Source organism: Ranitomeya imitator, chromosome 2 (genome assembly GCF_032444005.1).
Source record: "Ranitomeya imitator isolate aRanImi1 chromosome 2, aRanImi1.pri, whole genome shotgun sequence".
NCBI lineage: Eukaryota > Metazoa > Chordata > Amphibia > Anura > Dendrobatidae > Ranitomeya > Ranitomeya imitator.
The window spans coordinates 169,861,360-169,933,448 of NC_091283.1; the positions used below are offsets into that span (position 1 = coordinate 169,861,360).

The following is a 72,089-nucleotide window of genomic DNA, read 5'->3' on the forward strand; positions in this document are numbered from 1 at the left end:
GGATGGGAGAACTACAATACCCAGATAGATTAGCGAAATTAGGATTATTTAGTCTAGAAAAAAGACGACTGAGGGGCGATCTAATAACCATGTATAAGTATATAAGGGGACAATACAAATATCTCGCTGAGGATCTGTTTATACCAAGGAAGGTGACGGGCACAAGAGGGCATTCTTTGCGTCTGGAGGAGAGAAGGTTTTTCCACCAACATAGAAGAGGATTCTTTACTGTTAGGGCAGTGAGAATCTGGAATTGCTTGCCTGAGGAGGTGGTGATGGCGAACTCAGTCGAGGGGTTCAAGAGAGGCCTGGATGTCTTCCTGGAGCAGAACAATATTGTATCATACAATTATTAGGTTCTGTAGAAGGACGTAGATCTGGGTATTTATTATAATGGAATATAGGCTGAACTGGATGGACAAATGTCTTTTTTCGGCCTTACTAACTATGTTACTTGATAGCATCAAAACGAATTTAGGGGTGGGAGAAGATGCCATCAGTCAGGGACTTGTAATGAATTGGGGGAGTGGGGGGTGCTCAGTACAGAGCATCCTCCGCCACCTTTCAATTCATTATAAGTCCCTGACAGCGTCTTCTCCCATCTTTCAGTTCATTATAAAGTATCCTGTGCACCATATCGCCTCCTCTCCCAATCCCGAATAAATTTTAAGACCCCGATAGCATCATAATAAATTGTGAGATGTGGGATGATGCTATCCGGGGCTTAGCACCCTCCTCCACCACCCAATTCATTTTATATCCATATCTAACATCCTCCTCCCCCTGTTATAATTCCCCCTTCCTCCCATCCCAAACCCCCACATCCTATCATTGCCCTCCCCATCACCTCTATCATTGCCCTCTCCACCACCCCAATCATTGCCCTTCCATCACCTCCATCATTGCCCTCTCCACCACCTCCATCATTGTTCTCCCCCTCCACTCCATCATTGTCCTCTCCACCACCTCCATCATTGCCTTCATCCCCATCACCCCCATCATTACCCTTTCCACCACCTTTATCATTATTTTCTCCCCACCACCCTCATCATTGCCCTCCATCACCCGCATCATTGCCTTCTCCCCCATCATTATCCTCTCCACCACCTACACACACAGCACCACTCACCTTTCCGCACGTTCCCTGTCGCCGGCAGCTTTCTCTCTAACAGACGTACACTGAATGCTGACGTCATCCAGCAGCGCTGCTGCGTTAGACAGGATGCGCAGCCAGGAGTAGATGACGGATCCCTGCCGCCCCGCTGCCCGCTGCACTTGAGGGCAATCTGGCCAGGGGCCAGCTGCACATGCGGTATGTCCGCCCCTGCCCGCCATATGCTATGAACACCCACACAAGACCCGCCATATAGTGGGTACACCCCACAAGACCCATCCTATAACAGGAACACCCCACAAGACCCACCATATACCAGAAACACCCAAGACCCGCCATATACCAGAAACACCCGACAAGACCCGCCATATACCAGAGACACCCGACAAGACCCGCCATATACCAGAAACACCCAAGACCCGCCATATACCAGAAACACCCGACAAGACCCGCCATATACCAGAAACACCCGACAAGACCCGCCATATACCAGAAACACCCAAGACCCACCATATACCAGAAACACCCGACAAGACCCGCCATATACCAGAAACACCCGACAAGACCAGCCATATACCAGAAACACCCAAGACCCGCCATATACCAGAAACACCCCACAAGACCCACCATATACCAGAAACAACCCACAAGACCCACCATATACCAGAAACACCCAAGACCCGCCATATACCAGAAACACCCGACAAGACCCGCCATATACCAGAAACACCCGACAAGACCCACCATATACCAGAAACACCCGACAAGACCCGCCATATACCAGAAACACCCGACAAGACCCGCCATATACCAGAAACACCCGACAAGACCCGCCATATACCAGAAACACCCAAGACCCGCCATATACCAGAAACACCAAAGACCCGCCATATACCAGAAACACCCCACAAGACCCACCATATACCAGAAACACCCGACAAGACCCGCCATATACCAGAAACACCCAAGACCCGCCATATACCAGAAACACCCCACAAGACCCACCATATACCAGAAACAACCCACAAGACCCGCCATATACCGGGAACACCCCACAAGACCCGCCGTATACCGGGAACACCCCACAAGACCCGCCATATACCGGAAACTCCCTACAAGACCAGCCATATACCGGGAACACCCCACAAGACACACCGTATACCGGGAACACCCCACAAGACCCGACATATACCTGAAACACCCTACAAGATGCACCGTATGACAGAAACCCCACAAGACACACCGTATGCCGGGAACACCCCACAAGACCCGCCATATACCGGGAGCACCCCACAAGACCCACCGTATACCGGGAACACCCGACAAGACCCGCCATATACCAGAAACACCCAAGACCCGCCATATACCAGAAACACCCCACAAGACCCACCATATACCAGAAACAACCCACAAGACCCGCCATATACCGGGAACACCCCACAAGACCCGCCGTATACCGGGAACACCCCACAAGACCCACCATATACCAGAAACACCCGACAAGACCCGCCATATACCAGAAACACCCGACAAGACCCGCCATATACCAGAAACACCCGACAAGACCCGCCATATACCAGAAACACCCAAGACCCGCCATATACCAGAAACACCAAAGACCCGCCATATACCAGAAACACCCCACAAGACCCACCATATACCAGAAACACCCGACAAGACCCGCCATATACCAGAAACACCCAAGACCCGCCATATACCAGAAACACCCCACAAGACCCACCATATACCAGAAACAACCCACAAGACCCGCCATATACCGGGAACACCCCACAAGACCCGCCGTATACCGGGAACACCCCACAAGACCCGCCATATACCGGAAACTCCCTACAAGACCAGCCATATACCGGGAACACCCCACAAGACACACCGTATACCGGGAACACCCCACAAGACCCGACATATACCTGAAACACCCTACAAGATGCACCGTATGACAGAAACCCCACAAGACACACCGTATGCCGGGAACACCCCACAAGACCCGCCATATACCGGGAGCACCCCACAAGACCCACCGTATACCGGGAACACCCGACAAGACCCGCCATATACCAGAAACACCCAAGACCCGCCATATACCAGAAACACCCCACAAGACCCACCATATACCAGAAACAACCCACAAGACCCGCCATATACCGGGAACACCCCACAAGACCCGCCGTATACCGGGAACACCCCACAAGACCCGCCATATACCGGAAACACCCTACAAGACCAGCCATATACCGGGAACACCCCACAAGACACACCGTATACCGGGAACACCCCACAAGACCCGACATATACCTGAAACACCCTACAAGATGCACCGTATGACAGAAACCCCACAAGACACACCGTATGCCGGGAACACCCCACAAGACCCGCCATATACCGGGAGCACCCCACAAGACCCACCGTATACCGGGAACACCCCACAAGACCCGCCATATACCGGAAACACCCTACAAGACCAGCCATATACCGGGAACACCCCACAAGACACACCGTATGCCGGGAACACCCCACAAGACACACCGTATGCCGGGAACACCCCACAAGACCCCGGAATACGGTGGAACACCCCACAAGACCCGCCATATACCGGAAACACCCTACAAGACCCGCCATATACCGGGAATACCCCACAAGACCCGCCGTATACCGGGAACACCCCACAAGATGCACTGTATGACAGAAACCCCCACAAGACACACCGTATGCCTGGAACACCCCACAAGATCCGCTGTATACCGGGAGCAGTCAGTGGTTTTAATGTTACGGCTGATCGGTGTAGATAGAACATTTAGGTGGTGGCATGTCCCGCCGTCACGTACCGTTCAGCTCTACGTACAGTATATAGGCATGCACACAGAAATATAAGAAGCGCTGTACGTTGCCAGTTACTGATAATAAAACATTTCCTGTATTCTTATGAAGACTAAAAATATTTCCTGATAAGAATCTGCCATTTTCTGTGCGGATTGAAGAGCTGAGAGAACAGTATTAGTTTGTTCTTAGAATTTCTCAGAGTAAGAAACAGCAGAAATCAGTAAGACGAGTCTTTCTGGAGGTTTCATGTCAGCGCAGCCGCTCGTGGACTGACGCCATGTGAAACTCGTCATTTGAGTCAGTGAGATGTGGCAGGTGTCACATCAGATCTGACAACCATCCTCATCATGGTTCCCCCCAGGGGCTCATCTGTATGGCTGGCAGCAAGGGGGGCCAGTTAGAAAAATATCTGGGCCCTCTCAGGCTTTTCCCATCCCCCTTCCCTCTGTGTCGATAATTTAAAGGGGTTAATACTATCGTTTCGCAGCACAGAGTTAACTCCTTTAACTATCAATGCAAATTGTGTAAGATGTGGGGAAGGAAACTCCGCACGTCACAGCTCCCTACACATGCAAGCATGACCACCCGTCTCCCCACAACATAGCCAGCCATGCCGGACCCCCACTTTTCCATCTGGCAGAAGTCGAACCTTAATGAATAACATATTTGATATATACTGTTGATTTGCCATAAATGCCTAAGATGTTAATATCCATGTGTCACTTGCCATAAAATGTCATTTATATCACCTGGTGTAAATGTCGCTGTTCTCCTGAACCCGGAGATGTTTTTCTTTTGTTCCTGCGCCTCTCTGTTCCTGAGTTATGGCCTCCTCTGCCCAGAGTATTAATCTAGCTTTGTTGCCAAGTGAGCATGGTCCATAAGTAATACCCATCAAAAATAGCTTAGGACCACACCCACTTGCCTAAAAAAAAAAAAGGGACAAGATTTATTCACAGAAAAGAGGAGGTCACATCCCAGGAACAGAGAGGCGCAGGAACAAAAGAAAAAACAATGGCGGATGGAGTCCAGTGTGCAGTCTTACTTTTATCACTGAGTGGGACCACCCACTGGACACCTAAGCCTAGAACGAGCACAAATCTAAAATTAATGCAAGTTATCCTAAATCTCTTCCCACAAACCTATATATAACTGTGAGCGACTCGTGCTCCAAACCACGGTGCGCACTAATCAGACTGAACGCTCAATGTGACCGCTTCCCCTAAAATAAAAATTCTTGCTGCCACTAGGGGGAGCTTAGTGCATACTTTTTTTTATCATTGAGGGCAATGTATTCTCACTATGTAGTCAGCTCCCCCTAGTGGTGGCAGCTAGATTGTATCATTTATATAGGGCCAGTTGGAGCTGTGCATCAGAAAAATGGAGGTTTGGCCTCTAGAAAAGAAAGAAAACTCTGAATAATCATCATTCTGTAGCCAAGGAAAAAAATTACTTATTAAAGTGAAGTAAGGTTAAGAACAGACTGAGCGGGATAAGTCGTATCCAAAATTATAATATTATATATATATATATATATATATATATATATATATATATATATATATATATATATATATATATATATATATATTGCTTTACCAGCAGTGGGGAAAAAACACCACTCTTACATAGTCCGATTCTAAGTTCCCCGATGCCGGACCCTTGGGCCCCCAGTGACCCTCCAATTGATACAAGTTCCGCATATGGAGGGTTTTTCCAATAAGCGGCATGTTCTATATCTGTGCGTACTGGAAACGAAGTGGAAGGAAGCAGAACCACTTCCACATTGCCAAACATTACATGAGAGTACACGCCATATTTGCCTCAGCTGCAAAGCCAGTTCTCCAACTTTGGGGCCTGTATTTGCATTAAATGCATGTATTTTTACTAACAATATGCATTACTAGTGTTTCACTGTTTGCTTTTATAGCCTCTGTGTTGCACTGTCTATTGCTGGCTGCAGAAGGAGTTAACGGAGATACTGTCAGGGAGCTCATAGTGATGAGTGTGGAACTTACCTGTCTTTCCTCTTTAGCTCTTCTCGGCTGATTTATGACAACCGATCACATCAAAAGGTAACTGTGCAGGGAAACAAAGACCGTAAAAGAAAAAAATCTGTGAAGTTTTTTTTTTTTAATAAAAATTAATGGCAGAAATGATTTAAACAAAAAATTCCAAACCTGATGGGAGTCTCAGGTGCCGTTCACATGCGACTTAGCTGCCATTAACTTCAATGTAAGTTCGTGCGTCAGTCCCTCCCCGTGTACATAGAGCTGAACAGGCGGGTAAATGTGCCTATGGCATGGAGGGGAGGGCGGCTGCTCACAGCAGCGGGCCATGGGAGTACGAGCGAGCCTTACCCCGGCCTCCATCTCCCAGGGGGAAATCAGGAAGCCGCCTTCCCTACTCCAGGATGGCAGAGTACACACAGTGCCTTGTGAAAGTATTCGGGCCCCTGGAACTTTTCAACCTTTTCCCACATATCATGCTTCCAACAAAGATACCAAATGTAATTTTCTGGTGAAGAACCAACAAGTGGAACACAATTGTGAAGTTGAACGAAATTTATTGGTTATTTTAAATTTTTGTAGAAATTCAAAAACTGAAAACTGGGGGGTGCAATATTATTCGGCCCCTTTAACGTAATACTTTGTTGCGCCACCTTTTGCTGTGATTACAGCTGCTAGTCGCTTGGGGTATGTCTCTATCAGTTTTGTACATCGAGAGACTGAAATTCTCGCCCATTCTTCCTTGGCAAACAGCTCGAGCTCAGTGAGGTTTGATGGAGATCGTTTGTGAACAGCAGTTTTCAGCTCTTTCCACAGATTCTCGATTGGATTGAGGTCTGGACTTTGACTTGGCCATTCTATCACCTGGATACGTTTATTTGTGAACCATCCCATTGTAGATTTTGCTTTTTGTTTGGGATCATTGTCTTGTTGGAAGACAAATCTCCTTCCCTGTCTCAGGTCTTCTTCAAGAATGGTCCTGTATTTGGCTCCATCCATCTTCCCATCAATTTTAACCATCTTCCTTGCTCCTGCTGAAGAAAAGCAGGCCCAAACCATGATGCTGCCACCACCATGTTTGACAGTGGGGATGGTGTGTTCAGGGTGATGAGCTGTGTTGCCTTTACACCAAACATATCGTTTCACATTGTTGCCAAAAAGTTCGATTTTGGTTTCATCTGACCAGAGCACCTTCTTCCACATGTTTGGTGTCTCCCAGGTGGCTTGTTACAAACTTTAAACAACACTTTTTATGGATATCTTTGAGAAATGGCTTTCTTCTTGACACTCTTCCATAAAGGCCAGATTTGTGCAGTGTACGACTGATTGTTGTCCTATGGACAGACCGTCCCACCTCAGCTGTAGATCTCTGCCGTTCATCCAGAGTGATCATGGGCCTCTTGGCTGCATCTCTGATCAGTCTTCTCCTTGTCTGAGATGAAAGTTTAGAGGGACGGCCGAGTCTTGGTAGATTTGCAGTGGTATGATACTCCTTCCATTTCAATATGATCGCTTGCACAGTGCTCCTTGGGATGTTTAAAGTTTTGGAAATTATTTTGTATCCAAATCCGGCTTTATACTTCTCCACAACAGTATCACGGACCTGCCTGTTGTGTTCCTTGGTCTTCATGATGCTCTCTGTGCTTCAAACAGAACCCTGAGACTATCACAGAGCAGGTGCATTTATACAGAGACTTGATCACACACAGGTGGATTATATTTATCAACATTAGGCATTTAGGACAATATTGGATCGTTCAGAGATCCACAATGAACTTCTGGAGTGAGTTTGCTGCACTGAAAGTAAAGGGGCCAAATAATATTGCACGCCCCATTTTTCAGTTTTTGAATTTCCACAAAAATGTAAAATAACCAATAAATTACGTTCAACTTCACAATTGTGTTCCACTTGTTGTTGATTCTTCACCAAAAAATTACATTTGATATCTTTATGTATTAAACATGATATGTGGGAAAAGGTCGAAAAGTTCCAGGGGGCCGAATACTTTCGCAAGGCACTGTACATATCAGCCATAACCATGTACAGCTGGAGCATCATGTGTACAGAGGTGTCCCTTCATGTAGATGTCAGGGGAAATCAAGATGCTGGAGATAAACCACCAGTAGTGTCACAACACATGCACACTCACTGTACGAGAAGGATGGCTCTTGTACTAATGAATGTATGGCTACCACTAGTCACTGGCAAAGGTGTGGATGTCAGGGCTGAATAAAGCAAGTTTGCAGTGAAGTGATTATCTGCTGTATATAGAGGTGTTATCAGTCATTGTAAAGGAGGTGGAGGAGGTGAGCTGTGACATCACCTATTGTAAATGGTGGATCCTGTGTTATCTTCTGTATATAGAGGAGTTATCAGTAATTGTACAGGAGGAGGTGAGCTATGACATTGCCTGTTGTGAATGATGGATCCTGTGTTACCTACTGTATATAGAGGTGTTATTAGTCATTGTACAGGAGGAGGTGAGATGTGACCACCTATTGTGAATGCTGGATCCTGTGTTATCTACTGTATATAGAGGTGTTATCAGTCATTGTACAGGAGAAGGAGGTGAGCTGTGACATCACCTATTGTGAATGGTGGTTCCTGTGTTGACTGTATATAGAGGTGTTATCAGTCATTGTACAGGTGAGCTGTGACATCACCTATTGTGAATGGTGGATCCTGTGTTATCTACTGTATATAGAGGTGTTATCAGTCATTGTAAAGGAGCAGGTGAGCTGTGACATCACCTATTGTGAATGGTGGATCCTGTGTTGTCTGCTGTATATAGAGTTGTTATCAGCTATTGTACAGGAGGAGGAGGTGAGCTGTGACATTACATATTGTGAATGGTGGATCCTGTGTTGACTGTATATAGAGGTGTTATCAGTCATTGTACAGGTGAGCTGTGACATCACCTATTGTGAATGGTGGATCGTGTGTTATCTACTGTATATAGAGGTGTTATCAGTCATTGTAAAGGAGGAGGTGAGCTGTGACATCACCTATTGTGAATGGTGGATCCTGTGTTATCTACTGTATATAGAGGTGTTATCAGTCATTGTACAGGAGGAGGAGGTGAGCTGTGACATCACCTATTGTGAATGGTGGATCCTGTGTTATCTACTGTATATAGAGGTGTTATCAGTCATTGTACAGGAGGGGGTGAGCTGTGACATCACCTATTGTGAATTGTGTATCCTGTGTTATCTACTGCAGTGTTTTTCAACCAGTGTGCCGCGACACATGGTCGGGTGTGCCGCGGGGAACGGGAGTCAGCTGTTCTCTGTGCCGACTGTCAAGCTGACAGCTGGCACAGAGAAGCTGCAGCGCGCCGGCTCCCGGAGATCAATTGTACTCGCAGACATCTACCAGCTGCGAGTACAATTGAGGCTCTGACCGCTGGGTCAGAGCGACGCCAGCAGCGTGATCAAGTCATGTGATCACGCTGCTGACGTCACTATCCGGCGCGCAGGAGACAGAAGACACTTGGTGGTAAGTGCTCCTGTGCTGTGGAGCTGAAGACACCGAAGATTCAGCGTGGGGTGGGTTTATGGGGAGTATGTGGGGGGATTTATTAAGTGTGTGGGGTGGGATTTATTCAGTGTGTGGGGGGGATTTATTCAGTGTGTGGGGGGGATTTATTCAGTGTGTGGGGGGGATTTATTCAGTGTGTGGGGGGATTTATTCAGTGTGTGGGGGGGGATTTATTCAGTGTGTGGGGGGATTTATTCAGTGTGTGGGGGGATTTATTCAGTGTGTGGGGGGATTTATTCAGTGTGTGGGGGGGATTTATTCAGTGTGTGGGGGGATTTATTCAGTGCGTGGGGGGGATTTATTCAGTGAGTGGGGGGATTTATTCAGTGAGTGGGGGGATTTATTCAGTGTGTGGGGGGGATTTATTCAGTGTGTGGGGGGGATTTATTCAGTGTGTGGGGGGGATTTATTCAGTGTGTGGGGGGGATTTATTCAGTGTGTGGGGGGGCTGAAATTTATTTAGCATGTGTGGGGCAGGGTGCATTTATTCTGTGGAAGGGGATGGATTTATTCTATCGGAAGGGCAGTGGATATATTCTGTGGGGGTGAGTGGGGAGATGGCGGTGGACACAGTAGCGAGGGGAAAAATGTGTGCTGACAGTACTGGGAGCAACGGTGATGGGATGTGTGAGGACAGTATGGGGAGTCGGGGGAATGTGTGAGGGGGGAATGTGTGAGGAGGAAATATGGAGAGAGCAAAGGGGTATGTTAGCAGGGGGGATGTACAGGAGGAGGCTATTAGAAATGTGTGTAGACAGTATGGGGGGATGAAAGTGTGAGTGGACACAGAATAGATACTGAGTAGTGTGAGGGTAACAGCCAGGAGGAGACAGTATGCCAAGTAGGAGGAGTGTAATGAAGGGGCACAGTAGAGAGACTGGGCTCTCTATGAGGGACACCGTATGAGAAGGCAGCGTGAAGTATGGAAAAGAGAGAAAGGGCAGTGTGGATGGCATGTACCATAAGAGGGACAGTGAGGGTCATATTATGTGCTGGGAATAAAGTGAGGGGCAATTATTTACTCAGGGGCTCAGCCTAGGGCAGATATTGTTATTCCGGAGCATTATAATAACACTGCTATCTTTAAGGGTGTTGTCGGGATGTGCTGCAGAAGACAGGAGAAGATGGAAGTCTGCAGAAACGAGCTCTGCCGGTGGAAGAGAAGAGTCATCATGGCATCTGGACAAGGTGAAGATGAAAAGAAAGAGGCGACTCCACAAACAACGTCATCTATCAGGTACCTGGATGTAAATGTGTTTTTTTGTGATACTAATTCTCATTTTTGTTAGGAACATTAAAGGGGATGTCCAAGGTTGTGATGAGTCTGCAGTCATACTATGTGACTGCAGACTTCTGAATTCTCACAGTGCACACTGCTATCATAATTCTCTGATGTTGGTGATTTACATACATGCGGTCACGTGCTGACTAGACATGTGTGGCCTCATTCAATGAAAATGAATTGACTGAGGCCGGACACGTCTAGTTAGAATGTGACCAGAAGTATCCAAATCACATACTTGTGCTGTCATGACCGTCCACTCTGGCCACCGGCAAGGGAGAATCCTGAAAGTGTGCAGTGCTTGCGCTGTGAGAATTCAGAAGCCTGCAGTCACATAGAATGACTGCAGACTTTCATCTCAAACCTGGACGCACCATTTTGTGCCATTTTGGTTGTTGGTGTGCCTCGGGATTTTTTAAGTATAAAAAGTGTGCCGCGGCTCAAAAAAGGTTGAAAATCACTGATCTACTGTATATAGAGGTGTTATCAGTCATTGTATAGGAGGAGGAGGATGTGAGCTGTGACATCACCGATTGTTAATGGTGGATCCTGTGTTATCACCTGCTGTGTATAAAGTAATCCTGCCTCAAATGATAATGAGCCTGCTGAAAACTCTTCGAAGAGCAGTAATTCTAAAAAAAAAAAAAAAAAAAAAAAAAGACTTATTTGTCAGTGTGAAAATTGCAAGATGACTAATTTTGGCTTTACAAAAAAATATATTTCCATATCACAACATTAATTTAAACAGTACAATGTATCACAAACTCCAGGTCTGAATAGGTAATTTTCTGAGGACACATTCCCTGCAGTTGTATCAGAGGTCCGTCCAGTAATCAGTAGGTGACCTGTGGACCCCATTACCGCCCTCCCATTATCAGAATGAACATTTCTAGTAACCCCCCACTAACCACAATGACGGGGTCTTCTGAGAAGTCACATGTTTGGGGCCCCATAACCGCCCGATCTGACACCTGAGAAGACGCGGCCACAAGTGACTTCTGCATATTACAGCTTGCTGCGAATCGTGTGGTCACTTCGTGGTGACGAGGCTTACAAAAAAAATGTCACAAGAAGAAGTGGAGAAAACCTTATGTGTCGTCGCATTGTATTAACCTCTTCCTTTCCGCACTGCACTCGCCATCATTCACACCTGAGAGGTGTCTACAGGAAATGGCACAAATCATCTACAAATATCTGCAATGGAAGAAGACGGGAATGAGGACCCCACTGACGTCTTATCTATGGCTTTCTGCAGCCTCCAGACACTGACCACTAATCAATGTCACTCACACCATTGCAGTGGGTTTAGTTACTGTTGTGGAACTACATAGCCCAGGATGGCTGCAGTGATCTGGGCATGCCAGGAGTTATAGTCACAAGCAGTCTCTGCTATTCCAGAGGCTTTGGATATTAAAGGGGCCTCTTATTTTCATACGGGGCATTTTATTGGTGAAGGTTCCAAATCCCTAGCACAGGTAGGGTTAAATCTTAAAGACGTATTCTACTGACTATAGTCTGGCTGGGCAGGGGAACAGCAGCTGGCCTCCTTCACTTGGATGGTGCTGTTGGTGCCCTGTACAGTGGGGGATTGGACCACTGAGGGCCCTTTATTCTCAGGATCAGCAAGGGTCAAACTTGTGGAGGTTAGACCCCTACTGATCATAAAGAAGCAATGCTGCACCTCTTAAGACCCCTTTAAATTTACCACGGTCATAATAAGGAAGTAAAAGTACTTACTGCAGACAGATCATAACTTCAGCTCAATGACAGGACTGTATACAGATAGCTCCCCCTGGTGGCAGCTGGAGGTAGCTACAATCTGATAACTCCGTGCAATAGATTTGGACCTCTGACCCCTTTATAGATTTATGAAAAACAATAAGGGGGACAGACGTGAAAAGCACAATGCACATAATGGTCTGCTATTGTCCAGCTCGATATCAGCTTAAGGGGGTTTTCCAGCGAAAAGCATTTACGCCTATCCACTGAACCAACGGTGAATCAGTGGGGGTCCGACTCGATTACCACCAGATCGGGACCCTTACTCCTAGCTCCCCGTAATGTGAAGACGCTGTATCATATCGAGGTATAGCATCCCTTACCGCGATCCTCCACTGCTGGCAAACGACGGCGCACTCATAGCTGCAGAGTGCCCCTTCTACACTGGCTACTAATTGTATATCGCTCCGTTTTATCCACACTGATCAATGGAAGACTTCATGGGTTATAAAGCCCTAGTGTGTGCAGAACATACAGTTTCAGAACTTATAGTGGCCGAGAACTCGGGACTCCCAACAGATTCGCTGCAGAGCTGAGCCTGTCATCCGGCTCTGCTCACACATATCGGGAGCAGATACCGTCACGTCTTCAGATAAGCGTCACCTGGCACGCTGGAGGGGCAGCTGTGCTCCTGTCCTATTCTAACACTTCCTAGGACAATAATAACACTTATAACATTTCCAGGAGGAATAACAGAGGGCAACACAATGCTGGGTATATGCTTCTAAACTGTCTTTTTTTGCCATTTCCCTTGTCAATAGGTCACCATGGACAAAATGTAATCACTGCTGCTGAGGTCTGACAAGCAACCCCCTACTGAAAAGAGGAATACCAACACCTAGCTGTCAATAGTTGTAATTTCTAACAACGCAGAGCTGTCAGAAAAGATGGTCTTCAGTTAAGTCACGGGAAATATTGGACTTCCTAAAATATGTAAAGAAACACTCTGGGCAAAAAGGATATATCGTTGGCCTGGCAGGCGGGTGCAGGACACAGGTGCGCTCTTTTTTGGCATTATGTAAATCGCTTTCCTGTCCGTCCGAGCAGAAAGCAGGTCAGTATTAATCAGATTTGTATGGAGCATTTATTTACAGGGATTTTCTGTGCTTCTTTAGAAGCCAAGAAAGGGAAGCCATGTTTAAAAGGAAAAACAGAATCCGTGACTAATGCCAGAATCCGGATCTGCTGCCCCAGTGGAAGCGATGCCGCATGAATATCATCACTTCCGCCGGCAGAGCTTACCACTTGACTTTTAAATAAGAGGGGAAAACCCCTTTAAATTTCCCATGAGAGAGGGTCAGAGAACAAATTAAAAAGGTTCCTTAAAGGGATCATCCAGCGCCATCCAGAGGAAGTGACCAGTGCCAATGACATCACGGCCGTTGTGGGATTGTAACACCATTGCTGCTCCTTTCCTATGGATGGTGTCACATAACCCCTTTATCTCACCAGACCTCCTCCTTCAAAAGGTGTTATATGCTGTCCCAAGGATGCTTGACTAGTGGGTATCCAAGGGCTGAGATCCCCAACAATGAGCACAGGGTTTAGCGTCTCCTCCAATCTCTTTAAGATCAGACAGGCAGGTACCTTACATACACCTATATGAGGGGGGCAGCCTCTGCCAGCCATGGAAGACTGGCTAGGTGACAGCAGCCCTATATAGGAGACGATGGGGTCCACCCCATACAGGAGACAGCAGGGGCTCCTCCTCGTCCCATACAGGAGATGGCAGGGGTTTCCCCCCCCATACAGGAGACTGCAGGGTGGTCCCTCCCTCATAGAGGAGACGGCACGGTCCCCCCCCCCCCCCCCCCCCATACAGGAGACGGCACGGTCCCCCCCACCCCATACAGGAGACAGCAGGGGCTCCTCCTCACCCCATACAGCAGACGGCAGTGTTTCCCCCCCCCCCCATACAGGAGGCTGCAGGGTGGTCCCTCCCTCATAGAGGAGACGGCATGGTCCCACCCCCCATACAGGAGACGGCACGATTTACCCCCCCCCCCCCCCCCCCCATACAGGAGACGGCACGATTTACCCCCCCCCCCCCCATACAGGAGACGGCACGGTCCCCCCCCCCATACAGCAGACGGCAGTGTTTCCCCCCCCCCCATACAGGAGGCTGCAGGGTGGTCCCTCCCTCATAGAGGAGACGGCATGGTCCCACCCCCCATACAGGAGACGGCACGATTTACCCCCCCCCCCCCCCCATACAGGAGACGGCACGATTTACCCCCCCCCCCCCCCCCATACAGGAGACGGCACGGTCCCCCCCCCCATACAGGAGACAGCAGGGGCTCCTCCTCACCCCCATACAGCAGCCGGCAGTGTTTCCCCCCCCCCCCCCATACAGGAGGCTGCAGGATGGTCCCTCCCTCATAGAGGAGACGGCACGATTCCCCCCCACCCCCATACAGGAGACGGCACGATTCCCCCCCCCCCCATACAGGAGACGGCACGGTCCCCCCCCCATACAGGAGACGGCACGGTATCCTCCCCCCCCCCCCCCCCCCCCATACAGGAGAAGGCCAGGCCCCCCCCCCCTCCATACAGGAGACGGCACAGAAAACCCCCCCTCCATACAGGAGACGGCACAGAAAACCCCCCCTCCATACAGGAGACGGCACAGAAAACCCCCCCACCCCCCATACAGGAGACGGCACAGTCGTCCCCCCCCCCATACAGGAGACGGCACAGTCGTCCCCCCCCCCCCCCCCCCCCCCCCCAATACAGGAGACGGCACAGTCCCCCCCCCCTCCCATACAGGAGACGGAGGGGTCTTGTATCTATATACAGTTTCTGGATAATTTATCACTACACAGAGAAATTAACAACATGACACTTAAATTGTTCTGTATAAGATTTTTTTTTCAATTTTTTTTTTCTTTTTTTAAATTTCTTAATAAGAAAAAAAAGTTATTCCTAGGTGATTGAACGTCCGCTTGATAAGATACAAACCGAAAAAAAAAAAAATATCAGGAAGATACAAAAGTGGAGAGCTCCACCGGCTGAGTCCTTCTCTTCTCTGCACACCCATCCATCCTATCTAAAACGGTGTCAACACAAGTCAGGGCGCCTCCTGCAGGAACCAGGCAGGCAGCAACTCCATCCTCCCGCTGCAGGCCTTCAGAGCAAAACAAAAAAGTCCTGGAAGGTCCAGGGGTTTAGTGGGGGCACGGGGCTGTCAATATTCGCTGTAACATGCAGCTATACACGTCCTCCGTAGGCTAGTAGGAAAGGTACGCTTACAGAAAAGAGCATCATTCATGTGGAGATCACAACGTGAGCATGATAAAAACTTGTTGGAGAAAGAAGGGTCTCGGGAGTGAAAGGAAAGGCAAGCAGAAACAGGATGGAGACGGGAGAGTTGGATGAGCCCAGGCTGGATATCAGCTGTGGTCTGGGGAGGGATCCCTACGAAGGGCGCTCTTCTTCACGGTGTCTAGATATTCCTGCTGTGACACTGCTAAAACGGAGGCTAGGATATCGTCGTCGTCCCAGTCGTTCAAACCTGGAGGAGGAGAAGGAGGTTAAGATACGGCACCCGAAACCCTGGAGACACTCGATGAGGCCGGCACACTCACCAAACGCTGTGGGAGACATGTGTTGCATGAGTGCTCTACACTCCAGGGCTGGGTACAAAGACACAAGGGGTGAGGTGGCACGGTCGGCACCAGAACATGGCTGGTTGCTTGGGCCTAGGCGGAGAACAGACATTGTGAGAGCTTGTGTCTGACAACCGAACCCAAGTGTATAGAACCCCTGTCACCGGGAAAGCTGCCAGCCGCCACCTCGGTCAGCTCTCTCTCCATTCAGTTTGCACGTTTTGGGGCTGCGCATATAGGCATGACATCACTAGGGTGCAAGATGGTGACAGCACTTCTGCACCCATGTGTCTTATGTACTCTAACCGTCCACCAACCTTCAGCGCCCAACCTACGGACCAGGGCATGGAGGACACTTGGGGTGTAGAGAAGCAGCCTTCTCCGCATCTAGCAAAACTGCACCTCAACGCATTCTGCAAATGTAGCCTGGTGACAGCCACAAGTTTGGAGATCACCACTGTAAAGCCACCATGCTTCAGTGTGCATCTCGGCCTTGGCTCACATGAACCCCCTTTGATGGACCAATATTAGGGATATATTTATATATCTTTGATACAGGGTTGGACGTTACCTGGTGCACAGGGAGAAGGGGGCTTAGCTAAAACAAGAGTGGTCCCTGGGGAAGACGGCTTTGCTGTTTGCTCTCCGTGAACGTCTGGGTGCTCGGGGGATCCTGCGGTGCTGCGCTGTCTCGGGGAACGACTGCTCCATTCTTCAGGTCCGCTGGAGGAGGCGGCGGTGGCAGAACTGCAGGTTGCGCTGGCCTTCCGTGGCTGCAAAGAGTAGGAGAGGCGATTATTTTTTTTTAAGTAAAACACCTTGGATTGGAGCCGTAATCAAAAAGAAAAGCAACCGATATAAAGAAGGAGGAAACAGGAAGAGACAAATGACAAGAATCAGAAGAGGAAGCAAAGAGAAGATTACGGCAAATGTCAGTAAGGTTATCCGACACTTATACACTGATGGGGGTCCGACTCCTGGCACTAGGAGGGGCCGTGGTACTCGCCCATTCATTGTGTATTCTATACAGGTACAGTTATAGCGGTGCCTGGTATCACACCTTAACTGGGTGTACCACGGAAAAGCGTGGAAAAGCTGCGGAGCAGCAGCAGCAGCGCACAGTCACCTGTCTGGCTTGTTTCTCTTGGTCCCGAAGCCATTGCAGGTAGGATTCCCGTGCCACCTGCTCCTCGATCGCCTCGTTCGTGGCCTCCCAGTCTGTGGCCCGCTTTTTGTCTTCTAACATCTGTTGCTCGATCCAGGATTCCTCCGAGGTCCGGATGGCGCTCTTCATTAGGGTCTGCTCTGCGTACTGAACACAAGATCCAGACGGACTCTTGAATACATATACACACTCCTAGAGCTGGCATCTACAGAGGTCACCTAGTTAGGACTTAACGAGTCAGAGGTCATAACGGGTCCTTTCCAACATGACAATAAGATAAGTAATATATCTCCAAAGCCCCCAGACACTTTAGATAGCAGTCGGCTGAACCATAGTTCAACCAGCAGCCATCTTGGCCGTCTCTCCCACATACAGGAGGGCTTGCTCTGGTATCCTTTACAAGAACTCGCAGATATTGGACACACCAGATCCTTGGACCGCCATGTGGGGTCTTCGCAGCATGCTCACGGTTTGTGACTCACCCCAGGTTTAAAAGATGGCAGTCCCAGGCCCACTCCTATTGTGGCCTTGTTGGGGTTGACCACGGAGTTGTAGTGGATGTTTCGGTGGTAGCTCACTCTGATTGGCTCATCTTCATTTTGTTGGATCCCATGGAATGTATTGATCGGTTCTGGAACACAGAAATCATGGAGATGAATGTTAAAAGAAAAGGAAAATGCTGCGTTGCCCCCATAGCTGGTGACGACAAGCGCCAGTCAGCCTGCAGTGATGATGTGCAACCGGCAGATCTTGTACAACTACAACTCCCAACATGGCATGTGAAGCACGCTGGGAGAGGGGGTGCAAACCACATCCGTCGTAAGTAGGTCCCCATTTACCCGATGGGGTGGTATATATTTTTTCTGTATGAATTTACACAGAACATATATTGGTGTCCTTTCACAAAAAGTATGCAGGAAGCCTACGAGCGACGTAGGCCACAGAATATCCGTACGGTGACATATACGTCAGAAATCCCTTCTGACACAACCTCCGACGTAAAGTGCAAAGGCAGCGAGCAGCGACCCCTAGACAACCAGGAGATGTGTCAGGACTGCCCACCTGTTCCGTACTGATACACTTCTACGGGCCGGTTGTACATCTCCGCCATGGCTTGCATCTCTATGTGGTTGCCATGGCAGTTGTTTTTCCGTTTGCGGTTGATGTAAGTGGTAAAGTCTTCTGTCACGTAGTTGGAAAAGTAGTCGGCGTTCTTCATCTGTTTCACACAGGGAAAAAAAAAAAAACATAAAAGTGTAAATTAAAAGAAGATAATCCAGCATTTCCCGCAGGCCCCGGGGAGGCTCCAGCATTTCCCGCGGACCCCGGGGAGGCTCCAGCATTTCCCACGGGCCCCGGGGAGGCTCCAGCATTTCCCGCGGTTCCCGGGGAGGCTACAGCATTTCCCGCGGGACCCAGGGATGCCCCAGCATTTTCCGCGGGTCCCGGGGAGGCTACAGCATTTCCCGCGGGACCCAGGGATGCCCCAGCATGTTCCGCGGGCCCCAGGGATGCGCCAGCACATTTGCCGCGGGCCCCAGGGATGCGCCAGCACATTTGCCGCGGGCCCCAGGGATGCGCCAGCACATTTCCCGCGGGCCCCAGGGATGCGCCAGCACATTTCCCGCGGGCCCCAGGGATGCGCCAGCATTTTCCGCGGGCCCCAGGGATGCGCCAGCATTTCCCGCGGGCCCCAGGGATGCGCCAGCATTTCCCGCGGGCCCCAGGGATGCGCCAGCATTTCCCGCGGGCCCCGGGGATGCGCCAGCATTTCCCGCGGGCCCCGGGGAGGCTCCAGTATTTCCTACGGGCCCCAGGGATGCGCCAGCTTTTTCGAGGGCCCCAGAGATGCTCCAGCATTTCCCGAGGGCTCCCGAACCCCCCCAGAGTCATTCTTACTAGGTAATCCATGCAATGTTTCCGGACCACCTCGTGCATGTCCTGGTCACCATATACCTGGTCAGCTGTAAAGAAAAAGGGGATAAATGTCATATAGCAGCACAACCGGCATGTAACATAACATGTGTTAGATGTTGGGGACTTCGGCCCTGCACTGCATATAGTGATCTTAAGGTTTAGGCCTTTTAAGAAGCCGTTCGATGGCCCTTTAAGAAGCCATACATTAGGTTGCATGGGACTAGCAGCAAAAAAAAAAAAAAAAAAGAAAAAAGCCTCCAGTAACTTTATAAATAAAGCGGTGAAGAAAACAAAAAATATAAAAAGAAATACATCAAACAAACCGCAGAGCTGCCGATAAGCCGACAAGTAAAACCACACTGCATGTAAACAATGGGTGATATGCTAATGAGGGCTATACATGGCAGGCCTTCCCGCTCGTCACATGACAGGCTTTCTTAGAAGTTTGGGGGGGTTAGCGAGGTGGTTGCCCTGGACCAATCATTGTCTCCCCGCGCAGAGTGAATTTATCACAGGAAACCACAGAAGTCATGTTTACAAACGCTGCAAACAGAACCCAGAGCAGAAACGTGCAGCATGCAGGAACCGCAGCGGGGGCACAGCGCTGTGCAGGGCACAAAGTGGGTCAATGGACCCAGCTGTAAACACAGACCCCGATGGGCCCCATCTGGAATAAAGCATGGGGGGGGGGGGGGTCGAAAGAACTCCTTTAATGCGTCAAGGATAGAAAAAAAGAAGGAACGAAAATAAAACTTGTGATACAATTGCTGTCCCAAAGTTCCCTTTCCATCCCTGCAGCCTAGTTGGTCGCAGAACTGCCACAATCGATCCTGCAGGTCAAAGTGAGCGCAAAAACATGTGCAGCAGAAACAGGTCACTACAAGGAGCCAGAAACAAAGCTCCTGAACCCTCAGCTACATGAACTGCAGATGTCTTTATAAAAATGAAGGGTTAACGTGATCCCTCTGCCCCTGGCTAGATACCATAGCTCCCCTCCTTCCTCTCAGCTAGTCACAGCACAACTTGCTGCAAAATATTGCAATGAAAAATCAGTGAATTGCGGATGTGACATCACTTGTGTGAAAGGCCCGGGACAGGCTCCAGAGAAGCTACTGAAAGACCCGCGTACATGCTCTAGAGCAGCTTCTATTGTGCCCAAAGTACATGCTCCAAAGAAGCTTCTACTGAAAGGCCATAGACAGGCTCCAGAGAAGCTTCTAACTGAAGGCCCCGAACAGGTTCCAGAGAAGCTTCTAACTGAAGGCCCCGGACAGGTTCCAGAGAAGCTTCTACTGAAAGGCCATGGACAGGCTCCAGAGAAGCTTCTAACTGAAGGCCCCGGACAGTTTCCAGAGAAGCTTCTACTGAAAGGCCATGGACGGGCTCCAGAGAAGCTTCTAAAGAAAGGCCATGGACAGGCTCCAGAGAAGCTTCTAACGAAAGGCCATAGACAGGCTCCAGAGAAGCTTCTAAATGAAGGCCCCGGACAGGTTCCAGAGAAGCTTCTACTGAAAGGCCTGAGTACAGGCTCCAGAGAAGCTTCTAAAGAAAGGCCATGGACAGGCTCCAGAGAAGCTTCTACTGAAAGGCCATGGACAGGCTCCAGAGAAGCTTCTACTGAAAGGCCATGAACAGGCTCCAGAGAAGCTTCTACTGAAAGGCCATGGACAGGCTCCAGAGAAGCTTCTACTGAAAGGCCATGGACAGGCTCCAGAGAAGCTTCTACTGAAAGGCCATGGACAGGCTCCAGAGAAGCTTCTAACGAAAGGCCATGGACAGGCTCCAGAGAAGCTTCTAAATGAAGGCCCCGGACAGGTTCCAGAGAAGCTTCTACTGAAAGGCCTGAGTACAGGCTCCAGAGAAGCTTCTAAAGAAAGGCCATGGACAGGCTCCAGAGAAGCTTCTACTGAAAGGCCATGGACAGGCTCCAGAGAAGCTTCTACTGAAAGGCCATGGACAGGCTCCAGAGAAGCTTCTAACGAAAGGCCATGGACAGGCTTCAGAGAAGCTTCTAAATGAAGGCCCCGGACAGGTTCCAGAGAAGCTTCTACTGAAAGGCCTTAGTACAGGCTCCAGAGAAGCTTCTAAAGAAAGGCCATGGACAGGCTCCAGAGAAGCTTCTACTGAAAGGCCATGGACAGGCTCCAGAGAAGCTTCTACTGAAAGGCCATGGACAGGCTCCAGAGAAGCTTCTAACGAAAGGCCATGGACAGGCTCCAGAGAAGCTTCTAAATGAAGGCCCCGGACAGGTTCCAGAGAAGCTTCTACTGAAAGGCCTGAGTACAGGCTCCAGAGAAGCTTCTACTGAAAGGCCATGGACAGGCTCCAGAGAAGCTTCTACTGAAAGGCCATGGACAGGCTCCAGAGAAGCTTCTAACGAAAGGCCATGGACAGGCTCCAGAGAAGCTTCTAAATGAAGGCCCCGGACAGGTTCCAGAGAAGCTTCTACTGAAAGGCCTGAGTACAGGCTCCAGAGAAGCTTCTAAAGAAAGGCCATGGACAGGCTCCAGAGAAGCTTCTACTGAAAGGCCATGGACAGGCTCCAGAGAAGCTTCTACTGAAAGGCCATGAACAGGCTCCAGAGAAGCTTCTACTGAAAGGCCATGGACAGGCTCCAGAGAAGCTTCTACTGAAAGGCCATGGACAGGCTCCAGAGAAGCTTCTAATGAAAGGCCATGGACAGGCTCCAGAGAAGCTTCTACTGAAAGGCCATGGACAGGCTCCAGAGAAGCTTCTAACGAAATGCCCAAGTACAGGCTCTAGAGCGGCTTCTACTGAAAGATCATGGACAGGCTCCAGAAAAGCTTCTAACAAAAGGCCCCGGACAGGTTCCAGAGAAGCTGGTACCGAAAGGCCCAAGTACACGCTGTAGAGCAGCTTCTACCGAATGGCCCGAGTACAGGCTCTAGAGCAGCTTCTATTGAAAGGCTCCAGAGCAGCATCTATTGAAAGGCCGAAACTACAGGCTCCAGAGGAGCTTCTACCGAAATGCCCCGGACAGGTTCCAGAGAAGCTGCTACCGAAAAGGCCCCAGACAGGCTCCAGAGAAGTTTCTACTGAAAGGCCTGAGTACAGGCTCTAGAGCAGCTTCTACTGAAAGGCCATGGACAGGCACCAGAGAACCTTCTACTGAAAGGCTCCAGAGAAGCTTCTACTGAAAGGCCTGAGTACAGGCTCTAGAGCAGCTTCTACTGAAAAGCCTGAGTACAGGCTCTAGAGCAGCTTCTACTGAAAGGCCATGGACAGGCACCAGAGAAGCTTCTACTGAAAGGCTCCAGAGAAGCTTCTACTGAAAGGCTCCGGACAGGCTCCAGAGAAGCTTCTACTGAAAGGCCATGGACAGGCACCAGAGAAGCTTCTATTGAAAGGCTCCAGAGAAGCTTCTACGGAAAGGCCTCGGACAGGCTCCAGAGAAGATTCTACTGAAAGGCTCCAGGGAAGCTTCTACCGAAAGGCTCCAGGGAAGCTTCTACCGAAAGGCTCCAGGGAAGCTTCTACTGAAAGGCCCACGTACATGATCTAGAGAAGTTTCTACTGAAAGGCCCCGGACAAGCTCCAGAGAAGCTTCTACTGAAAAGCTCTAGGGAAGCTTCTACTGAAAGACCCTGGAGAGGCTCCAGCTAAGCTTCTACTGACAAGCTCGAGTACATGCTTTAGAGCTGCTTCTACTGAAAGGTCCCAGACAGGCTCTAGTGGGGCTTCCAACTAAAGCCCCGACAGGCTCTAGTGGGGCTACCAACTAAAGGCTCCAGACAGGCTCAAGTGGGGCTTCTAACTAAAGGCACCAGACAGGCTCTAGTGGGGCTTCTAATGAAAGGCAATATGGAAGTCATAACGGGGAGTCCTTTGCTCAATACCTTGTTTCGGAGTTGTGGCAGCAGCCCCAGTTTTGGGGGACTCTACAAGTACTTTTATGAGAAGAGTGGACATGGCCTCAATTGCTACCGGAAGGAAAATACCGCATGGACAGGGCTTCCCCTGGCAAACCCGCACTTTTTGGGGGCTACACTCAGAAAAGGGCAGTCTGTTATGCCCTCTTTACACTTTACTTGAGGCAATGCGTCCAGACACAGAATATACCCTGCATGCAAATGTGAGAGGGATTCAGCGCAGAGCCTCCCACTCCTCAGATTTGCATGACGTACCCCCTGCTTCCCCGCCACATGCTCTACTGAGCGGGAACCTGGAACATCAGTCAGGTTTATGATTTTATTTATGTTACTCACTTATACAGTGCCATTAATTCCACAGCACTTTACATACAGTCATGGCCAACAGTATTGACACCCCTGCAATTCTGTCAGGTAATACTCAGTTTCTTCCTGAAAATGATTGCAAACACAAATTCTTTGGTATTATTATCTTCATTTAATTTGTCTTAAATGAAAAAACACAGAAAGAATTGTCCTAAAGCCAAATTGGATATAATTCCACACCAAACATAAAAAAGGGGGTGGACAAAAGTATTGGCACTGTTCGAAAACTCATGTGATGCTTCTCTAATTTGTGTAATTAACAGCACCTGTAACTTACCTGTGGCACCTAACAGGTGTTGGCAATAACTAAATCACACTTGCAGCCAGTTGACATGGATTAAAGTTGACTCAACCTCTGTCCTGTGTCCTTGTGTGTACCACATTGAGCATGGAGAAAAGAAAGAAGACCAAAGAACTGTCTGAGGACTTGAGAAACCAAATTGTGAGGAAGCATGAGCAATCTCAAGGCTACAAGTCCATCTCCAAAGACCTGAATGTTCCTGTGTCTACCGTGCGCAGTGTCATCAAGAAGTTTAAAGCCTATGGCACTGTGGCTAACCTTCCTAGATGTGGACGGAAAAGAAAAATTGACAAGAGATTTCAACGCAAGATTGTGCAGATGTTGGATAAAGAACTCCGACTAACATCCAAACAAGTTCAAGCTGCCCTGCAGTCCGAGGGTACAACAGTGTCAACCCGTACTATCCGTCGGCATCTGAATGAAAAGGGACTGTATGGTAGGAGACCCAGGAAGACCCCACTTCTTACCCCGAGACATAAAAAAGCCAGGCTGGAGTTTGCCAAAACTTACCTGAAAAGGCCTAAAACATTTTGCAAGAATGTTCTCTGGTCAGATGAGACCAGATGTTGATGCCTTTGCCCTTTTGGGCAAAGGCATCAACAGAGTTTACAGGAGAAAAAAAGAGGCATTCAAAGAAAAGAACACGGTCCCTACAGTCAAACATGGCGGAGGTTCCCTGATGTTTTGGGGTTGCTTTGCTGCCTCTGGCACTGAACTGCTTGACCGTGTGCATGGCATTATGAAGTCTGAAGACAACCAACAAATTTTGCAGCATAATGTAAGGCCCAGTGTGAGAAAGCTGGCTCTCCCTCAGAGGTCATGGGTCTTCCAGAAGGACAATGACCCAAAACACACTTCAAAAAGCACTAGAAAATGGTTTGAGAGAAAGCACTGGAGACTTCTATGGTGGCCAGCAATGAGTCCAGACCTGAATCCCATAGAACACCTGTGGAGAGATCTAGAAATGGCAGTTTGGAGAAGGCACCCTTCAAATATCAGGGACCTGGAGCAGTTTGCCAAAGAAGAATGGTCTAAAATTCCAGCAGAACATTGTAAGAAACTCATTGATGGTTACCGGAAGCGGTTGGTCGCAGTTATTTTGGCTAAAGGTTGTGCAACCAAGTATTAGGCTGAAGGTGCCAATACTTTTGTCTGGCCCATTTTTGGAGTTTTGTGTGAAATGATCAATGTTTTGCTTTTTGCTTCAATCTCTTGTGTTTTTTCATTTAAGACAAATTAAATGAAGATAATACCAAAGAATTTGTGTTTGCAATCATTTTCAGGAAGAAAATGAGTATTATCTGACAGAACTGCAGGGGTGTGAATACTTTTGGCCATGACTGTACATTATCATCACTGTCCCCATTGGGGCTCACAATCTACAGTAGATTCCCTATCGGTATGTCTTTGGAATGTGGGAGGAAACCGGAGAACCCGGAGGAAACCCACGCAGAAACTGGGAGAACATACAAACTCTTGGCAAATGTTGTCCTTGGTGGGATTTAAATCCAGGACCCCAGCGCTGCAAGGCTGCAATGCTAACCACTATGATGTGACATTTCTTTCAACAAGATAAACCTTGAACATATAGAAGAACACAAGACCTCGTCACTGGGGTCCTCCATCCCGGGGTATACGGGGTATCCTCTGCAGCCCTCATACCATCCAATGAAATGTCTATGGCAGAGTGATACATCTGTCAGTAAGATACTGAGGATTCCATGCGACTCCAGGTCTAAATGGGACCAATAAGATAGCAGACAAGGGGCCTTTATTAGGGTCTCCGCTGACCTAGAAGCCATCAGCACCCCAGAATCCCACTGCAGGGGGCGCTACCAGGGTGATAAAGGGATTCTTCTACTTCTAACAGCGTAGATGCCACGGTCACTTGATCGCAGCATCTGTTTGGCTAAATAGCTGGGATCAGAGTTCTTGGAGAGCATGACCAATATGTGTTACTATGGGGAGTCATTCACAGACAGGGCCTGGAGGAGAGCGGGGAAGGGACAGCCTGATCACCAATGCGGGAGAAGAAAACCCTTTAGAGAGGCTCGATCTGGTTCCACATCAGCAGCTTTTTAGAATTCTACCTTCAAAAGAAAGGTCACAAAAAACCAGGGGATTCACAGAAAATGTTTTCATTGAAACTGAAACCGCACGGTAAACTGCACCGATGAGGGGAAACGTTACTGGTTCTGGGTCTCAGATAAGACACAAGCAGGCGCGAGATGCAAGAATCATCTCCACTATTCTCCTGCCCCAACTGTGTGCATCTAGCAGTCACAGGACTTCTCTTGTGCTTCCCCCATTAGTCCACCTCTAAGTACAAAACACTTCTGATAACTCACTTTGCCCACTTCCTATACCCTCCTCGGCCACCTGGACTGCAGTAAATCCTGGCAGCCAGGCTGGCACAAACAAGGACTTATAAAGTGCCAAGTCATGAAGTTCTCTCCAGGTCAGTGAGGAGCCGCCAGCACAGGAAGAGCCAACAGTAGAGATCTAAGACTCTCTGTCTATGCGGCCCACCGAGGTCTGACATGTGGCAGCCGATGCACAGAGCTCTGGGCAGTCTGGAATAAGATTTATCAAGGGCTGAAGCAAGAGGGTGAAAGCGGCCTGTGTCAGCCCGACAGCCGAGACCAATAGCCCCACGTCCTAGAAAGACCGGCAGCGATATCCCTCCTCCCCCGCGGTACCATCAGCAATGTCCCATCAGTAATATCCCTCCTCTCCCCCCGGCGGTCCCATCAGTAATATCCCTCCTCTCCCCTGTGGTCCCGACCGTAATATCCCTCCTCTCCCCCCTGCGGTCCCGTCAGTAATATCCCTCATCTCCCCCTGCGGTCCCATCAGTAATATCCCTCCTCTCCCCCCTGCGGTCCCGTCAGTAATATCCCTCATCTCCCCTCTGCGGTCCCATCAGTAATATCCCTCCTCTCCCCCAGCGGTCCCATCAGTAATATCCCTTCTCTCCCCCTGCGGTCCCATCAGTAATATCCTTCCTCTCCCCCTGCGGTCCCATCAGTAATATCCCTCCTCTCCCCCTGCGGTCCCATCAGTAATATCCCTCCTCTCCTCCTGCGGTCCCGTCAGTAATATGCCGCCTCTCCCCCTGCGGTCCCGTCAGTAATATCCCTCATCTCCCCCTGCGGTCCCATCAGTAATATCCCTCCTCTCCCCCCTGCGGTCCCGTCAGTAATATCCCTCATCTCCCCTCTGCGGTCCCATCAGTAATATCCCTCCTCTCCCCCAGCGGTCCCATCAGTAATATCCCTTCTCTCCCCCTGCGGTCCCATCAGTAATATCCTTCCTCTCCCCCTGCGGTCCCATCAGTAATATCCCTCCTCTCCCCCTGCGGTCCCATCATTAATATCCCTCCTCTCCTCCTGCGGTCCCGTCAGTAATATCCCTCCTCTCCCCCCTGCGTTCCCGTCAGTAATATCCCTCCTCTCCCCCCTGCGGTCCCATCAGTAATATCCCTCCTCTCCCCCCTGCGGTCCCGTCAGTAATATCCCTCCTCTCCCCCTGCGGTCCCATCAGTAATATCCCTCTCTCCCACCAGTGGTCCGGTCAGTAATATCCCTCCTCTCCCCTCTGCGGTCCCGTCAGTAATATCCCTCCTCCCCCCCCCCCCGCAGTCCCATCAGTAATCTCTCTCCTCCCCCCGCAGTCCCGTCAGTAATATCTCTCCTCCCCCCGCAGTCCCTTCTGTAATCTCTCTCTCCCCCCCTCAGTCCGGTCTGTAATATCTCTCCTCCCCCCGCAGTCCCGTCAGTAATATCTCTCCTCCCCCCGCAGTCCCTTCTGTAATCTCTCTCTCCCCCCCTCAGTCCGGTCTGCAATATCTCTCCCCCCCCCCCCCCGTGGTCCCGTCAGTAATAACCCTCCTCTCCCCTGTGGTACCGTCAGTAATATCTCTCCTCCCCCCCTGCAGTCTCGTCTGTAATATCCTCCTCTCCCCTCTGCAGTCCCATCAGTAATATCTCCCCCCCCCCACAGTCTCGTCAGTAATATCCTCCTCCCCCCTCTGCAGTCCCGTCAGTAATATCTCTCCTCCTTCCCCTGCGGTCCCTTCAGTAATATCCTCCTCTCTGCGGTCCCGTCAGTAATACAGTAATATCCTCCTCTCCCCTCTGCAGTCCCGTCTGTAATATCTCCCCCCCCAAGGTCCCGTCAGTAATATCTCTCCCCCCCCCCCCCTGCGGCTGGGACATAACTAAATCCTCTGTTAATAACCTGCGTCTTCCTAACCCCACTGCTGCCATCCACCATCGCTGGACATAGGAGCGCGGTCACACACCAGGACGAATCCCACAGTCACAATGTTTGACCCTACACCCACGCCTCTGATTTTGAAGGCAGTCGGGTGTAGCGAAACCACCACGTCACATTGACTTCCTGTATCTTATCTGGTAATTATGGAGATAAATAGTCACAGTGGTGGAAACTATTACATGGGGGGAAAACTCCCCTCCTCCAGGAACAGGAGGTGACGGCAGGGGTGAAAGTCACCCGGGAAAATCGGTCACAAACAACTCTTAGGGGAGTCCATGAAAAGTTCTGCAACTTTCTGACAGATTTTGTGAGAAATGTACTGAAGGCCAGAGAAGCCGCAAACTACAGCGCCTGTAAAGAAGCTGCGGAGACACCATCACGTGTTTCTCGACGCAAGCAGTGAATAGCCAGGCCTTTCCCCGGGAAGGAACAACCACGGGAAGGGCAGCATCCTATGAAGGAAAGCCACCTATGCCAAGCATGGTATCCATCCACAGACAGCTGTTTCGGGGATGGATACCATGCTTGGCATAGGTGGCTTTCCTTCATAGGATGCTGCCCTTCCCGTGGTTGTTCCTTCCCGGGGAAAGGCCTGGCTATTCACTGCTTGCGTTGAGAAACACGTGATGGTGTCTCCGCAGCTTCTTTACATGCATCTGCATATTTCCCCTAAGGGATGGGGGCAGTGTTCTGGAATCACTGCGTTGAGAAACACGTGATGGTGTCTCCGCGGTGTTGGATGTTTTGGTCTCCCCGAGGCCAATCATCTGTGCCTTTATAGCCTTTTTACTAGGCACTGCTCCTAATAGCCAGATTCCTACTCCACACTGATGAGGGGCAAAAAACCCCGAAACAGCTGTCTGTGGATGGATACCATGCTTGGCATAGGTGGCTTTCCTTCATAGGATGCTGCCCTTCCCGTGGTTGTTCCTTCCCGGGGAAAGGCCTGGCTATTCACTGCTTGCGTCGAGAAACACGTGATGGTGTCTCCGCAGCTTCTTTACATGCATCTGCATATTTCCCATAAGGGATGGGGGCAGTGTTCTGGAATCACTGCGTTGAGAAACACGTGATGGTGTCTCCGCGGTGTTGGATGTTTTGGTCTCCCCGAGGCCAATCATCTGTGCCTTTATATGCAAACTACAGCGCCAGCATCCAAACACCTGGGGTAAAGGCTCCAGAACAAGCCTTCCCTTCTGTGCGCACGGCCGGGCTTACATTTCCATATTACGGATCACGCTCCTCCTACTGAGACCCCAGCAGCTCTGCTATTCTGGAGGCACTGATCAGGGGGCCACACCGCGCTCTCCTCCCTGACCACGGGAACCACACCGCACTCTCCTCCCTGACCCCGGGAACCACACCGCGGTCTCCTCCCTGACCCCGGGAACCACACCGCGCTCTCCTCCCTGACCCCGGGGGCCACACCGAACTCTCCTCCCGGACCCCGGGGGCCACACCGAACTCTCCTCCCTGACCACGGGAACCACACCGCGCTCTCCTCCCAGACCCCGGGGGCCACACCGCACTCTCCTCCCTGACCACGGGAACCACACCGCATTCTCCTCCCTGACCCTGGGGGGCCACACCGCGCTCTCATCCCTGACCACGGGAACCACACCGCGCTCTCTTCCCTGACCACGGGAACCACACCGCACTCTCTTCCCTGACCACGGGAACCACACCGCACTCTCTTCCCTGACCACGGGAACCACACCGCGTTCTCCTCCCTGACCCTGGGGGGCCACACCGCGCTCTCATCCCTGACCACGGGAACCACACCGCACTCTCTTCCCTGACCACGGGAACCACACCGCACTCTCTTCCCTGACCACGGGAACCACACCGCACTCTCTTCCCTGACCACGGGAACCACACCGCACTCTCTTCCCTGACCACGGGAACCACACCGCACTCTCTTCCCTGACCACGGGAACCACACCGCACTCTCTTCCCTGACCACGGGAACCACACCGCACTCTCTTCCCTGACCACGGGAACCACACCGCACTCTCTTCCCTGACCACGGGAACCACACCGCACTCTCTTCCCTGACCACGGGAACCACACCGCACTCTCTTCCCTGACCACGGGAACCACACCGCACTCTCTTCCCTGACCACGGGAACCACACCGCACTCTCTTCCCTGACCACGGGAACCACACCGCACTCTCTTCCCTGACCACGGGAACCACACCGCACTCTCTTCCCTGACCACGGGAACCACACCGCACTCTCTTCCCTGACCACGGGAACCACACCGCACTCTCTTCCCTGACCACGGGAACCACACCGCACTCTCTTCCCTGACCACGGGAACCACACCGCACTCTCTTCCCTGACCACGGGAACCACACCGCACTCTCTTCCCTGACCACGGGAACCACACCGCACTCTCTTCCCTGACCACGGGAACCACACCGCACTCTCTTCCCTGACCACGGGAACCACACCGCACTCTCTTCCCTGACCACGGGAACCACACCGCACTCTCTTCCCTGACCACGGGAACCACACCGCACTCTCTTCCCTGACCACGGGAACCACACCGCACTCTCTTCCCTGACCACGGGAACCACACCGCACTCTCTTCCCTGACCACGGGAACCACACCGCACTCTCTTCCCTGACCACGGGAACCACACCGCACTCTCTTCCCTGACCACGGGAACCACACCGCACTCTCTTCCCTGACCACGGGAACCACACCGCACTCTCTTCCCTGACCACGGGAACCACACCGCACTCTCTTCCCTGACCACGGGAACCACACCGCACTCTCTTCCCTGACCACGGGAACCACACCGCACTCTCTTCCCTGACCACGGGAACCACACCGCACTCTCTTCCCTGACCACGGGAACCACACCGCACTCTCTTCCCTGACCACGGGAACCACACCGCACTCTCTTCCCTGACCACGGGAACCACACCGCACTCTCTTCCCTGACCACGGGAACCACACCGCACTCTCTTCCCTGACCACGGGAACCACACCGCACTCTCTTCCCTGACCACGGGAACCACACCGCACTCTCTTCCCTGACCACGGGAACCACACCGCACTCTCTTCCCTGACCACGGGAACCACACCGCACTCTCTTCCCTGACCACGGGAACCACACCGCACTCTCTTCCCTGACCACGGGAACCACACCGCACTCTCTTCCCTGACCACGGGAACCACACCGCACTCTCTTCCCTGACCACGGGAACCACACCGCACTCTCTTCCCTGACCACGGGAACCACACCGCACTCTCTTCCCTGACCACGGGAACCACACCGCACTCTCTTCCCTGACCACGGGAACCACACCGCACTCTCTTCCCTGACCACGGGAACCACACCGCACTCTCTTCCCTGACCACGGGAACCACACCGCACTCTCTTCCCTGACCACGGGAACCACACCGCACTCTCTTCCCTGACCACGGGAACCACACCGCACTCTCTTCCCTGACCACGGGAACCACACCGCACTCTCTTCCCTGACCACGGGAACCACACCGCACTCTCTTCCCTGACCACGGGAACCACACCGCACTCTCTTCCCTGACCACGGGAACCACACCGCACTCTCTTCCCTGACCACGGGAACCACACCGCACTCTCTTCCCTGACCACGGGAACCACACCGCACTCTCTTCCCTGACCACGGGAACCACACCGCACTCTCTTCCCTGACCACGGGAACCACACCGCACTCTCTTCCCTGACCACGGGAACCACACCGCACTCTCTTCCCTGACCACGGGAACCACACCGCACTCTCTTCCCTGACCACGGGAACCACACCGCACTCTCTTCCCTGACCACGGGAACCACACCGCACTCTCTTCCCTGACCACGGGAACCACACCACGCTCTTCTCCGTGACCCGGGGGGCCACACCGCGCTCTCCTCTCTGACCACGGGAACCACACCGCGCTCTCCTCCCTGACCACGGGAACCACACCGCACTCTCTTCCCTGACCCCGGGAGCCACACTGCACTCTCCTCCCTAACCACGTAAACCACACCACGCTCTCCTCCGTGACCCGGGGGGCCACACCGCGCTCTCCTCTCTGACCACGGGAACCACACCGCGCTCTCCTCCCTGACCACGGGAACCACACCGCGCTCTCCTCCCTGACCACGGGAACCACACCGCGCTCTCCTCCCTGACCACGGGAACCACACCGCACCCTTCTCTCAGACCCTGGGGGGCCACACCGCGCTCTCCTCCCTGACCACGGGAACCACACCGCACTCTCCTCCCTGACCACGGTAACCACACCGCACTCTCCTCCCAGACCCCGGGGGCCACACCGCACTCTCCTCCCAGACCCCGGGGGCCACACCGCACTCTCCTCCCTGACCCCGGGGGGCCACACCGCGCTCTCCTCTCTGACCCCCGGGAACCACACCACGCTCTCCTCCCTGACCCCCGGGAACCACACCACGCTCTCCTCCCTGACCCCCGGGAACCACACCGCGCTCTCCTCCCTGACCCCAAGAAACCACACCGCACTCTCCTCCCTGACCCCTAGGAACCACACTGCACTCTCCTCCCTGACCCCCGGGAACCACACCACGCTCTCCTCCCTGACCCCCGGGAACCACACCGCGCTCTCCTCCCTGACCCCAAGAAACCACACCGCACTCTCCTCCCTGACCCCTAGGAAACACACTGCACTCTCCTCCCTGACCCCCGGGAACCACACCACGCTCTCCTCCCTGACTCTGGGGGGGCCACACCGCGCTCTCCTCTCTGACCCCCGGGAACGACACCGCGCTCTCCTCCCTGACCCCCAGGAACCACACCGCGCTCTCCTCCCTGACCCCCGGGAACCACACCGCGCTCTCCTCCCTGACCCCAAGAAACCACACCCCACTCTCCTCCCTGACCACGGGAACCACACCGCGCCCTCCTCCTTGACCCCGGGGGCCACACCGCGCCCTCCTCCTTGACCCCGGGGGCCACACCGCACTCTCCTCCCTGACCTCGGGGGCCACATCGCGCTCTCCTCCCTGACCTCGGGGGCCACATCGCGCTCTCCTACAAGATCTCGGGGCCACATCGTGCTCTCTGACCCCAGGGATTACATTGCTCCCCCTGACCCCAGCAGTGACGTCACTTTGCTGGCCCAGAATTTTCCATTTATGTATGGACAGGGGTCTCATGCCTTCATGAAATCCTTCAATTAGAAAATCCTTTCCTGGAGCCGCACTTAAAGGGATTTTGCTGCAAGACATATCGGAGAAAAGTCTGTTCGCTTGAGGTCCCAGGTCACCAGGGTCCCACTAATTCCTAGAAGACAATGAATGGGGCAGCAGAGCACACATGTGACCTTCTCTCCTTCTCGCTGTGTTCATGCAGAGAGGAAGAACTTGAGACTTCGCTCTTGTGATCAGTGGGGCCCCCAATGATCAGGAGATAAGTGTTTATTGTGGCACAACCTCTAAGGGTACCGTCACACAGTGGCATTTTGATCGCTACGACGGCACGATCCGTGACACTCCAGCATCGTAATAATATCGCTCCAGCGTCGTAAACTGCTGTCACACTTTGCAATGTACGACGCTGGAGCGATTACTTCATGACGTATGTGCGATGTAGAAGCCGTTGGTTACTATGCGCACATCGTATACAATATCGTGCACACCTTTGTTACACCATGCGATCATGCCGCCACAGCGGGACACTAGACGACGAAAGAAAGTTTCAAACGATCTGCTACGACGTACGATTCTCAGCGGGGTCCCTGATCGCAGGAGCGTGTCAGACACAGCGAGATCGCTGGAACGTCACAAATCGTGCCGTCGTAGCGATCAAAATGCCACTGTGTGACGGTACCCTAAGTCGCTGTGATGGGTGGCAGTCCCAGCGATCCAGCCTCCATTAGCCATCCGAATAGAAGCACAAATGTCTGCCATTATTAGCGAGGCTGGTGGAGGGGCTGTTTACTGGTCTCTAATCTGTAGACACAGAAGCTGCTGGGTCTGATTAAATCATATAGGAGGGAAGAGAAAGTAGCGCCCCCTGCTGTACACAAGCCTCCCCACCCCACACACACAGGATTCTTCACAGCTGAGTCACGATTCCACGATGTGACTGCTGAGTCACTGGAAACGCCTCGTGGTGCCGGCAAGTATCTCTTTGAGCCACATGTGCACCAGCGCCGCGCACCCCTCACCCCCAGCGCTGCACACTGACACTGCAAGTCCCAGAATCCTGAGGCCATTGCTGCAGATCCCTGTGTGCAAAGCCCCCTGGCATATGTGAGAGCAGACCCCGACAGTGTCCGTCACTACCTCCGCATCGAGATTGGATGAGCAGCTGCAGACAACACTGGGCCGCCTGTCTCCAGATTAGGGCGATGCTTACCAACCGCTCTGAACAGGCAGGCGCCGTCCTCCTTCATCTGTTTTATGATGAACCCCTTCTTCTCCTGCAATGCCTTCTCAAACCAGTTCTCCTGCTGAAAACAAGAAAAATCTATATGAAATCGAAATGCCCAGTACAACCTATAAGCCCTAAAATCCCATCTATCCACACAATCGTTGTGCCCCTTTCCAGTACACCATTACAATCCATCGCCTTTTCGCTTGCTGTCAGTGAATAGGAACAGCAAGATTGCTACACGGTGACATTGCATGGCACATCGGTTTCTAGTTTCAGAGGATGGTTTGGGTTTTTCATCTTATAAGTATTCCCCCCCCCCCTCCCCTTCCCCCACAGACAGCAAGCAGAGATCCTACAAAAAACTCAACCGAGTAGTAATACAAGGCTCTTCAGAGAGTGGCAGAACTTTTCATGGTGCCATGATGAAAGTGACAACACTGCCCCCTGTGGTGAAGCCCCCTTACTGCAGGGTGGTAGCAGCACCAGGTAAGGCTTCGGGTTGCAAATTCACCACTTACACCTCATCGTGACCCTGGGTAAATGAAGCACTAACAACAGAACAAGCCCTGCAACATCTCCATTATTATTATATGCCTCTGGACTAGGCTGGGCTGATTGTAAGTGGCAATAATCAGTGGGTGGTGAGATGTTTGGGGGCGAGCAGCGCGGGGGTACAGTGTTTGTGGCCATTCATGGACCTAACTATGAATTACCGTACTTTGGATGAAGGCGCCACCTGGTGGTCAGAGCGGCACACTTCTGGCTCAGCACAATAAACGGTGACCCCGGCAGCTGTGTAATGAGGACGTTTGGAAGGAAATGTTTTTTGTCTGTTTTTCTGGGGGGAAGGGGCGAGGGTGTTAGACAGTATTAACAGCCACCATTTTAAAATGGAACCTTACGGTCATTATTTTCAGAAATGAAAAGCACATGCCTGAAATGTAAAGTACCCGATCATTGCCAACAAGGCCCAGACTGATCCCAGCTTCATACATCCCTTTAAGGAATGGACCGATCTATTACGATGAAAATTTTGGTGCGAATCTATAGCAGCTTGTAATGGCGTGGAATTCATTTTCTGCCTCGCTTATAACTCCATAAAGTGAACCTGTCACCCCAAAAATCGAAGATGAGCTGCGGCCACCGGCATCAGGGGCTTATCTACAGCATTCTGTAATGCATTCTGTAATGCTGAAGATAAGCCCCCGATGTATCCTGAAAGATGAGGTTAGATTATACTCACCCAGGGGTGGTCCGGGGCCTCCCATCTTCTTACGATGTCGTCCTCTTCCCTTTAAGGAAGCCACCAATTTTTGTTTTTTCCATTTTCATTTTTCTGCCCACATAGCCAAATAACATTTTTTGAGGGATGGGGTGCAGTTTTGAAAACACCTTGTAATGTACTGGATAACAGGGAAAAAAGCCAAGTGCGGTGAAAAAAAAAAAGTGTCACCGTTTTTATTTTTCGGACGTTTATTGTGCAGTAAAAAAAAAGTGACCCTAAATACCGTAAATGACCTGGAAACATGATTCTCCAAGTCGTGACTATTGCGGTTGACACCAAACTCGTATCTTTTTTTTTTTCCTATTTCAGCAACTTAAAAAAATGATGGAATTAGTTAGAAAAACTAAAACTAATGACACGTAGCAGAGTATTTTCCCGGCGCTGTGTGAGGGCCGAGCTGACGGCATTACTGATGACATTCGAGGGTACTGAACACGTTTTCATGTTTTCTTTGCACTTTTTACTGGAAGCGTCGAGACACAAATAACCCAAATGCAATTTTGCAGTATCAATTTTGTTCCTTGACAATTACGGGGACCAGTTAAACAGTTTTAGATTTTGATGGTTTGCCCTTTTATGGAGACAAATACTAAATAGGTTAATGTTTTACAGACTTACCCATTACTAAGATAGCGGACAGTTGGTGCTTATAAAGTGCTATGGAGAACTGTAACTGTCAGCAGTAATGTGTCGGCCTAAACGGACAATTACTCTTCAACCCCTTAATGACTCATGCCGGGGAGCTGAGCACGCTCCATTCTCAGATGATGGTTGTGTTATTCAGACATCATCTGCTTTAACAGACGCCAGCTGACCAGAGCTCCTCCCAAACCAAATAACATGTTTGATGCCACTGTCGTTCACAAATAGCGGCATTTACTGCATGAGTCCTGGGGGGGGCGCTGTTTTAGCCACTCATAGGCACTGATGAACTACATAGAACTCTGTATGGCATCTAAAGATAGTACAAGAATTATATACAGTCATGGCTGAAATTGTTAGCACCTTTGAAATTATTCCAGAAAATGTAATGTAATGAAAAACTATTGCTCCCAGAAAATTATTGCAATTACACATTTTTGATATACACATGTTTATTTCCTTATGTGTATTGGAACAACACAAATAGAAAAAAAGGCAAATTGGACATAATTTCACACAAAACCCCCAAAATGAGCAGGACAAAATTGTTGGCACCTTTCCAAAATTGTGGGTAAACAACTTTATTTCAAGCATGTGATGCTCTTTCAAACTCACCTGTGGCAAGTAACAGGTGTGGGCAACATGAAAATCACACCTTAAACCAGATAAGGGGAGATGTTGACTCAATCTTTGCATTGTGTGTCTGTGTGCCACACCAAGAATGCAGAACAGAAAGAGAAGAGAACTGTCTGAGGACTTGAGAAAACAAATTTGGTGAAAAATATCTTCAATTTCAAGGTTACAAATCCATCTCCAGAGATAGTGATGTTCCTTTGTCCACAGCAAGCAACATAATCAAGATGTTTACAACCCATGGCACTGTAGCTAATGTCCCTAGACGTGGACGGCAGAGAAAAACTGATGTATGGTTGCGTTGCAGGATAGTCCAGATGGTGGTAAGCAGCCCCAATCAAGTTCCTGCAGGTTCAGGGTGCATCAGTGTCAGAGCAAACTACCTGTCGCCATTTGAATGAAATGAAAAGCTATGGCAGGAGAGCCAGGAGGACCCCACTGCTGACAAAGACATAAATAAGCTACACTGCAGTTTGCCAAAATGTACGCAAGTAATCCAAAATCCTTCTGGGAAAGCGTCTTGCGGACAGATGAGACCAAGATAGAGCTTTTTGGTAAAGCACATCATTCTACTGTTTACTGTAAGTGGAAAGAGACCTACAGCATAAAGAACACAGTACCTACAGTCAAATATGGTGGAGATTCAAAGATGTTTTGGGGTTGTCTTGCTGCCTGGATTCCTTGACTGTGTGCAAAAAAGATTTGTCTGAAATTCCAGCTGAGAGGTGTAAGCAGCTTCTTGATGGTTATAGGAAGCGACTGCAGTTATTTATTCCAAAGGGTGTACAACCAAATATTAAGTTGAGGATGCCAATAACTTTGCCTGGGCCATTTTTTAGGGTTTTGTGTGAAATTATGTCCAATTTGGCTTCTTCGCCCTCTGTTTTTTGGGTTGTTCCAATACACAGAAAGAAAATAAACCTGAGTATAACAAAACATGTGTAATTGCAGTAATTTTCTGAGAGAAATACTTCCGTTTCTGGAAGAAGTTAAAGGGGGCCAAAATTTTTGGCCATGACTGTATATAGTATGAGCAATCAGTCAATAGCAGGTTCAAGTCCCTTAAGAGGACTAAAAGTAAAAAACAAAAGTTATAATTTTTTATAAATAAAAAACACATACAAATTGTAATCCCTCCACTCCTCACCATTTAAAATAAGATCTTAAAAATATACACTGCTCTAATTCAACAACAAGGATTAAAGTCCTTTTCGCAGCTGCAGGGGGAGTTTGGATTGAGACCGACTGGGGAGTATCAATATGCTCAGATGAAACATGCCTTTAAAGCGCAAAACAAGGGCGGTGGTATTGAGATCCAGGAGGACATAGTTCTGGAATACGTATGTGGGGAAGGGTCCACAAGGGGAGTCATTACCACCCTTTATAAGGACCTTCTACATGCATATTTACTAGACTTCCCTCTAAAAGCGAGAGCGAAATGGGAAAGAGATTTAGGCCCAATGGAGGATGAAACCTGGGAGTCGGTGTTGGAGTGGGTTCCACGAGTGTCACTGAGCGAGCCGTATAGACTATCGCAGCTGTACATCTTGCACAGAGTCTATAAATCACCGGAAGTGTTGCACAGAGCGGGGTTGCGTGCTGACTCTGAATGCCCGAGATGTAAGACTGAGAATGCAGGAATATACCACATGATGTGGACATGTCCAAGACTGGTTGCTTTCTGGTTGGTGGTAATGAGCCGTGTGGAAGGGGCGTATAAATGCAGAGTGCCGAGAGATCCGATAGTGTGTATACTGGGACATGTAGAGGAAATTAGAGTGGATAACACCTGGAAGATAGCAATAGCTAGGCTATTATATATGGCAAGGAAGGTAATAGCAAGGAACTGGATCAAGGATGAGCCGCCTACAAGGGGTGAATTCCTGAAATATGTTAAACATGGTCTCAATTTGGAAAAGGGGGTATACAAAAGACGTGGGAAAATAGAAACGTTTGATAAAATGTGGTCTCCGTGGCTCGAGCTGGGATGAGTAGTTATGGGAAATGGGAGGATGAGGGCCTCTGAAAGGAAGAGAGTGCTAAAGAACAAGCGGACATAAGTGATTCAAATGGCTCAAAGAGCCATCAATACTGGTAACAAAGTATAACTGGGTATGAGCTGTCAGGGGAGGGGGAGGTTTGGGTTTTGTTGGGATTGTTGGGGGTTTGGAAAATGTAAAAATTTTGTAATATACTGGAAAATGCATAAATTGTATTGTTCATATTCGCTTTCAATAAAAATCTATATAAAAAAAAAAAAAAAAAAAATATACACTGCTCAAAAAAAATAAAGTGAACACAAACAACAGAATATAACTACAAGTAAATCAAACTTCTGTGAAATCAAACTGTCCACTTAGGAAGCAACACTGTTTGACAATCAATTTCACATGCTGTTGTGCAAATGGAATAGACAACAGATGGAAATTATTGGCAATTATGAAGACACACTCAAACGAGTGGTTCTGCAGGTGGGGACCACAGACCACATCTCAGTACCAATGCTTTCTGGCTGATGTTTTGGTCACTTTTGAATGTTGGTTGTGCTTTCACACTCGTGGTAGCATGAGACGGACTCTACAACCCACATAAGTGGCTCAGGTAGTGCAGCTCATCCAGGATGGCACATCAATTCGAGCTTTGGCAAGAAGGTTTGCTGTGTCTGTCAGCGTAGTGTCCAGAGGCTGGAGGTGCTACCAGGAGATCGGCCAGTAAACCAGGAGACGTGGAAGGGGTCGTAGGAGGGCAACAACCCAGCAGAAGGACCACTACCTCAGCCTTTGTGCAAGGAGGAACAGGAGGAGCACTACCAGAGCCCTGCAAAATGATCTCCAGCAGGCCACAAATGTGCATGTGTCTGCACAAACGGTTAGAAACCGACTCCATGACAATGGTCTGAGTGCCCGACGTCCACAGATGGGGGTTGTGCCCACAGCCCAACACCGTGCAGGATGCTTGGCATTTGCCACAGAACACCAGGATTGGCAAATTCGCCACTGGCGCCCTGTGCTCTTCACAGCTGAAAGCAGGTTCACACTGAGCACATGTGACAGACGTGACAGAGTCTGGAGACGCCGTGGAGAGCGACCTGCTGCCTGCAACATCCTTCAGCATGACCGGTTTGGCAGTGGGTCAGTAATGGTGTGGGGTGGCATTTCTTTGGAGGACCGCACAGCCTTCCATGTGCTCGCCAGAGGTAGCCTAACTGCCATTAGGTACCGAGATGAGATCCTCAGACCCCTCGTGAGACCATATGCTGGTGCGGTTGGCCCTGGGTTCCTCCTAATGCGGGACAATGCCAGACCTCATGTGGCTGGAGTGTGTCAGCAGTTCCTGCATGCTGAAGGAATTGAAGCTATGGACTGGCCCGCCCGTTCCCCAGACCTGAATCCAATTGAACACATCTGGGACATCATGTCTCGCACCATCCACCAACGTCACGTTGCACCACAGACTGTCCAGGAGATGGCGGATGCTTTAGTCCAGGTCTGGGAGGAGATCCCTCAGGAGACCATCCGCCGCCTCATCAGGAGCATGCCCACGTGTTGTAGGGAGGTCATACAGGCACATGGAGGCCACACACAATACTGAGCATCAATTTCTTGTCTTGAGTAATTTCCATTGAAGTTAGATCAGCCTCTAATTGGATTTTCCACTTTGATTTTGAGTGGGATTCCAAATCAAGGACTCCATTGGTTAATAAATTTGATTTCCATTGATGATTCTTGTGTGATTTTGCTGTCAGCACATTCAACTTTGTGTAGAACAAAGTATTCAATGAGAATATTTCATTCATTCAGATCTAGGATGTGGTATTTGAGTGTTCCCTTTATTTTTTTGAGCAGTGTATATATATTTGGATATGTGATGCCAAATCTATCAAAATCTAAAATTAACTGAACGGAAACACTGTAAACGAGAGAAAAAAATTCCACAAGAAAATCAAAATATCGTATCCACAAAAATGATATCAATAAAAACATCAGCTCGCCGCAGAGAACACAAGCCCTCACACAAAAACATGACAGGTCTTGGAAAATGACAAAGGTTTTTTTTTTTTATCTACAAATTTCCGAAGAATTCTATATTACTTGAAAAAGAAAAACCGATGCAAGTACAATATCGGCATAATCGTCCTGACCTGTAGATTCATATCTGAGGATCATCCTCACCGAACAATGGACACCAAAAATACAAAGCCCCAAAAACAAATGCAGAATTGAATTTTTTTTATTTATTTTTTTTTTCACAATTTCACCAAACCTGTAATTTTGTCCAGTTTCCAGTACATTATAAGGCAAAATTAATGTTGTCATTGAAAAGGAGATCTCGTCCTGCAAATAAGCCGGCGATGCGGGTGGAAAACTGAGAAAGCTATGGCTCGTGGAAAGAGAGAAAACAAAGAAGTTGCCAGGTCCTTTAGGGAATTAATGCTGCAGCCAGTCATTGACAGCGTGGATCATCTGCCCCATATGTAGCAGGGTCGGCTCCTGAGCCCACCACATACGCCCGTCTGCCCCATATGTAGCAGGGTCCGCTCCTGAGCCCACCACATACGCCCGTCTGCCCCATATGTAGCAGAGTCCGCTCCTGAGCCCACACATATGCCCGTCTGCCCCATATGTAGCAGGGTCCGCTCCAGAGCCCACCACATACGCCCATCTGCCCCATATGTAGCAGGGTCCGCTCCAGAGCCCACCACATACGCCCGTCTGCCCCATATGTAGTAGGGTCCGCTCCTGAGCCCACACCATATGCCCGTCTGCCCCATATGTAGTAGGGTCCGCTCCTGAGCCCACCACATATGCCCGTCTGCCCCATATGTAGTAGGGTCCGCTCCTGAGCCCACCCCATATGCCCGTCTGCCCCATATGTAGTAGGGTCCGCTCACGAGCCCACCACATACGCCCATCTGCCCCATATGTAGCAGGGTCCGCTCCTGAGTCCACCACATATGCCCGTCTGCCCCATATGTAGCAGAGTCCGCTCCCGAGTCCGCCACATACGCCCATCTGCCCCATATGTAGCAGGGTCCGCTCACGAGCCCACCACATACGCCCGTCTGCCCCATATGTAGCAGGGTCCGCTCCTGAGCCCACCACATACGCCCGTCTGCCCCATATGTAGTAGGGTCCGCTCCTGAGCCCACCACATACGCCCGTCTGCCCCATATGTAGTAGGGTCCGCTCCTGAGCCCACCCCATATGCCCGTCTGCCCCATATGTAGTAGGGTCCGCTCCTGAGCCCACCCCATACGCCCATCTGCCCCATATGTAGCAGAGTCCGCTCCTGAGCCCACCACATACGCCCATCTGCCCCATATGTAGTAGGGTCCGCTCCTGAGCCCACCCCATACGCCCATCTGCCCCATATGTAGCAGAGTCCGCTCCTGAGCCCACCACATACGCCCATCTGCCCCATATGTAGCAGAGTCCGCTCCTGAGCCCACCACATACGCCCATCTAACCCATATGTAGCAGGGTCCGCCACATACGCCCATCTGCCCCATATGTAGCAGGGTCCGCTCACGAGCCCACCACATACGCCCGTCTGCCCCATATGCAGTAGGGTCCGCTCCTGAGCCAACCACATACACCCGTCCGCCCCATATGTAGGAGAGTCTGCTCCTGAGCACGCCACATACGTCCATCTGCCCCATATGTAGTAGGGTCCGCTCCTGGGCCCACCCCATATGCCCGTCTGCCCCATATGTAGCAGGGTCCACTCCTGAGCCCACACATATGCCCGTCTGCCCCATATGTAGCAGGGTCCGCTCCTGAGCCCACCACATACGCCCATCTGCCCCATATGTAGCAGGGTCCGCTCACGAGCCCACCACATACGCCCGTCTGCCCTGTATGTAATAGGGTCCGCTCCTGAGCCCACCACATACGCCCGTCTGCCCCATATGTAGTAGGGTCCGCTCCTGAGCCCACCCCATATGCCCCATATGTAGCAGGGTCCGCTCCTGAGCCCACCCCATATGCCCGTCTGCCCCATATGTAGCAGGGTCCGCTCCTGAGCCCACCACATACGCCCATCTGCCCCATTATGTAGCAGGGTCCGCTCACGAGCCCACCACATACGCCCGTCTGCCCTGTATGTAGTAGGGTCCGCTCCTGAGCCCACCACATACGCCCGTCTGCCCCATATGTAGTAGGGTCCGCTCCTGAGCCCACCCCATATGCCCGTCTGCCCCATATGTAGTAGGGTCCGCTCCTGAGCCCACCCCATATGCCCATCTGCCCCATATGTAGTAGGGTCCGCTCCTGAGCCCACCACATACGCCCATCTGCCCCATATGTAGCAGAGTCCGCTCCTGAGCCCACCACATACGCCCATCTAACCCATATGTAGCAGGGTCCGCTCCTGAGTCCACCACATACGCCCGTCTGCCCCATATGTAGCAGGGTCCGCTCACGAGCCCACCACATACGCCCGTCTGCCCCATATGTAGCAGGGTCCGCTCCTGAGCCCACCACATACGCCCGTCTGCCCCATATGTAGTAGGGTCCGCTCCTGAGCCAACCACTTACACCCGTCCGCCCCATATGTAGGAGAGTCTGCTCCTGAGCCCACCACATACGTCCATCTGCCCCATATGTAGTAGGGTCCGTTCCTGAATCCGCAACATACGCCCTTCTGCCCCATATGTAGCAGGGTCCGTTCCTGAGTCCGCCACATACGCCCGTCTGCCCCATATGTAGCAGGGTCCGCTCCTGAGCCCACCCCATATGCCCGACTGCCCCATATGTAGTAGGGTCCGCTCCTGAGCCCACCCCATATGCCCGTCTGCCCCATATGTACTAGGGTCTGCTCCTGAGCACGCCATATACGCCCATCTGCCCCATATGTAGCAGAGTCCGCTCCTGAGCCCACCACAGACGCCCATCTAACCCATATGTAGCAGGGTCCGCTCCTGAGCCCACCACAGACGCCCATCTAACCCATATGTAGCAGGGTCCGCTCCTGAGCCCGCCACATACGCCCATCTGCCCCATATGTAGCAGGGTCCGCTCACGAGCCCACCACATATGCCCGTCTGCCCCATATGTAGTAGGGTCCGCTCCTGAGCCCACCACATACACCCATCTGCCCCATATGTAGCAGGGTCCGCTCCTTAGTCCGCCACATACGCCCATCTGTAGCAGGGTCCGCTCCTGAGTCCGCCACATACGCCCGTCTGCCCCATATGTAGCGGGGTCCGTTCCTGAGCCTGCCACATACACCCGTCTGCCCCATATGTAGCAGGGTCCGCTCCTGAGCCCGCCACATACGCCCATCTGCCCCATATGTAGCAGGGTCCGCTCCTTAGTCCGCCACATACGCCCATCTGTAGCAGGGTCCGCTCCTGAGTCCGCCACATACGCCCGTCTGCCCCATATGTAGCGGGGTCCGTTCCTGAGCCTGCCACATACACCCGTCTGCCCCATATGTAGCAGAGTCCGCTCCTGAGCACGCCACATACGCCCATCTGCCCCATATGTAGCAGGGTCCGCTCCTTAGTCCGCCACATACGCCCATCTGTAGCAGGGTCCGTTCCTGAGCCTGCCACATACGCCCATCTGCCCCCTATGGAGCAGGGTCCGCTTCTAACCCCGCCACATACACCCGGACTCGCTCCACCAAGTATATTTCTAACACAGAGCATTAACAACATCGCTGAGGGTCCAATTGTGATCCCAAGAAAGGGAGGATCCTTAACCCCTTAGTGACAGAGACAATTTGGTACTTAATGACCGAGCCAATTTTTATGAGGTTAGAACTCTGGAACGCTTTAACGGATCCCGCTGATTCTGAGATTGTTTTTTCGTGACATATTGTACTTCATGTTAGTGGTAACATTTCTTCGATATTACTTGCGATTATTTATGAAAAAAAACGGAAATATGGCGAAAATTTTTAAAATTTAGCAATTTTCAAACTTTGTATTTTTATGACCTTAAATCAGAGAGATATGTCACGAAAAATAGTTAATAAATAACATTTCCCACATGTCTACTTTACATCAGCACAATTTTGGAAACAAAATTTTTTTTTGTTAGGGAGTTATAAGGGTTAAAAGTTGACCAGCAATTTCTCATTTTTACAACACCATTTTTCTTTAGGGACCACATCACATTTGAAGTCATTTTGAGGGGTCTATATGATAGAAAATAATGAAGTGTGACACCATTCTAAAAACTACACCCCTCAAGGTTCTCAAAACCACATTCAAGAAGTTTATTAACCCTTTACGTGCTTCACAGGAACTGAAACAATGTGGAAGGAAAAAATGAACATTTAACTTTTTTTTGCAAACATCTTAATTCAGAACCATTTTTTTTATTTTCACAAGTGTAAAAACAGAAATGTAACCATAAATTTTGTTATGCAATTTCTCCTGAATACGCCAATACCCCATATGTGGGGGTAAACCACTTTTTGGGCGCACCGCAGAACTTAGAAGTGAAGGAGCGCCGTTTGACTTTTTCAATGCAGAATTGGCTGGAATTGAGATCGGACGCCATGTCACGTTTAGAGAGCCCCTGATGTGCCTAAACAGTGGAAACTCCCCACAAGTGACACCATTTTGGAAACTAGACCCCTTAAGGAACTTATCTAGATGTGTGGTGAGCACTTTGAACCCCCAAGTGCTTCACAGAAGTTTATAACGTAGAGCCGTGAAAATAAAAAATCGCTTTTGTTTACACAAAAATGATCTTTTTGCCCACAAATTTTTATTTTCACAAGGGTAACAGGAGAAATTAGACCACAAAAGTTGTAGTGCAATTTCTCCTGAGTACGTCGATACCCAATATGTGGGGGTAAACCACTGTTTGGGCGCACCGCAGAGCTTGGAAGAGAAAGAGTGCCGTTTTACTTTTTCAATGTAGAATTGGCTGGAATTGAGATTGAACGACATGTCGCGTTTGGAGAGCCCCTGATGTGCCTAAACAGTAGAAATCCCCCACAAGTGACCCCATTTTGGAAACTAGACCCCCCATGGAACTTATCTAGATGTTTGGTGAGAACTTTGAATGCCCAAGTGCTTCACAGAAGTTTAGAATGCAGAGTCGTGAAAATAAAAAATATTTTTTTTTCACAAAAAAGATATTGTAGCCCCCAAGTTTTTATTTTCACAAGGGTAACAGGAGAAATTGGACCACTAAAGTTGTTGTCCAATTTATCCTGAGTATGCTGATGCCCCATATGTGGGGGTAACCCACTGTTTGGGCGCACGGCAGAGCTCAGAAGGGAGGGAGCACCATTTGACTTTTTGAGCGCAAAATTGGCTGTCGTGTTTGGAGACCCCCTGATGTACCTAAACAGTGGAAACCCCCCAATTCTAGCTCCAACCCTAACCCCAACACACCCCTAACCCTAATCCCAACCTGATCCATAATCCTAATCACTAACCCTAACCATAATCACAACCCTTACCCCAAAACAACCCTAATGTCAACCCTAATCAAAACCCTAAATCCAACACACCCCCAATCCTAATCTCAACCCTAACCTCAAACCTAACCCTAATCCCAATACACCCCTAATCACAACCCTAACCTTAACCCTAATCCCAAACCTAACCCTAATCCCAAGCGTAACCCTAATGCCAACCCTAACCCTAATACCAACCCTAATCCAAACCCTAACCCTAATCCCAACTCTAACCCTAACTTTAGCCCCAACCCTAACCCTAGCCCTAAGGCTACTTTCACACTTTCGTCGTTTGGCATCCGTCGCAATCCGTCGTTTTGGACAAGAAACGGATCCTGCAAATGTGCCCGCAGGATTCGTTTTTGCCCATAGACTTGTATTGCCGACGGATCGTGACGGATGGCCACACGTCGAATCCGTCGTGCACTGGATCAGTTATGTTTTGGCGGACCGTCGGCACAAAAAAAAACGTTCAATGAAACGTTTTTTTGTACGTCGCATCCGCCATTTCTGACCGCGCATGCGTGGCTGTAACTACGCCCCCTCCTCCCGCTGCCCAATCTATGTCCTGGGATGCGTTGAAAAACTACAGCCGCTGCCCACGTTGTGCACAGTTTTCACAACGTGCGTCGGTATGTCGGGCCGACGCATTGCGACGGCCCCGTACCGACGTAAGTGTGAAAAAAGCCTAACCCTAAATTTAGCCCCAACCCTAACCCTAAATTTAGCCCCAACCCTAACCCTAAATTTAGCCCCAACCCTAAATTTAGCCACAGCCCTAACCCTAGCCCTAATTTTAGCCCCAACTGCTGTTCTCCTGCCAGCCAGCAGATGGAGACAGATGGCGGGCGCACTGCGCATGCGCCCGCCATTTTCTTTTGCCGGCGGCCAGGAGGAGCAGCAGGAGGATCCAGGGACACAGGTGAGTATGATAGGGTCCCCGAATCCCCCTATTTCTCTGTCCTCTGATGTGCGATCACATCAGAGGACAGAGAATTACACTTTACTTTTTTTTTTTTTTTTTTTCCGGTCGCCGGTAAACAGTTCATTACCGGCGATCGCAAAATAGGGGTCAGTAAAACCGACCCCGATCATGCTCTTTGGGGTCTCGGCTACCCCCGGCAGCCGAGACCCCAAAGATTCTCGCGGGGCCGGCCGGCGGGCGCACTGCGCATGCGCCCGCCATTTTGAAGATGGCGGCGCCCACCGGGAGCCACGAGGAGCACCGGGGAAGATAGGTGAGTATCGGGGGGCTACCTGGGACCCCTTTTCTCTGTCCTCCGATGTGCGATCACATCGGAGGACAGAGAAATTAAAAAGAGATTGCGTTTTTTTTTTTTTTTGCGATCGCCGGTAAACGGTTAATTACCGGCGATCGCAAATGCGGGGTCGGTAAAAAACCCCCCGAATCATGTTCTCTGGGGTCTCGGCTACCCCCGGCAGCCGAGACCCTGGAGAAAATCCGACTCTGGGGGCGCTATTCACTTTTTCCACAGCGCCGTTAATTAACGGCGCTGTGGTTTAAGTACCCTTAGCGGCCGCCGTTAAAAGGCGTATCGGCGGTCGCTAAGGGGTTAAGGCTATGTGCACACGTTGCGGATTTGACTGTGGAATTTTCTGTGCAGATTCTGCATTTCTTGGCAGAAAACACGTCAGAATCTGCACCTTTTTTGCACACGTTTATGTGCACACGTTGCAGATTTTTGTGCCGATTTCTTCCTTTTTTTTTTTACCCCTGCAGATTTCTATAATTATAAAGTGGGTGCAGAAACGCAGCAGATCTGCACAAAAAATTGATATGGTCCTTTTTTGAATCTGCTGTGTTTTCCGTGCGGAGTTTTCCGCACCATTAGCAAAGCATTTTCTTTTTGCCATTGATTTACATTGTACTGTAAATCACTTGCAATTCTGCAGGGTTTCTGCGTGGAAAAAAAAGCTGCAGTTCTGCAGGAAATCTGCAACGTGTGCATATAGCCTAATAGACTAGTGGGGCGCATGTTCCATCCCCATTCTATGGGAAAAAGCAGAGGCCACAGACAACGAATGAGCAGGAGGCCGAGCCTGGGCACCTCCACCCACATACAAGCCGGGGCCGCCACACAGGTGGATTAGCCCCCATACATCGCTGCTGTACATCAAAGTGTTTCAGGTCACATTTAAGATCTCTGCTTGCTGTCCGTAAAGTCTATTGCAAATGATCAGGCCTGATACTTCTCACAGCTGGAGGTTTGCTACAACTGTATTCAGTTCACACAGGAGCCAAAACTGATACATTGTACAGATCATCAGGGAGATTTGTGCTGCGCTCACTGAGGATTGTCCAGGCTGGACACAAATGTAACAAACCCTCTGCTGTGAGAAGCATTGGCACTGAATGTTCCCATCACCGGCTACATATGCTTTGGAACTAAATCAGCAGAACTTTTCCTATCACAAGAACAGAAGTGGCTGCTCAGTTGTAAGGGCGGCAGTGGGGGGCTCAGTGTAAGGGCGGCAGTGGGGGGGGGGGCTCAGTGTAAGGGCGCCGGTGGGGGGGCTCAGTGTAAGGGCAGCAGTGTGGGGGGGGGGGGCTCAGTGTAAGGGCGGCAGTGGGGGGGGGGGGGGGCTCAGTGTAAGGGCGCAGTGGGGGGGGGGGGGGGCTCAGTGTAAGGGTGCCGGTGGGGGGTCTCAGTGTAAGGGCGGCAGTGGGGGGGGGGGGGGGGCCCTCAGTGTAAGGGCGGCAGTGGGGGGGGGCGGGCTCAGTGGTAAGGGCGGCAGTGGGGGGGGGCTCGCTCAGTGTAAAGGGCGGCAGTGGGGGGGGGCTCGCTCAGTGTCAGGGCGGCAGTGGAGGGGGGCTCAGTGTAAGGGGCGGCAGTGGGGGGGGCTCAGTGTAAGGGCGGCAGTGGGGGGGGCTCAGTGTAAGGGCGCAGCCAGTGGGGGGCGGCTAGGGCGGCAGTGGGGGGGGCTCAGTGTAAGGGCGGCAGTGGGGGGGGCTCAGTGTAAGGGCGGCAGTGGGGGGGGGCTCAGTGTAAGGGGCGGCAGTGGGGGGGGCTCAGTGTAAGGGCGGCAGTGGGGGGGGGGCTCGCTCAGTGTAAGGGCGGCAGTGGGGGGGGCTCGCTCAGTGTAAGGGCGGCAGTGGGGGGGGCTCGCTCAGTGTAAGGGCGGCAGTGGGGGGGGGGGCTCAGTGTAAGGGCGGCAGTGGGGGGGGCTCAGTGTAAGGGCGGCAGTGGGGGGGCTCAGTGTAAGGGCGGCAGTGGGGGGGGGTTCAGTGTAAGGGCGGCAGTGGAGGGGGGGCTCAGTGTAAGGGCGGCAGTGGAGGGGGGCTCAGCGTAAGGGCGGCAGTGGAGGGGGGGCTCAGTGTAAGGGCAGCAGTGGGGGGGGGGCTCAGTGTAAGGGCGGCAGTGGGGGGGGGCGGGCTCAGTGTAAGGGTGGCAGTGGGGGGGCTCAGTGTAAGGGCGGCAGTGGGGGGGGGGGCGGGCTCAGTGTAAGGGCGGCAGTGGGGGGCTCGGCAGCTCTGCAGTGCTGGGGTCCTGTGTGAATGTTCTCCCCCATGGGGCTATGGGGACAGTGGGTGTTACTTCTATAGGGCAAGGACCACGACGAGCCAATACAGAAACATACAAAAAGGAGGAGCCCCGAGACAGTCACAGCAGCCACATCCTGCACATTCCTGTCATGTCCCAGCTGTGACTGACGCCACCCGAGTGCCAGCTGTGCCACATACCAAAGTGCCAGCTCAGGACTGTGCTTAAATACTGCCTGACCTGTGGATGATCGCTGCAGTCACATCGCACACCCCCCACCCCCACACCACCAAAAGGACAGCCCCCTCCCCCAAACAAGGACAGCCCCCCCCACACACCCCTCCAGGACAGCCACCCCACACACCCCACCAGGACAACTCCCTGTCCACACCCCCCTCAGACTGGAAAGGCCCCTACCCCACGAAATGACAGACCCTTCCCCCACACCCCCCTTACTGAAAATACCCCTCCACTACGCCTCCAACAGGACAGCTCTCATCCATGCCCCTGACATGGAAACCCCCTCCCCTGCTGACATAACTGTCCCCCTCCTCCCCTTGACAAGACAAACCCCCACAACACTCCCTCCAGACTGGAAAGATCCCTACACTATCAGGAGACATGACAGCCCCTCCCCTGCTGATGTGACTGTTCCCCTCGTCCCACTGATGTGACAGCCCCCCCCCCCTCCCCCGCTGAGGTGACAGCCCCCTCCCCCGCTGAGGTGACAGCCCCCTCCCCCGTCCCCGCTGAGGTGGCAGCCCCCCCTCCCCTGCTGAGGTGACAGCCCCCCCACCTCCCCCGCTGAGGTGACAGCCCCCCCACCTCCCCCGCTGAGGTGACAGCCCCCCCCCCCACCTCCCCCGCTGAGGTGACAGCCCCCCTCCCCCGTCCCCGCTGAGGTGGCAGCCCCCCTCCCCCGCTGAGGTGACAGCCCCCCCCTCCGTCCCCCGCTGAGGTGACAGCCCCCCCTCCGTCCCCCGCTGAGGTGACAGCCCCCCCTCCGTCCCCCGCTGAGGTGACAGCCCCCCCTCCGTCCCCCGCTGAGGTGACAGCCCCCCCTCCGTCCCCCGCTGAGGTGACAGCCCCCCCTCCGTCCCCCGCTGAGGTGACAGCCCCCCCTCCCTCCCCCGCTGAGGTGACAGCCCCCCCTCCCTCCCCCGCTGAGGTGACAGCCCCCCCCTCCCTCCCCCGCTGAGGTGGCAGCCCCCCCCTCCCTCCCCCGCTGAGGTGGCAGCCCCCCCTCCCTCCCCCGCTGAGGTGGCAGCCCCCCTCCCTGCTGAGGTGACCGCCCCCCCCCCTCCCTGCTGAGGTGACCGCTGAGGTGACAGCCCCCCCCCTCCCCCGCTGAGGTGGCAGCCCCCCCTCCCTCCCCCGCTGAGGTGGCAGCCCCCCCTCCCTCCCCCGCTGAGGTGGCAGCCCCCCCCTCCCTGCTGAGGTGACCGCCCCCCCCCTCCCTGCTGAGGTGACCGCTGAGGTGACAGCCCCCCCCCTCCCTGCTGAGGTGACAGCCCCCCTCCCTCCCCCGCTGAGGTGACAGCCCCCCTCCCTCCCCCGCTGAGGTGACAGCCCCCCTCCCTCCCCCCGCTGAGGTGACAGCCCCCCTCCCTCCCCCGCTGAGGTGACAGCCCCCCCTCCCTCCCCCGCTGAGGTGACAGCCCCCCCTCCCTCCCCCGCTGAGGTGGCAGCCCCCCCTCCCTGCTGAGGTGACCGCCCCCCCCTCCCTCCCCGCTGAGGTGACCGCTGAGGTGACAGCCCCCCCCCCCCTCCTGAGGTGACAGCCCCCCCTTCCCCCCCCCGCTGAGGTGACAGCCCCCCCTTCTCCCCCCCGCTGAGGTGACCGCTGAGATGACAGCCCCCCCCTTCCTCCCCGCTGAGGTGACAGCCCCCCCTCTCCCGCTGAGGTGACAGCCCCCCCCTCTCCCGCTGAGGTGACAGCCCCCCTCCCTCCCCGCTGAGGTGACAGCCCCCCCCTCCCTCCCCGCTGAGGTGACAGCCCCCCCCTCCCTCCCCGCTGAGGTGACAGCCCCCCCCTCCCTCCCCGCTGAGGTGACAGCCCCCCCCTCCCTCCCCAGCTGAGGTGACAGCCCCCCCCCTCCCTCCCCAGCTGAGGTGACAGCCCCCCCCCCTCCCTCCCCAGTTGAGGTGACAGCCCCCCTCCCTCCCCAGCTGAGGTGACAGCCCCCCCCCCTCCCTCCCCGCTGAGGTGACAGCCCCCCTCCCTCCCCGCTGAGGTGACAGCCCCCCCCTCCCTCCCCGCTGAGGTGACAGCCCCCCCCTCCCTCCCCGCTGAGGTGACAGCCCCCCCCCTCCCTCCCCGCTGAGGTGACAGCCCCCCCCCTCCCTCCCCAGCTGAGGTGACAGCCCCCCCCCTCCCTCCCCAGCTGAGGTGACAGCCCCCCCCCTCCCTCCCCAGCTGAGGTGACAGCCCCCCCCCTCCCTCCCCAGCTGAGGTGACAGCCCCCCCCCTCCCTCCCCAGCTGAGGTGACAGCCCCCCCCTCCCTCCCCAGCTGAGGTGACAGCCCCCCCCCTCCCTCCCCAGCTGAGGTGACAGCCCCCCCCTCCCTCCCCAGCTGAGGTGACAGCCCCCCCCTCCCTCCCCAGCTGAGGTGACAGCCCCCCCCCCTCCCCAGCTGAGGTGACAGCCCCCCCTCCCTCCCAGCTGAGGTGACAGCCCCCCCCTCCCTCCCCAGCTGAGGTGACAGCCCCCCCCTCCCTCCCCAGCTGAGGTGACAGCCCCCCCCTCCCTCCCCAGCTGAGGTGACAGCCCCCCCCTCCCTCCCCAGCTGAGGTGACAGCCCCCCCCCTCCCTCCCCAGCTGAGGTGACAGCCCCCCCCCTCCCTCCCCAGCTGAGGTGACAGCCCCCCCCCTCCCTCCCCAGCTGAGGTGACAGCCCCCCCCCTCCCTCCCCAGCTGAGGTGACAGCCCCCCCCTCCCTCCCCGCTGAGGTGACAGCCCCCCCCTCCCTCCCCAGCTGAGGTGACAGCCCCCCCCTCCCTCCCCAGCTGAGGTGACAGCCCCCCCCTCCCTCCCCAGCTGAGGTGACAGCCCCCCCTCCCTCCCAGCTGAGGTGACAGCCCCCCCCCCTCCCAGCTGAGGTGACAGCCCCCCCCTCCCTCCCCGCTGACGTGCCGGCCCCGGAGGTCTCACCTGCTCCGCCATGTCCGGGTCCATGGTCTGGATGCGGGCCGCCGCTGTCTCGTACTCGTCCTCGCTGTTGTTCCCGGCTCCATCCTCCCCGTCGGGCGAGTTTCCGGCAGCGGGCAGCCCCAGGCCTCTGTCCGCAGCTCCCCCGGCTCCGCTCACCCCCTGCCGCCTCCTCTTGCTGTGTCCGGGCCCCGAGCAGCAGCCGCCAGGTCCTATCCCCGCCCCATTGCAACAAGAGCAACAACCGAGGCCTCCAGGACCGTCCGGCCCAGAGCCTGCACCCCCCGGACCACCAACACCGGGCGGAGGCGAGGCCTGGGCCCAGCGCGGAGGAGGGGAGGAGCGAGACCGGGCCCCAGACCGGGAGTGAGAATGCGAATCCCCCCCGCCGGCGCCGCTCCGGTCCCCGTCCTCCGGGTCAGAGGGGGGAGGCGGCTTCTTCTTGGGAAGGATGGTCATCGGTCACCTTCACCGGACACCGAGCCTGCGTCACACCGAGCGCCGGACCGGGCGGAACGTCAGGACGCAACACGTCCTCCTGCACCACGTGACGGGGCGTAACCCCGCGGTTGATTGGTGAGGAAACAAAGAGGCGGAACCAAGTGCTGTGCGTGATACGGTGGCGTCAGAATGTCCGTGCTTGCGTTCCAAACCTCGACTGTGATCGGAAGTTACTATGGTAACCTGTGCTGCAGAGATGGGACGTAGAATAGATGGAAGTTCATTGAGCGCTGATCATCATCCCCATAGAGAGCTCTCTTCACATAATACGGGCTCAGTTCTTATATCTCAGCAGTAGAGTGCTCTCTCATCACATAATATGGGGTCTGTGCTTATATCTCAGCAGTAGAGTGCTCTCATCACATAATGCGGGGTCTGTGCTTATATCTCAACAGTAGAGTGCTCTCATCACATAATGCGGGGTCTGTGCTTATATCTCAACAGTAGAGTGCTCTCATCACATAATGCGGGGTCTGTGCTTATATCTCAGCAGTAGAGTGCTCTCTCATCACATAATATGGGGTCTGTGCTTATATCTCAGCAGTAGAGTGCTCTCTCATCACATAATATGGGGTCTGTGCTTATATCTCAGCAGTAGAGTGCTCTCATCACATAATATGGGGTCTGTGCTTATATCTCAGCAGTAGAGTGCTCTCTCATCACATAATACGGGGTCTGTGCTTATATCTCAGCAGTAGAGTGCTCTCATCACATAATACGGGGTCTGTGCTTATATCTCAACAGTAGAGTGCTCTCATCACATAATGCGGGGTCTGTGCTTATATCTCAGCAGTAGAGTGCTCTCTCATCACATAATACGGGCTCAGTTCTTATATCTCAGCAGTAGAGTGCTCTCTCATCACATAATATGGGGTCTGTGCTTATATCTCAACAGTAGAGTGCTCTCATCACATAATACGGGGTCTGTGCTTATATCTCAACAGTAGAGTGCTCTCATCACATAATGCGGGGTCTGTGCTTATATCTCAGCAGTAGAGTGCTCTCTCATCACATAATATGGGGTCTGTGCTTATATCTCAGCAGTAGAGTGCTCTCTCATCACATAATATGGGGTATGTGCTTATATCTCAGCAGTAGAGTGCTCTCATCACATAATATGGGGTCTGTGCTTATATCTCAGCAGTAGAGTGCTCTCTCATCACATAATACGGGGTCTGTGCTTATATCTCAGCAGTAGAGTGCTCTCATCACATAATACGGGGTCTGTGCTTATATCTCAACAGTAGAGTGCTCTCATCACATAATGCGGGGTCTGTGCTTATATCTCAGCAGTAGAGTGCTCTCTCATCACATAATACGGGCTCAGTTCTTATATCTCAGCAGTAGAGTGCTCTCTCATCACATAATATGGGGTCTGTGCTTATATCTCAACAGTAGAGTGCTCTCATCACATAATACGGGGTCTGTGCTTATATCTCAACAGTAGAGTGCTCTCATCACATAATGCGGGGTCTGTGCTTATATCTCAGCAGTAGAGTGCTCTCTCATCACATAATATGGGGTCTGTGCTTATATCTCAGCAGTAGAGTGCTCTCTCATCACATAATATGGGGTATGTGCTTATATCTCAGCAGTAGAGTGCTCTCATCACATAATATGGGGTCTGTGCTTATATCTCAGCAGTAGAGTGCTCTCTCATCACATAATACGGGGTCTGTGCTTATATCTCAGCAGTAGAGTGCTCTCTCATCACATAATATGGGGTCTGTGCTTATATCTCAGCAGTAGTGTGCTCTCTCATCACATAATACGGGCTCAGTTCTTATATCTCAACAGTAGAGTGCTCTCTCATCACATAATATGGGGTCTGTGCTTATATCTCAACAGTAGAGTGCTCTCATCACATAATGCGGGGTCTGTGCTTATATCTCAGCAGTAGAGTGCTCTCTCATCACATAATATGGGGTCTGTGCTTATATCTCAGCAGTAGAGTGCTCTCATCACATAATATGGGGTCTGTGCTTATATCTCAGCAGTAGAGTGCTCTCATCACATAATATGGGGTCTGTGCTTATATCTCAGCAGTAGAGTGCTCTCATCACAATACGGGGTCTGTGCTTATATCTCAGCAGTAGAGTGCTCTCTCATCACATAATATGGGGTCTGTGCTTATATCTCAACAGTAGAGTGCTCTCATCACATAATACGGGGTCTGTGCTTATATCTCAACAGTAGAGTGCTCTCATCACATAATGCGGGGTCTGTGCTTATATCTCAACAGTAGAGTGCTCTCATCACATAATACGGGGTCTGTGCTTATATCTCAACAGTAGAGTGCTCTCATCACATAATGCGGGGTCTGTGCTTATATCTCAACAGTAGAGTGCTCTCATCACATAATGCGGGGTCTGTGCTTATATCTCAGCAGTAGAGTGCTCTCTCATCACATAATATGGGGTCTGTGCTTATATCTCAGCAGTAGAGTGCTCTCTCATCACATAATATGGGGTCTGTGCTTATATCTCAGCAGTAGAGTGCTCTCATCACATAATATGGGGTCTGTGCTTATATCTCAGCAGTAGAGTGCTCTCTCATCACATAATACGGGGTCTGTGCTTATATCTCAGCAGTAGAGTGCTCTCATCACATAATACGGGGTCTGTGCTTATATCTCAACAGTAGAGTGCTCTCATCACATAATGCGGGGTCTGTGCTTATATCTCAGCAGTAGAGTGCTCTCTCATCACATAATACGGGCTCAGTTCTTATATCTCAGCAGTAGAGTGCTCTCTCATCACATAATATGGGGTCTGTGCTTATATCTCAACAGTAGAGTGCTCTCATCACATAATACGGGGTCTGTGCTTATATCTCAACAGTAGAGTGCTCTCATCACATAATGCGGGGTCTGTGCTTATATCTCAGCAGTAGAGTGCTCTCTCATCACATAATATGGGGTCTGTGCTTATATCTCAGCAGTAGAGTGCTCTCTCATCACATAATATGGGGTATGTGCTTATATCTCAGCAGTAGAGTGCTCTCATCACATAATATGGGGTCTGTGCTTATATCTCAGCAGTAGAGTGCTCTCTCATCACATAATACGGGGTCTGTGCTTATATCTCAGCAGTAGAGTGCTCTCTCATCACATAATATGGGGTCTGTGCTTATATCTCAGCAGTAGTGTGCTCTCTCATCACATAATACGGGGTCTGTGCTTATATCTCAGCAGTAGAGTGCTCTCATCACATAATACGGGCTCAGTTCTTATATCTCAGCAGTAGAGTGCTCTCTCATCACATAATATGGGGTCTGTGCTTATATCTCAGCAGTAGAGTGCTCTCATCACATAATATGGGGTCTGTGCTTATATCTCAGCAGTAGAGTGCTCTCTCATCACATAATACGGGGTCTGTGCTTATATCTCAGCAGTAGAGTGCTCTCATCACATAATACGGGCTCAGTTCTTATATCTCAGCAGTAGAGTGCTCTCTCATCACATAATATGGGGTCTGTGCTTATATCTCAGCAGTAGAGTGCTCTCTCATCACATAATATGGGGTCTGTGCTTATATCTCAGCAGTAGAGTGCTCTCATCACATAATACGGGGTCTGTGCTTATATCTCAGCAGTAGAGTGCTCTCTCATCACATAATACGGGGTCTGTGCTTATATCTCAGCAGTAGAGTGCTCTCTCATCACATAATACGGGCTCAGTTCTTATATCTCAGCAGTAGAGTGCTCTCTCATCACATAATATGGGGTCTGTGCTTATATCTCAGCAGTAGAGTGCTCTCTCATCACATAATACGGGGTCTGTGCTTATATCTCAGCAGTAGAGTGCTCTCATCACATAATACGGGGTCTGTGCTTATATCTCAACAGTAGAGTGCTCTCATCACATAATGCGGGGTCTGTGCTTATATCTCAGCAGTAGAGTGCTCTCTCATCACATAATACGGGCTCAGTTCTTATATCTCAGCAGTAGAGTGCTCTCTCATCACATAATATGGGGTCTGTGCTTATATCTCAACAGTAGAGTGCTCTCATCACATAATACGGGGTCTGTGCTTATATCTCAACAGTAGAGTGCTCTCATCACATAATGCGGGGTCTGTGCTTATATCTCAGCAGTAGAGTGCTCTCTCATCACATAATATGGGGTCTGTGCTTATATCTCAGCAGTAGAGTGCTCTCTCATCACATAATATGGGGTATGTGCTTATATCTCAGCAGTAGAGTGCTCTCATCACATAATATGGGGTCTGTGCTTATATCTCAGCAGTAGAGTGCTCTCTCATCACATAATACGGGGTCTGTGCTTATATCTCAGCAGTAGAGTGCTCTCATCACATAATACGGGGTCTGTGCTTATATCTCAACAGTAGAGTGCTCTCATCACATAATGCGGGGTCTGTGCTTATATCTCAGCAGTAGAGTGCTCTCTCATCACATAATACGGGCTCAGTTCTTATATCTCAGCAGTAGAGTGCTCTCTCATCACATAATATGGGGTCTGTGCTTATATCTCAACAGTAGAGTGCTCTCATCACATAATACGGGGTCTGTGCTTATATCTCAACAGTAGAGTGCTCTCATCACATAATGCGGGGTCTGTGCTTATATCTCAGCAGTAGAGTGCTCTCTCATCACATAATATGGGGTCTGTGCTTATATCTCAGCAGTAGAGTGCTCTCTCATCACATAATATGGGGTATGTGCTTATATCTCAGCAGTAGAGTGCTCTCATCACATAATATGGGGTCTGTGCTTATATCTCAGCACTAGAGTGCTCTCTCATCACATAATACGGGGTCTGTGCTTATATCTCAGCAGTAGAGTGCTCTCTCATCACATAATATGGGGTCTGTGCTTATATCTCAGCAGTAGTGTGCTCTCTCATCACATAATACGGGCTCAGTTCTTATATCTCAACAGTAGAGTGCTCTCTCATCACATAATATGGGGTCTGTGCTTATATCTCAACAGTAGAGTGCTCTCATCACATAATGCGGGGTCTGTGCTTATATCTCAGCAGTAGAGTGCTCTCTCATCACATAATATGGGGTCTGTGCTTATATCTCAGCAGTAGAGTGCTCTCATCACATAATATGGGGTCTGTGCTTATATCTCAGCAGTAGAGTGCTCTCATCACATAATATGGGGTCTGTGCTTATATCTCAGCAGTAGAGTGCTCTCATCACAATACGGGGTCTGTGCTTATATCTCAGCAGTAGAGTGCTCTCTCATCACATAATATGGGGTCTGTGCTTATATCTCAACAGTAGAGTGCTCTCATCACATAATACGGGGTCTGTGCTTATATCTCAACAGTAGAGTGCTCTCATCACATAATGCGGGGTCTGTGCTTATATCTCAACAGTAGAGTGCTCTCATCACATAATACGGGGTCTGTGCTTATATCTCAACAGTAGAGTGCTCTCATCACATAATGCGGGGTCTGTGCTTATATCTCAACAGTAGAGTGCTCTCATCACATAATGCGGGGTCTGTGCTTATATCTCAGCAGTAGAGTGCTCTCTCATCACATAATATGGGGTCTGTGCTTATATCTCAGCAGTAGAGTGCTCTCTCATCACATAATATGGGGTCTGTGCTTATATCTCAGCAGTAGAGTGCTCTCATCACATAATATGGGGTCTGTGCTTATATCTCAGCAGTAGAGTGCTCTCTCATCACATAATACGGGGTCTGTGCTTATATCTCAGCAGTAGAGTGCTCTCATCACATAATACGGGGTCTGTGCTTATATCTCAACAGTAGAGTGCTCTCATCACATAATGCGGGGTCTGTGCTTATATCTCAGCAGTAGAGTGCTCTCTCATCACATAATACGGGCTCAGTTCTTATATCTCAGCAGTAGAGTGCTCTCTCATCACATAATATGGGGTCTGTGCTTATATCTCAACAGTAGAGTGCTCTCATCACATAATACGGGGTCTGTGCTTATATCTCAACAGTAGAGTGCTCTCATCACATAATGCGGGGTCTGTGCTTATATCTCAGCAGTAGAGTGCTCTCTCATCACATAATATGGGGTCTGTGCTTATATCTCAGCAGTAGAGTGCTCTCTCATCACATAATATGGGGTATGTGCTTATATCTCAGCAGTAGAGTGCTCTCATCACATAATATGGGGTCTGTGCTTATATCTCAGCAGTAGAGTGCTCTCTCATCACATAATACGGGGTCTGTGCTTATATCTCAGCAGTAGAGTGCTCTCTCATCACATAATATGGGGTCTGTGCTTATATCTCAGCAGTAGTGTGCTCTCTCATCACATAATACGGGGTCTGTGCTTATATCTCAGCAGTAGAGTGCTCTCATCACATAATACGGGCTCAGTTCTTATATCTCAGCAGTAGAGTGCTCTCTCATCACATAATATGGGGTCTGTGCTTATATCTCAGCAGTAGAGTGCTCTCTCATCACATAATATGGGGTCTGTGCTTATATCTCAGCAGTAGAGTGCTCTCTCATCACATAATACGGGGTCTGTGCTTATATCTCAGCAGTAGAGTGCTCTCATCACATAATACGGGCTCAGTTCTTATATCTCAGCAGTAGAGTGCTCTCTCATCACATAATATGGGGTCTGTGCTTATATCTCAGCAGTAGAGTGCTCTCTCATCACATAATATGGGGTCTGTGCTTATATCTCAGCAGTAGAGTGCTCTCATCACATAATACGGGGTCTGTGCTTATATCTCAGCAGTAGAGTGCTCTCTCATCACATAATACGGGGTCTGTGCTTATATCTCAGCAGTAGAGTGCTCTCTCATCACATAATACGGGCTCAGTTCTTATATCTCAGCAGTGGAGTGCTCTCTCATCACATAATACGGGCTCAGTTCTTATATCTCAGCAGTGGAGTGCTCTCTCATCACATAATACGGGCTCAGTTCTTATATCTCAGCAGTGGAGTGCTCTCTCATCACATAATACGGGCTCAGTTCTTATATCTCAGCAGTGGAGTGCTCTCTCATCACATAATACGGGCTCAGTTCTTATATCTCAGCAGTAGAGTGCTCTCTCATCACATAATATGGGGTCTGTGCTTATATCTCAGCAGTAGAGTGCTCTCATCACATAATACGGGGTCTGTGCTTATATCTCAGCAGTAGAGTGCTCTCTCATCACATAATACGGGCTCAGTTCTTATATCTCAGCAGTGGAGTGCTCTCTCATCACATAATACGGGCTTAGTTCTTATATCTCAGCAGTGGAGTGCTTTCTCATCACATAATACGGGCTCAGTTCTTATATCTCAGCAGTGGAGTGCTCTCTCATCACATAATACGGGCTCAGTTCTTATATCTCAGCAGTAGAGTGCTCTCTCATCACATAATACGGGGTCTGTGCTTATATCTCAGCAGTAGTGTGCTCTCTCATCACATAATATGGGGTCTGTGCTTATATCTCAGCAGTAGAGTGCTCTCATCACATAATACGGGGTCTGTGCTTATATCTCAGCAGTGGAGTGCTCTCTCATCACATAATACGGGCTCAGTTCTTATATCTCAGCAGTGGAGTGCTCTCTCATCACATAATACGGGCTTAGTTCTTATATCTCAGCAGTGGAGTGCTTTCTCATCACATAATACGGGCTCAGTTCTTATATCTCAGCAGTGGAGTGCTCTCTCATCACATAATACGGGCTCAGTTCTTATATCTCAGCAGTAGAGTGCTCTCTCATCACATAATATGGGGTCTGTGCTTATATCTCAGCAGTAGTGTGCTCTCTCATCACATAATATGGGGTCTGTGCTTATATCTCAGCAGTAGAGTGCTCTCATCACATAATACGGGGTCTGTGCTTATATCTCAGCAGTGGAGTGCTCTCTCATCACATAATACGGGCTCAGTTCTTATATCTCAGCAGTGGAGTGCTCTCTCATCACATAATACGGGCTCAGTTCTTATATCTCAGCAGTGGAGTGCTCTCTCATCACATAATACGGGCTCAGTTCTTATATCTCAGCAGTGGACTGCTCTCTCATCACATAATACGGGCTCAGTTCTTATATCTCAGCAGTAGAGTGCTCTCTCATCACATAATACGGGCTCAGTTCTTATATCTCAGCAGTAGAGTGCTCTCTCATCACATAATATGGGGTCTGTGCTTATATCTCAGCAGTAGAGTGCTCTCATCACATAATACGGGGTCTGTGCTTATATCTCAGCAATAGAGTGCTCTCTCATCACATAATACGGGCTCAGTTCTAGGCCGGCGTCACACTACAGAGTTTTACAGAGGTATGAGAGGTGCAGAAAATACGGATTGCATACGGTACAATGATTCTCTATGGCCCAGCTCCTATCTGCCGTATTTTACTGATCCGTATTATACGGTCTTCGGCTGCAGTCACACTAGCAATATTTGGTCAGTATTTTACATCAGTATTTCTCATCCAAATCCAGGAGTGGGTGATAAATACAGAAGTAGTGCATATGTTTCTATTATACTTTTCCTCTAATTGTTCCACTCCTGGTTTTGGCTACAAATACTGATGTAAAATACTGACCAAATACTGCTAGTGTGACGGCAGCCTTTCTACGGCCGTAGAAAATCGCAGCATGCTGCGTTTGTCACCGTATTGCGCAAAAAATACACCAATGAAAGTCTATGGGGGCGAGAAGAATACGGATTACACACGGACCAGCAGTTTGACTTGCGAGAAATACGCAGCGGTGTTAGAGAGAAAAGCTGGCAATTCAGTGCGGTGTACAGTAAAATCACACTGACAGCTTACAGTAGAATAGGTAGAATAAATGTCTACACATAGAATAGGGGTATATATATATATATATATGTCAGTGAGACACCTATATATATATATATATATAAATATTTCATACATTAACCCTTCATTACCCCATGTCCCACCGCTACACGGGAATGGGAAGAGAGTGGCCAAGTGCCAGAATAGGCGCATCTTACAGATGTGCCTTTTCTCGGGTGGCTGGGGGCAGATGTTTTTAGCCGGGTGGGGGGGGGGGCAATGACCATGGTCCCTCTCTAGGCTATTAATATCTGCCCTCAGTCACTGGACTTCCCACTCTGGTGGAGAGAATTGCGTGGGAGCCCACGCCAATTTTTTCCGTGATTTAACCCTTTAATTTAATAGCTAGAGCCCCCAAATTTTAGTAATCTCTGATCGTATAATATGAGATTTGTTCTTATATCTCTGCAGTAGAGTGCTCTCTGATCATACAATATGTGATACCTTGTATCAGCAGTGGAATGCTCTGATCTCATAATATGAGATCTGTTCCAATATCTCAGCAGTAGAGTGCTCTCTGATCCAATAATATGGGATCGGTTTTTGTATCTCAGCAGTAGAGTGCTTTCTGATCACATAATATGGGATTGGTTCTTATATGTCAGTAGTAGAGCGCTTTCTGATCATATAATATGAGATCTGTTCTTATATTTCAGTAGTAGAGTGCTGTCACGGGGCTACCGCGACAGAGAGGTTCCAGAGAACCGCAGCGCTCTGGGCCTCGTTCACACACAGTGAACAGAAGCTCTTCACCTGTATTCTGACCTGGCTGCTTTGTGCCAGCAGTGCAGGAGTTAACCTTATTGCTGAGTTGCTGAGAGCTTGGTCTCTCTCAGCTGAAGTGGATTTTGTAATCTGATCCTCTATATAGATCCAGTCCTGACTTCAGCTATTGTCAGTGATCAGTTCTACTGCCTGGCTTGGAGGTTGAAGGAGCGTAGTGTTGGTGGTTTATTTACAGAGATTGGTGTCTGCTGTTTTGGTTGCATGTTTAACCTGTTTTCCTTGGGGGGCGTGTCCTAGCTGGCCATGTGAGTGGAAGCAGGGAAGAGTGCTCCTGCTGCCATAAGGACAAAAATCCTGCTTTAACCCCGATTTTCGGGTAAACTCAACTAAATCCGGCAGGCTGAAGGTCCGGAGAGTGCAGCGGTGCGGAGCAGCAGGTCCGGAGTCGGCAGCGATGACCAGGAGGCGGCAGAAAGACGCTGGCACCAGCGATGCAGGAGCCAGCCAAGATGACTCCGATGCTAGGGAGGACGCCGAGAAGGAGAACGCCGCATGTCAGCGGCGCATGGAGGTGGCCGCAAAGCTGCAGCAGTATGCCAGAGTGGAGGCTGCTGAGGAGGCAGAACCAGGATCTGGAGCTGGAGCTGACCAGGAGGAGGAGGAAGCAAGCACAGCCGAGCAGCATGAGGTACAGAGGGGGAAGGAGAGAGGCAGCATGGCTGGGGCTAGTGGGGGACCTGGAGGCATATCACAGGGAGAGGAGCCGACTCTTAGAGATGTTATCACACTGATCTCTTCATGTCAGCAATCCCTGAACTCCTTGGCCCAGCAGATGCAGGAAGTTAAAGGGGACACGGCACAGATTAATGCGGCTCTGCAGAAAATGGACAAACGTATAGGAGTGGTGGAGGAGAGGGTGAGCACGGCAGAAGATCACATAGTTAAGCTACAAAAAGCTGAAAAAAAGTTCGCCCAAGCAATAGCCGAGCTCGCTGCCAAAAATGAGGATCTGGAAAATAGATCCAGAAGAAATAATATACGTATAGTGGGGCTGCCTGAAAAGACTGAGGGGAGAAATCCCACTGAGTTTGTGGAGAACTGGCTGCTGGAGAAGATTGGGAACACAGTGTTGACAAAAGTTTTTGCTGTTGAACGGGCTCATAGGGTCCCGCCGCAGCCCCCTGCCCCAGGAGCGAATCCCCGTACCATGCTTGCTAAAATACTCAATTACAGAGACAGAGACATTATCCTTAGAAAGGCTAGAGAGATGGAGGATCTGACGGCTGGAGGTCAGAAAATCGCCATTTATCCGGATTATTCCGCTGCGGTTCAGAAACAGCGGATGAAGTTTACTGGAGTCAAGCGGCAACTGAGGGAGCTGGGAGTGCAGTATTCAGTGATGTTTCCCGCCAAGCTGAGACTGGTGGCTTTTAATAAGACCCACTTTTTCTTGACACCGGAGGACGCTACCCAGTGGCTTGATACTCATGAGAAAAAACTTAAGGGAATGGGCGACTGACATTTCGGCAAGATCCAGTTGGGATTTGTTTTCTCTGTCGATGGAGGAGAGTTCTGCGCTCGTTAGCAATGGTTAAAGAGTTGAGTAACTGTTGGGGGTTTTGCTGGGCCATATTGAAGGAATGGCCGGAGGGGACAGTACCAACTACTAAGTACGGGGGAGGAGGGTTATGCTGGGTACTGTGAACTGGTTTGGTACTTTTTCTATATGTTAATATAAGTTGAAATGTTAAGATACAATAAAGTGAAAGTTGGGGGGGAAATTGTGATTGCTATGGCAGCGGGACACGAATGGAGAGGGTTAAGTAAGGGGGAGTGTTCGCAGTGGGCAGTGGAGCCCCACTCTTGATGAGAGGAAGAATGCGTTACACTGGGGGGGTTAGGGGGGCAAGTTGAGAGGGGGCAGGGGGGGTGGGAGGGTTGGGGCAGCTCATACTTGGGAAATTGGATACTTTAAGAAATGATGAGCCACATGATGGGAGATTGTATTAAAATATTGAGTTGGAATGTGAGAGGTCTGGCAGATAAAACACGGCGGGCGGCAAGTCTGCAGTATGTCCGAGAACAGAAGGTCTCAATGATATGCCTGCTGGAGACACATTTAGTGCGGGAGAGGGTGAACATATTGAATAGGCGCTGGATACAGAGGGCGTATCATTCTACTTTCTCGACGTATTCTAGGGGTGTGTCTGTGTTAATACCTGCGGGGGTGCAGTATGAGGAGGTAATGGTAAAAGAGGATGTCGATGGTCAGTATGTGGTGGTGAAATGTAAAATGAATGGAGTATTGATGTGTATATTGGCAATGTATATTCCGCCCCCATACTCAAGCAAGAAGATAAGAGAGGTGCTGGAGAGGGTAGAGCGCTGGGGACCGTTACCATTACTAATTATCGGCGACCTTAATAATATATGTGATGACTTTTGGGATAAGAACAAAAACCCCCAGAATAGGACGGCGGGACATACCACTACGTTTGGGACTTATGTCGGGGAAGTGGGCATGGTTGATTTATGGAGAGTTAGGCATATCGGGGAAAGGGCGTATTCATGCTACTCACCAGCTCATGGTACGCTGTCTAGGATTGATCTGGCACTGGGTAACCGATTACTAGATACGATGGTAAGGGACGTGAGATATTTACCTAGGGCTCTCTCAGACCATAGTCCAGTTGAAGTGGAATTTCGATCAGTGGGGACACGGAACGGGAGCAGAAGGGAGTGGAAAATTCACCCTAATTGGCTACACAGTATAGACTTGGAGAAGATTAAGAAGGAATTGGTGGAATTTTTTGAGATAAATGAGGGTAGCGTAGATGTGCTTACTGTGTGGGAAGCCATGAAAGCGTACTTGAGAGGGCTGTTTAGGGATATTAGCAGGTGTAAGCGGAAATCGAGAGACGCAGAGAGGCTGGCGATAGATGGGCTGAGGGTGGCTGAAGATGAGATGGTAATAATGGGTACTTTGGAGGCTGGGAGGAGGTTAAAGGCAGCTCAAAGCCAGCTAGAGGCGGTCTTGCTGAGTAAGGCTGAAAGGAAGAGGGAATTCATGAATTTGGCCTATTACCAGGAGGGTGAATCAGTGGGTCATTTGCTGTCGCTGGTGGCATCTGCCCAGAGAAATACTTCCTTTGTTCACTCTTTGGTGACTGGGAGTGGTGTTGCTGTTTCTGAGACTTCAGAGATTTTGGAGACTTTTGCAGATTTTTACGCAGACTTATACTCCTCTCGGGTAGATGGGTCAATGGAGGACACGGTGGCGTTCCTTGAGGAGTTGGAGCTCCCGAGGCTGAGTGACACAGCTAGGGAGGATTTGGAGGCTCCCATTACGGAGGAGGAACTGGGACGGGCATTGCAGTCGATGGCTAATGGGAAGGCGCCTGGCGTAGACGGATTTCCTGCCGAAATTTATAAAAGCTTGGGGGAAGTGTTGATCCCTAAATTGAAGGCGGTCTTGGAAGAGGCTACGAATGGTGGAAGGCTACCGGCATCTATGCGGGAGGCCACAATAGTGGTGATTCCAAAGAAGGGGAAAGACCCGACACAGCCGGATTCATATCGGCCAATTTCTTTGCTTACTATCGACGTTAAACTCCTGGCTAAGGTGTTGGCGATGAGGTTGACAAGTGTTATTTCTGGCCTGATACACTCAGACCAGTCTGGCTTTATGCCTGATAGGTCAACTGCGATTAATCTACGAAGGCTGTATATGAACTTGCAACTCAAAGCCGATAACTGTGGCCAGAGAGTTATTGCATCTTTAGACGCTCACAAGGCGTTCGATAGTGTGGAGTGGGGGTATCTCTGGCAGGTGTTGCGAAGAATGGGGTTTGGACCGCAGTTCATATCATGGATTCAATTAATGTACTCGATGCCGATGGCCAGGGTTAGGGTAAACGGGGAGTTGTCACGGACCATACAATTGGCTAGAGGGACGAGACAGGGGTGTCCGCTTTCCCCCCTTTTGTTTGCTCTGGCGGTGGAACCACTGGCCGCTACGCTTCGACAGTCTGATGAGATGACGGGGTTTAAATATGGGGTGATTGAAGAAAGGGTGGCGTTGTATGCGGATGATATTTTGTTGTTTCTGGCTGACCCGGTTGCATCCTTGGAGGGAGCCATTGGGATTATTGAACGATTCGGATCAGTGTCGGGACTTAGGATAAATTGGAGTAAGTCTATCTTGTTTAAGGTGGACGATGTGGATGGGGAGCCATTGGAGGACGGGCGACTGGAGGTGACGAGTAAATTTAAGTATCTGGGAATATGGGTATCTATGCCGGTCACTGACTATATACATGAGAATCTGACTCCAATCTTGGGTGCCCTCAAGGCAAAAGCGGATGCATGGCTTAAGCTACATTTGTCTGTGGTAGGCAGGGTGAATCTTATCAAAATGATTCTGATGCCAAAAATATTGTATATTCTTCACAATGCGCCGGTTTGGATACCACGTGGGAAATTTAGACAGATCAACTCTCTGTTTAGGAATCTGATTTGGGGGAGGCAGCATCCGCGTATCAAACTGGAGACACTTCAGCGACCCAAGGATGATGGGGGTCTGGCATTGCCTAACCCTGAGTTGTACTTTCTTGCAGCCCAGAGTCAGCATTTAAGGGGCTGGGCGCATGAAGGGTCATCTGGGGCAGTACAGCGGTTGATGGAGGTGGTGACAAAAAGAAGGCCAGTGGTGCAATGTTTGGAGGATGGATCCTTGGAGAGTTTGGGGAAGCTATATCCGACTTTGCTGTTGATACGCAAGCTGTGGAGTAGATTGAGGCACATACGTGGGATCACGGACTTGACTAGATACTCGCCGCTATGGCATAATAACAATCTGAAAGAATTTGAGGCATTGGGGGTACTGATAGAGTGGTTGGGCAAAGGGATTCAGTATGTGTATCAAATAATTGAACAAGGTGAACTGAAATCATTTTCCCAATTGCAGGCGGAATTTGGTCTTGGGTCTGCAGGGGAGTATCAATATTTGCGGATGAGGCATGCCTTTGGAGCTCAGAGTAGGAACGGAGGTATTAGGATTCAAAGGGATATAGTACTGGAGTATGTGTGTAATGATGGGACGACTGGAGGAGTCATATCCACTCTGTACAGGGATCTGTTGCACACTTTTCTATTGGGGTTTCCAATAATGGCAAGAGCTAAATGGGAAAGGGATTTGGGCCCAATAGATAACGAGACTTGGGAGTCGGTGTTAGAATGGGTCCCAAGACTGTCGCTGAGTGAACCGTATAGACTGTCACAGCTCTATGTGATACACAGAGTTTATAGGTCTCCGATGGTGCTATATAAGGCAGGATTGCGTAATGACTCTGAATGTCCGAGGTGTAAGTCTACGGTTGCAGACATTTTCCATATGATGTGGACATGTCCGAGGTTGGCTGCCTTCTGGGTGATAGTTTTGAGTCGTATGGAAGGTGCGTATGGATGCACGGTGCCAAGGGATCCAGTTGTCTGTTTGTTGGGATGCGTGGATGAGATTGGAGTGGATAAACACCTAAAGATAGCTATAGCCAGATTGTTGTATATGGCTAGGAAGGTGATAGCTAGAAACTGGATTAGGGAAGAGCCGCCGTCAAGAGGAGAGTTCCTCCAGTATGTGAAACAGGGCCTGACACTAGAAAAAGGGATTTATAAGAAGAAAGGGAAAACTGAAACGTTCAATAAAATGTGGTCTCCATGGATTGCTATGGGATAGTAATGTGAAGTGTGGCTTATACGAATGGTTGAGGGATTAGATACTCTATTGTTTTAATGATGGTAGTAATTAACAAGATGAGCTGCTTTGTGGGGTGGGGGTGGGGGTCTTTGGGATCGAAGGGGGCTGTTTGAAGGGGGAGGGGGGGAAATACTCTATATTGAAAATGTAAATGTAACATGTTAATTGCCTTGTTATTCTTAATAAAAATTTATTTGAATATGAATATAACCTGTTTTCCTTCCTAGTTTATTTCTTCTCTTCCCTTCTCTGTGTTTCCTCTGTGGTTGTGTGAGCATTTGGTGAGTTTGAGACTTTTAGTTACCTTGTCTGCATACCCTGTTATTTGTTGTACTATTACACTGGTGCAGTCCATGTCTTTTGGGGGGAGAGGGGGCCACTAATAGGGCCTGCACAGGAGACAGGGATACGCTGGCGGCTCGGGCCTCCTAACCATCATAGGTACCCCGAGATAAGGGAAAGCCAGGGCCCCATTAAAGTGGTAGGGACAGGTGCGGGTCCCAGTACTCCATCCTGCCCCTTTACAAGTGCTCTCTGAAAATTTTATGAGATCCGTTCTTATATCTCAGTAGTAGAGTGCTTTCTGATAATTTAACATGAGATCTGTTCTTATATCTCAGCAGTAGAGTGCTCTGACCATATAATATCGGATCGGTTCTTATATCTCAGCAGTAGAGTGCTCTCTGATGATATACAGTGGGGCAAAAAAGTATTTAGCCAGTCAGCAATAGTGCAAGTTCCACCACTTAAAAAGATGAGAGGCGTCTGTAATTTACATCATAGGTAGACCTCAACTATGGGAGACAAACTGAGAAAAAAAATCCAGAAAATCACATTGTCTGTTTTTTTAACATTTTATTTGCATATTATGGTGGAAAATAAGTATTTGGTCAGAAACAAAATTTCATCTCAATACTTTGTAATATATTCTTTGTTGGCAATGACAGAGGTCAAACGTTTTCTGTAAGTCTTCACAAGGTTGCCACACACTGTTGTTGGTATGTTGGCCCATTCCTCCATGCAGATCTCCTCTAGAGCAGTGATGTTTTTGGCTTTTCGCTTGGCAACACGGACTTTCAACTCCCTCCAAAGGTTTTCTATAGGGTTGAGATCTGGAGACTGGCTAGGCCACTCCAGGACCTTGAAATGCTTCTTACGAAGCCACTCCTTCGTTGCCCTGGCGGTGTGCTTTGGATCATTGTCATGTTGAAAGACCCAGCCACGTTTCATCTTCAATGCCCTTGCTGATGGAAGGAGGTTTGCACTCAAAATCTCATGATACATGGCCCCATTCATTCTTTCATGTACCCGGATCAGTCGTTCTGGCCCCTTTGCAGAGAAACAGCCCCAAAGCATGATGTTTCCACCACCATGCTTTACAGTAGGTATGGTGTTTGATGGATGCAACTCAGTATTCTTTTTCCTCCAAACACGACAAGTTGTGTTTCTACCAAACAGTTCCAGTTTGGTTTCATCAGACCATAGGACATTCTCCCAAAACTCCTCTGGATCATCCAAATGCTCTCTAGCAAACTTCAGACGGGCCCGGACATGTACTGGCTTAAGCAGTGGGACACGTCTGGCACTGCAGGATCTGAGTCCATGGTGGCGTAGTGTGTTACTTATGGTAGGCCTTGTTACATTGGTCCCAGCTCTCTGCAGTTCATTCACTAGGTCCCCCCGCGTGGTTCTGGGATTTTTGCTCACCGTTCTTGTGATCATTCTGACCCCACGGGGTGGGATTTTGCGTGGAGCCCCAGATCGAGGGAGATTATCAGTGGTCTTGTATGTCTTCCATTTTCTAATTATTGCTCCCACTGTTGATTTCTTCACTCCAAGCTGGTTGGCTATTGCAGATTCAGTCTTCCCAGCCTGGTGCAGGGCTACAATTTTGTTTCTGGTGTCCTTTGACAGCTCTTTGGTCTTCACCATAGTGGAGTTTGGAGTCAGACTGTTTGAGGGTGTGCACAGGTGTCTTTTTGTACTGATAACAAGTTTAAACAGGTGCCATTACTACAGGTAATGAGTGGAGGAAAGAGGAGACTCTTAAAGAAGAAGTTACAGGTCTGTGAGAGCCAGAAATCTTGATTGTTTGTTTCTGACCAAATACTTATTTTCCACCATAAAATGCAAAAAAAATGATAAAAAAACAGACAATGTGATTTTCTGGATTTTTTTTCTCAGTTTGTCTCCCATAGTTGAGGTCTACCTATGATGTAAATTACAGACACCTCTCATCTTTTTAAGTGGTGGAACTTGCACTATTGCTGACTGACTAAATACTTTTTTGCCCCACTGTATGTGATGTCTTCTTGTATCTCAGCAATAGAGTGCTCTCTGATCATATAATATGGGATATCTTATATCTCAGCAGTAGAGTGCTCTTTGATAACATAATATGGAATCGGTTTTTATTTCTCAGCAGTAGCGTGCTTTCTGATCATATAATATGGGATATCCTATATCTCAGAAGTAGAGTGCTCTTTGATATCATAATTTGGGATCGGTTCTTATATCTCAGCAGTAGTGTGCTCTCTGATCATATAATATGGGATCAGTTCTTATATCTCAGCAGTAGAGTGCTCTCTGTTCATATAATATGGGATCGGTTCTTATATCTCAGTAATAGAGTGCTCTTTGATGATATATGTGATGTCTTCTTGTATCTCAGCAGTAGACTGCTCTTTGATAACATAATATGGAATTGGTTTTTATTTCTCAGCAGCAGCGTGCTCTCTGATCATATAATATGGGATTGGTTCTTATATCTCAGTGTGAAGGAACAAATTAAAAAAGATTCTCCATTTTGTGTTTTTGACTCCATTTTCTTGTTGGTTAAAGATAAATTCTGTTATTTAATTAGGTAAAAGGTTATAGCTGTCATGAAGTAACTTTATCTTGTTGTTCACAGTCTGTTATTCAACTAGGCTATTGTTTATGTTCGGCTACAAGGCCAGAGTGTTCTAACTTGAACCAGATAATGGACTCCGGGGTGTATCGCTGTACAAGACTCTGAGGCACCTGTTGGTATGCTTTTCCTATGCCAAGAAGACACGACCATATCTGTAGTTTTCGGTTTTTCTGTATCCTCATGGGTTAAGTTTTTCCTGCATTCTTATAGGTTAAGTGCTGAAAGTGTGTTCTTATGCTGATTGGTTGAAGTATAACTTCTATGATTATGAAAAGTGATACACAATAAACAGGGGCCAGAGATCTGCTCGATCCCCCCAGAGACACACG

At 50.4% G+C, this 72,089-nt stretch overlaps 1 protein-coding gene across 3 annotated transcripts; it reads right to left on the reverse strand.

Annotated features, from left to right (window-relative positions):
- Positions 1-15,407: 15,407 nt before the first annotated feature.
- OTUD5 (OTU deubiquitinase 5) lies at positions 15,408-53,654 on the reverse strand. 3 transcript variants are annotated; one of them, XM_069747935.1, is made up of 9 exons: positions 53,106-53,654; positions 34,453-34,543; positions 19,230-19,294; positions 18,393-18,549; positions 17,813-17,961; positions 17,292-17,477; positions 16,737-16,938; positions 16,145-16,258; positions 15,408-16,071 (listed from the first exon to the last, which is right to left on the reverse strand). In XM_069747935.1, exons 1-9 carry the CDS (start codon positions 53,559-53,561, stop codon positions 15,950-15,952), a joined length of 1,542 nt encoding a protein of 513 aa, XP_069604036.1. In that variant the 5' UTR covers positions 53,562-53,654; the 3' UTR covers positions 15,408-15,949. The 3 variants fall into 3 exon arrangements, with proteins under 3 accessions (XP_069604036.1, XP_069604035.1, XP_069604037.1); XM_069747934.1 differs by having other exon boundaries at positions 34,453-34,546; XM_069747936.1 differs by lacking the exon at positions 16,145-16,258 and having other exon boundaries at positions 34,453-34,546.
- Positions 53,655-72,089: the final 18,435 nt, after the last annotated feature.

What these genes read in the sequence shown, in the direction of transcription:
- OTUD5 (XM_069747934.1), bottom strand. Translation starts at nt 53,561, where the DNA reads ATGACCATCCTTCCCAAGAAGAAGCCGCCTCCCCCCTCTGACCCGGAG. An exon ending in CTGCCTGTTCAGAGCGGTTG is followed by an intron (nt 19,295 to 34,452) that starts GTAAGCATCGCC and finishes TTTTCTTTACAG; the next exon opens with CTGACCAGGTATATGGTGAC. An exon ending in TGCCATCTTTTAAACCTGGG is followed by an intron (nt 17,478 to 17,812) that starts GTGAGTCACAAA and finishes TCTTGTGTTCAG; the next exon opens with TACGCAGAGCAGACCCTAAT.